The sequence below is a fragment of the Pinus tabuliformis genome, chromosome 2_2 (genome assembly GCF_031772625.1).
Source record: "Pinus tabuliformis cultivar Carrire ecotype Pingquan chromosome 2_2, CPIR1, whole genome shotgun sequence".
In the NCBI taxonomy this organism is placed as follows: Eukaryota; Viridiplantae; Streptophyta; class Pinopsida; order Pinales; family Pinaceae; genus Pinus; species Pinus tabuliformis.
Genome location: NC_142300.1, coordinates 1,179,016,114 through 1,179,088,202, shown reverse-complemented (window position 1 = coordinate 1,179,088,202; position 72,089 = coordinate 1,179,016,114). Strand labels below are relative to the sequence as shown.

Below are 72,089 nucleotides of genomic sequence, written 5' to 3'. Positions count from 1 at the left end.
GCAATTAACTATGCAAATTACATTGTAAATCGCACTCCTACTAAGGTTTTAAAGAACATCACTCTAGAAGAAGCATGGAGCTCAATTAAACCAGATGTAAGTCACTTTCATGTTTTTGGAAGTGAAGCATTGGCCCACATTCTAGATGAGAAACATAAAGCCTTAGAACCTGAGAGTGAAAAATATATTTTGTTGGATATTATGAAGATGTCAAAGGATATAGACTTCTTCCACCTAAATCCAAAAATGTTATCATTAGAGGAGATGTCAAGTTTGCTGAAAATATATCATTCTACGAGCCTAGTTTGGTGGATGTGCCACCTCTCTCTATCCATTCTACTTTTGAAAATATTTCTTCTTCAGATGATGAAAGCGAGGATACCGATCCTCCCCCACCTTCTAGGGGTCCTCCTTCAACTCCTCATCTTCAAAAATGGGTTTGCGCTACCTGGGATGCAGTAGGTGCTCTTGTAAGTGATCCTACAGATCAGTGTCATACACATTCTTAGTTTATAGAGCCTCTTCTTTACTGACTCGAGCTTCAGTTAATTATGATCCTGACACCTTTGTAGCAGATTCAGGCCATCCAAATTGGGATGCATCTATGAATGAATAATATCGTTCACTATTGGAAAATGATATATGGGACCTTGTTCCTCTTTCAAAGGGACGAAAATTTGTTAGCTACAAATGGGTTTACAGAACCAAATTTGGACCAGATGGAAAATTTAATAAACGTAAAGCTCGCCTTGTTACTGAGTGTTTTTCACAAGTTGAAGGCATTGACTATACTAAAACCTTCTCCCCTATTTCCAAAATTAACTCTATTTGCCTTATTCTTTATGTTGTTTCCTCTTTCAAATGGGAAGTCCATCAGATGGATGTTAGATCTACCTTCTTTCCTGGGGAATTGCATGAAGAAATCTATATGGAAAAACCTCCTGGATTTATACAAACAAACTCCAGGCTTGAATGTCAGCTTAAGAAATCCCTTTATGGTGTCAAGAAATCCCCTCGGGCTTGGTATGCTAAAATCGATAGAATTCTTTTAGATACTAGCTTTTCTAGGTGTCATTTTGACAATACTGTCTACACCAAGAAAGTGGGTAAGTCTCTTATCATTCTTGTTCTTTATGTTGATGATCTTATCCTTACTGGTAGCGATCCGAACCTTATAAACCATGTGAATTCCAACCTTAAAAATAATTTTGAAATGACAGACATAGGGCACTTGCATTATTTTATTGGTCTTCAAGTCTTGCAATCCAAAGAAGGTATTTCCCTTTCCCAGTCCAAGTATGCCTGTGATATTCTACACCACTTTCACATGGAAGACTATAAGCTAGCCCCTTCTCCCTTTCATTCTAGAGCCAAACTTTCAGTCACTTGTACTTCCCTTGAAGTTGATGCTACCTTATACCATCAGCTAGTAGGAAAACTTTTGTATCTGACCCATTCCTGTCTTGACCTTTACTTTGTTGTTAGCCCTCATTGCTCGGTTTATGAAAAACCCACATGAAAGTCATTGGAAATCATATAAAAGAATACTTCGTTATTTTCAAGGTATAGTTCAGTTTGGCATTCATTACAGTGCAGAAGCATCTCCTCTATTGGCTGGTTTCACTGATTCCAATTGGGCTGGTGACCTCGATGATGAGAAGTCTACTGCAGGTTATGTCTTCACTCTTGGTTCTAGACCTATTACATGGGCTTGAAAGAAACAAAGTGCCATTTCTCTCTCTTCAATAGAAGAAGAGTATCGTGGCACCGTAGAAGCTAGTAAGGAATCTTTTTGGCTTCATTAGATCCCGTCAGAACTTGGCTTTCAACAACAACATCCGACTACACTTTGGTGTGATAATAAAAGTGCCATTCAACTATGCAAATATCCAATCCAACATCAGCACAATAAACACATTGAACTACACATGCACTTCATTAGAAAGCCCATTCATGACCATGTTCTTAAAGTGCAATATTGTTCAACCGATGATCAAGTTGGAGACATCTTTACAAAGGCTCTCACAGAGGCAAAGTTTACTAAAGTTCAATTTATGGTTGGAGTTCAGGAAGTTGTCACTAAGGGGGAATAAGCTCTAATGCCTCCTTCCTTCTCCTATTGTGTCATATTTGTACATCCTTCAATCCTATCCCAAGTTGTTCTTAAGGGGGGATGTTAGGATATTCCGACACATAGGAAATAGTTAAGTATAACTTGGTCTAGTGTAGAGTTAGGTAAAGTTTGTTTCTTTACTATGTAGTTTTGTAACTTACAATACAACAGTCACGATATGTTCTAGACATGAAGTGATCTGACAGTTCATTCTCTCCTCGATATGACTGACACTTGATCCATGGCTTAACACTTGATTGGTCCATGATCTCTATTTAAAGAGCATGGAGGGTCATTTGTAAAGTGACCGTTCATGAGAGAATCTCATGTAGATTTTCTTTCCTTTACATTAATAAATTTCCTGAAGTGGATTGGTTGGCTCACGCCATGGACTGTTTCCCTCTTTCAGGGTTTTAACCACGTCAAGAATACTAGAGTACTAATCTGTGATTTGTTTGTGAGTGGTGTCCCTTAGTGTTCTATCTAAGGAAATTACCATGTAAATTTTACAATGTGTTAGAAATGAAATCTTTTCCTTTATGGATGGAGATTTGGTACAATCATATTAGTATCCTTCCTAGTGACCAACATAAGACCACCTTTATCTATCACTAGGGGAATTTTTCCTATAAAAAACTTCCTTTTGGCCTTAAAAATCCTGGTGAAACCTTCCAAAGGCCCATGTCTTATGCATTCGACAATATTAAGAACATCGTTCAACCATATATTGATGATTTACCCACACATTTTGCTAAACTTCAAGACCATCTGGCTCACCTTCGTGTGATTTTTCTTTGTTGTCGACACTATAATATCTGGTTAAATCCTCACAAATGTGTCTTCTCCGTTGAATCTGGTTATCTCATGGGATTCATAGTTTTCAATGAAGGTATTTGAATTTATCCTCTTAAGGTGGAGGCTATTGTTAATCTACCACCTCCATCTACCTTACAACAACTCCAAAGTTTGCAAGGGAAGGCAAAATTTCTTCGTCGTTTCATCTCGAAATTCACCGAGCTTGCCAAGGGTTTTACTCGCTTTTTAAAGAAAGGAGTCCCATTCATTTGGGATGACGTTTCCAAAAAATATTTGAATGCATTAAAGACTGCACTCATCAGTGTGCCATTTTTGCATCCCCATAACTATCATCGCAATTATTACCTGTACTTGTCTGCCGCTGACAATACCATTGCTATGGTGCTAGTTCAAGATGATGATGATGGTAATGAACATGTGGTATACTACTTGAGTCCACATTGTCCAACGTTTCTGCCATTACACCCTTCTACGCAACACCATGGTGATATTTGATTATAACCCCATGATTTATTTTTGGAGTCACCAGTTGCTTGGGGGAAATACTCCAAATGGATTTTTATCCTGCAAGAGTTTGACTTAGAGTTCACTAAAGCTAAGTAAAAAGGTCACTAGTTTTTGCAGAATTGATTTGTGATCTTCCCTTTGTCGACACAACTACCATAACTAATGAAATTATTCCTGATGAATCTTTCTTCCTCATTAGCACTCTCGATCCATGATATTGAGACATCATCATATGTCTCCAAACTCATACTTTTAGACCAAATTTATCTCGCTTTGAGAGGTGTCGAATCCGGCATCAATCCCAACCTTATCGTATTTTTGGGGATACATTATACTGTCATGGTGTGGATTTAGTCCTTTGACGGTGTTTGACACATGAGGAAGTTGAGAAATCTTTAAATGATTGCCACTCTGGAGCCTGTGGCAGTCATATGTCAGGATACGCAACAGCTCAAAAGATCCTTCGTGCCGGCTATTTTTGGCCTTCCATATTCAAAGATTGCATTCTTGCAGTACAAAAATGTCATGCTTTCCAAATATATAACCGGAAACAACAAACCCCACCCACTCCCTTACACCTAGTTATTACTGTTGGTCCATTTGCAAAATGGGGCATTGATTTCATGACTTGTAACCCTCACTTAGCCGGGGGGCATGGGTACATCATCGTTGCCATGGATTATTTCACAAAATGGGTTGATTGATGCCTACATACAGCTTGAGTGGGCCTAATGGTTAAGAGCATGCGTTTCCTCCTAAGAGGTCACAGGTTCAAAACCAGAGGGGGGTAGAGTATGTATGCCTTCGTAGACTTAGCAGTCAAATCGCTGCACGGAGGTGGGTCCCTTATCCCCAAAACAAGAGGGTCTCATACACCAATTTGGTGTTTGGCTTGGCTGTGACCTTAAAAATAGATATTATTATTATTATTACAATGTCGACACTAAAAATGCAACCATATTCCTATTTAATCATGTCATAGCTTGGTTTGGTGTTCCGCAAGCCATAGTCACCAACCACAGCTCCCATTTCCATAACTACATAATGACAAAACTTACTTCTTAGTTGGGCTTATGTCATGATAGCTCAAATCCATATTACCCATAGGCCAATGGCCAAGTTGAATATGTCAACAAAGTTTTGGTTACTATGCTTCAACGAAACTTTGGGATGAATAAAAAAAAACTTGCATCATATGCTTTTTTCAGCCTTCTGGGCATATTGAACAAAAGCTAAAACGAAAACCGAATTCACAAATTTCCAATTGGTTTATGGCCTAGAAGCCACTCTACCCATTGAATGTGAGATCTCATCTTTGAAGCTAGCTGTCGAACTACTTCCTAGTACTTCACTTGAGGAATAATGGTTGCTTTACTCAGAATGTCTTGACGAGACTTGCCGAATTGGTGCACTGGTAACTGAGACTCAAAAAAGACGAGTTAAAGTGCAATATGATAAAACTGTGACCCCTCATGCATATGCGGAAGGTGACTTGGTCTTGTTGTACAATCAAGCTAATGATAAATTAGGAGCCAGACAGTTCAAACCCATGTGGCATGGACCCTATATTGTCAAACACGTATTACAAAAGGGTGCATATAAGTCAGTTAATTATGATGGAAATCAGTTGTTTGAGCCTTGCAATGGGGTAAACCTAAAAATGTATTATGTTTAATATTGCGTAGATACTTTGTACAGTAATGTGTGTTTCATTAGTGTGTTGTCTTTTGGCATGATTATTTGCATTTTTGAAAATTTGTTTTCCCTTGCTTACCATGTGTTCCACTTGGTTTGTAGATGTCGACGAATCCTCTTCCTTTTGTTGGTTTCACTAATGGCACTTGTCGTAGTACATGGAATATGTCTTCTGCTGTGTGGGCACTCTTTTCTCCCAATGATGAGTTAGTGAGTATACAGGGTATATGTTTAGGACACACAACTAGAAACATAGCATAATATAGTGCGGTCATTGAACTATTGTCGGATATATTGCTCTTGGTATTAGAGCATTATTTGTTAAAATTGATTCACAACTCATTGTATTACAATTAAATAGGCATTATTTTGTTAGAAACCCTAATATTTTAAGAATGTATTTGTGTGTTCGTCTCTTGGAAATAAATTTTGATTACAAAACATATCAACACATTCCAAGACATCTAAATACATTGACAGATGAATTAGCTAACCATGTTTTAGATCGACATTTGCAACATTTGTAAAAATAAAAATCGTGATACAATACGAACGTTGGGTACATAAGGTAAAACACACACATATATATAGAGTTTGCAAAAATGTCTTTACATCAAAAATAAAAATTTGTGTTCTGAGACACATGGCTCCTTGAGCCTACATAAGTGCAAAATAAGACTAGAGACATGTCTATCTGCCAATATGATGCTCATGATAACATGAAACAACCCCAACAACTCAGCTCAACAACTGACACAGTCTAGCTGATACCCCGTGGTATGCCTCTGATGCCAAAGTCGCACCCAATAGTAGCATAATCTTGAATGCCTCTAGGTTGCACTCCACCTCCATCATAAGATCAACTCCATCGACATATGGTGCATCCTCAAGATGTTTTGCCACCCTCCTTGCTATCATAGAAACCACTGGAGATCTCTCTAGTCCCACATCTGTAAAATATCACAAGTCGCAATCTTGGTTCATATAATTAAAAAACATAAAAAAATTTGAAAAGCTTAAAAAAACAGTTCTTTACCTAAGTCATTCCACTGCACTCTAGGTGGCAGTGGGAGATTAGGATATCCTTAGAAATATATCCCAACATAGGCCCAATCATCAACCATGATGAGATGTCGATGTAGCCATACAAAGAATGCAGGTGGAAAGGAAATTTGTTGCCCACCTCCATGACGAGGCATCAACTCTCCTCACTGCAGTAAACGTGGATCCCTGGGTCTAGGAATTTTTACCTCCACCCAGTGATATCTGAAAAACGAAACACACTCTATAAAGAACATCACCAAAATTGATTTGTAGCCAAATTGTTTGAGTTTAGGTTTCTTGCACTTGGTGAGCTAGCCTTTGAGTTTGGACAGTAGTCCTTTGCACCAATTGAATATGGTCAGAAGTAGGAAATCCACTGCATAATGGAAATGGAAATTTCTTGCCTCATGTAGAGCTTGGACCCCGACCATTCAAGCTATAGTGTACAGAAATATTCTTAATGTAATATTTGTAATGGTTTTGATGTCTATCTTTCCATTTTTTGTCTTGCGGGAACCATGGCAATTTCTGCTTATTAGCATGTCAGCGCTTTCTCCTGGAGCACGAGAGCCAGAAAATTGAACTCGTTGTCCTCTCTTCGAAAAACCATGATAGAGTATATGTTTTAAACTTATATGTCAAGCTCTTGGTCTCCTATTATAAACATTTGACAGTCTATATTCCACCATCCTACCAAGTATTTCAATAACTCCACTTGGGCTTTGATCCCGGGTGTTGTTGGGAAAAGTATCCAATACGGAATGACCCTATCCCACTCTAAGGGTGATAGTACCTCAGCAACAATCAAAGCAAAGCTATTCGAGATTAATTCTTTATGAGATGTAAAAGAGGGGAGAAAGAGATCCACTAACCGATGTCTTTCGCTAATGATTGATCCAATCTTCTCTCTTTGCTGCTTGCTCCCAGCTCCTTGCTCTTTCACTGGCCCAGCTACAACAAGATCCTGCAAAATGGCAAGAGAGGGAAACTACAAGAAGCATACATTCACAATTGATTCAAGGATTAGGATAAATCAAATACACAAGTATAGCAACACATCATTGAGACACATGTATATAGAAGAACCTCAAATGCTTTATTAATGGAAGAAGTAAAGTTCAGGAAGTGATACAACCATAAGAGGCCCAATCCAGCATCACCTCCCAGCAGAAAGAAATCTCCTCTTCACCTCCTTCAAAGCAAATCACCCAATAGTTCTATACTCAAACCAACAGCACTTCCTTACATTCACAAGATTCCAGCCTCCTTAGACCTCATGAGAGAGCTCTATATATAGGAGTTTTGGAGAAAGGATGAGTCAGCTTGAGACTGGCATGAAGCTGACTAGTGTCCTCTCTCACTTCAGTTATTCTTCAGTTCTTGAGTCCACTTGGAGGTTCTTGCTTCCACTTGGAGATCTAGACCCTCTTACTCATCACCAGTCGAATTCCTTGATCCAAGTGTCATTTTGGAAGCTTCCTGGGCATTGACACCTTGAGGAATGACTGTGCCACATGTCCCAACTCGCCCAGCGCAGGTAGCCTTCTTTGCAGTTGACATTCAGCGCAGGTAGACAGTGGAGCACTTGACATTCAGCGCAGATTCTCAGTGGAGCAGTTGACATGATCCAGAATTGCCTTGTTTTTGAGTGTTTTCAGGTGGAGAACTGATATTCAGTGCTGTGGTTTGCTGACCTTGTTCCTCTAGGGGTAGGAACAACATGTTTAGGGACTTTGGATCCCTTAGATTATGGACATTTCATGCTTCATGCTGTAAGGCACAAAAATGTCTATAACAGTTGCCCCCTAAAGTATGAGGTCGTTTATCAGGTGAAATGCTTTATCAGGAGGATCCGAAGTTCATTCAATCGCTGAGAGGTGACCTGTAATAAGATACAATACAATACATTATTTTTCATTCTGCTTTCATGATCTAGCTGAGGCGGGCATTCCCATGCTCAGCTTTATAAATTCATTTTGGTACATAGAACAGATGATCGTCTGATGGTAGACTGATAATTCTCTGCTGAAATTATCATCCTTTGAGTAGGGTGATCATCTGCTGCAATGATGTACATGTCAAATGTCTTTATATTTCCTGAATATATATCGCAGCCCGGATGGATGAAACTAGATCCGGGGTCTTCAGACTCGTTCGATCTTCACTCTAAGTACAAGTCGATCCATGTGAGAAATGCACTGAAGTCGAACATGGAAAGACATCGCTTGATTACCGGTCAATGATGTAAACCGTTAACAAGCGTGAGAGGAATCACCGATAATGATAATGACCGTCAAGGTACCGCAGTACAATTTACGTGGTGTGAATAAAGGACTTGGCGTCGAACACCACGCAAAATCTTTCAGTCGAAGGTCATTGATGTATACCTGTCGCCGGAAGTGAGAACCTTGCCATTGAGGCATGCAAGCTTCAAAGTACTGAGGGGGGTGTTCCTAGATCAACTTCTTGGATAATGAGCTGAAGTCGCCAAGAAGTGATCCGTCAAAGGAGGGCCTTAATGAATCCCACATCAGTGACACGGAACGAAGCTAATGATTTTAATGGAGGTGAAAAGAATCTGTGACATATGATTCAGGGTGGCGATCATGGATGGATGAAGGATAATGTATGGCAGTGGATGGGACACGGTTGACTCTTTCTAAACAACATCTCTTGAACATATAACGACACTGATGCGATGGATCGGTAGCATTACCCCAAATGTGGATGGTTGGCGAGACCATGGTGATGAGACCGGTGAATGAAACAACCCAACCCGATGTGATACGGAGGAAAAGTGTCATGTTCAAGAGCGACTTGCTACCATTACAGCTTTGAGGTTCTCCCAATTTTTCCCCAGTCATTTCTGACCAGTACCTCTTTATTTTTGTGAAGCTTGAGGAGGATAACATATGCTTGTTCTATAACCTGCCCTTCGGGCAAGCCCATCGCTATGTTTTAACGAGCCTAGCGATAGGGAGACTCGTTCTCGTCTAAAGACAAGTTTGTCGCTATTTAATCATTTTAACGAGTCTAACGACAAGGAAAACTCAGTCCTTTTCATTTTTAGAGAGTCTAAAAAGATACATAAAGTCAACTCCACAGTTCCTTTTTCGTCATCTAATCCCTTAAGTCCGAAAAAGTATAAAACAATACGAAAGGGATGAGTTTTCGATAACTTTAACGAGCCGAATAAAACGAGCGCTCGACCTTTTTGTGCAATAATCCCTCAGGTCCAAAAAGATTAAAATCTAGAGGAGGGATAGCTCTTCCGGTCACTTTAACGAGCTGGAAGGCCAAAACTCGGCAAACTTTTCATATTTTACGAGTCAGTTGAAAAGAGCTCAAAGAAGACTCGTCTTTTGAGGAACGAGTGATAAACAGGGATAGCAGCAGATTCTAGGTACAGGTTGGAATTTTCCAATCACGGCAGTGTCACAAGAATGGCTAGGTGAAATCACTCTTCGCAGCTGTTCCTCAAAATGGGTAAACAATCATATGGAGGTGAACGATTGGCCAAATGAAAGTGAAGGTGGTAGGTGCACATACGACCAAGGCTTTTATGGCTAATAAATTTACGATCACAGTGGTTATTTATCGGTACTGGGTTCATTTTTTAAAGAGCTCGAATGCGCCAAAACATTGCTCAATCTTATGTTTATTTTTTAACGAGCATGAACTATGTGCTAAAACTGCTCGGATCTTCGCTTTTCTATTTTTTAACGAGCATAAATTCCGCGGTAAAACTGCTCGAATCTTATGTTTATTTTTTAACGAGCATGAACTATGTGCTAAAACTGCTCGATTATACCAGTCATAAGATAAGAATGTCTCCTGTGAGATAGCTATTTTTTATGGAGCTTTATCTCACGAAGCTATGCTCCGCTCCTTTCTTTATGCAAGTTTGGAAACGGCTAATCCTACGAGTTTAAAGGGTTAGACCTACAGGTTTAAAGGGAGGACCTAAAAATTTAAAAAAATAAATAGTCGTCCCTTGCTTGCACTCCAAAAGGTTGCATGCCCCCAGGTATAAAATACAATTTCAAGGCTGCCCCTATTTATCCGTCAAAACATTTGTTTCAAAGGGTGAGGTTTACCTCTTTCGGGTTACCCAAAGATTGTTCTGTTAGTAGTTTAAACAAAACATTTCCTCGGCAATGTCTACCGAAATAGACAAAGGTGGGTGAAAAATAGTTTATTCCACCCACATAACTTTGACAAAAGAACCTTATTCTAGAACAACCCCTCTTCCTCTACGGACGGGGTACGGACTAGTCATATTCTCTCGCGGAAATTCTATCTTATACCCAAAGTTTTCTCTGCCCTAAGCAGACCAGGATGCATGCCCCCTGGGTTCCAGTCCCATCTTTTCGAATCACTCGCACTCATCGGGAAGGAGGACTGGGGGTGGAGACATTTCTTGATTGAATAGACCATTTAGGGTTGGTATGTGACTATTTGCGATGTGTGATCCCGGAAATGAAAGTTGGTCTACGAGCTTGACCATTCTTCCTTCGTGTGGAAAACACATTACTCTAAAGAGTGAGGAGACTACAGCTCCCATGCAATGTATATAGTCTCGTCCAAGGAGTAGGTTATAATCCAAGGGTCCTTGAACGACCATCACATTCATTTGAATGGTCTTCCCTTTCAATGTAATAGGCACATTGGGGAGGATCCCTAATGGTCGACTGGTTCCTTTATCGAAACCCGAGAGATTTCTTATCTCAGGCAAAAGCGTCGGGGAACCCAGTGCTTTCCAAGCAACAGAAGAAAGGATACTCACAGATGCCCCTTCATCAATGATAGTTCCAGCCATTACCATTCTGTATATTTGGACCATGATTCTGAATGGTATACTGGCTGGCAACCGGGGTCTGCCTAGTTGGTTCCAATCAAAGGACACAACCAGGTTGCTTGGTGGTGGGACCGAATACACGGCTGGATATGACCCTGACAATGTTCCTTCCTACGATAAAGGAATGGGCGCATTGCCCTGATGCTCGTCAAAGTCTGTGTTGATGAAAAGAATCTGGATGGTGTCATCCTTATTCTCTTCAGTGAGGGTGTCATTTGAAGATGAATCTTCAGTGACGGTGTCATTTGAGGATGAAACCTCTAAAGGGAGAACCAGGTCAACTGCCGTTTCGACCTTTGGACTTTCGTCCGGTCTGGATTCAGTAGGTTCGTTTTCAATGACTGACGCTTCAGCTGACCACTTGAGCGGGCCAGCTGTATTCTCAACCAACGAAGGACTTGGCACGAGTTTTTTGTATCCAGGAGGAAGTCTCAACGGTGAAACCGGACGATCTTCCAAAACTCTCTTCGCTTCGTCTAAGAAGGGACAACGGTGAATGGCGTGATCGCCTTCACACAGTATGCAGGGGGATCTTGCTCCCCCTCTTTGTCTTGACCTTCACTTTCGTTGGTTGACGGTAAGCATTCAACATGGCTATCAGAGGTTGATGCTCCCGAATTGTGCAAACGAGGGGACCAGTCCCTTAGTATCCGGGGAATACAGGGACAATCTCTATGGAAGTGGTCTCCTCTACATATGACACATGGCGATTTAGGCCCGGTCTGTGCTGTGTGTGGATTTTTGTCAGATGTCTTTTGCTTGCCCCCAGTCGCCTTAGGCTCCTTCTTCTTCTTCTTCTCTCTCTTCTTCTTCTCCTTCTTCTCCATGGGAGGTTGGCTTTTGCCGGCTCTACCTTGCGAAGATGAAGGGTTGGAGGAAGAGTTATAGGAAGTAGAAGGCTGGTGGGCAGCTCTAGACTGATCTAACTGTTGACTCGACTGTTCAGGAACCATGGTGTTCTGAACTACATTGGTTGAGAATAGCCATATTGGCAGGCCAATCGTCAGTCCTGGAAGCGACAATGTGGCCATGTGGGGCGCACCAACTTCTCCCCAAGAGGAGAAAGGACTAGGATTTCCATCATGTGGAATTCCTTGGTTGGGGCGTTCCATGTTCTCAACCTACAGATCAACGCAGGAATAGGAGGTGATTATGTTCCGTTTAAAATAAATTTTATAACGACGCTTTAGACACAACTTTCTTTTTCACTTTTTAAGAGTCGAGAAAAGCTAAAAATGACTCTAGTCTCCTTCGATATTTTAACGAGCCCGAAGTGACAAATGCTCGGATGGACTTTTTCAGTTATAGAGTTTGAAAAAGGCCAAAAGAAACTACTCTGGAGTTCTAGGCAGACGGTGTGCCAAACTTTTCGCAAAACCACAGAATACGTTTTACGGTACGCGTGGTTGATCTTCGTGAATGCTGTGTTCACTGCATTGTGATCAGTAGGGCGGCCGACACGGTTTCCTATGGATAAAGGCTTTGTTCCTATAGGGGTCTCCCAATATATACGCGACGGTATGTGGGAGCACAAGTCTGTATTGATACTTATCGCTTCACCGTGGAGGAATCACCCAACCACTCAACGCTAAGATATCACGTTTAACGACGCCGGAACACGTCTCTAGCTTAGACCTCTATGTGTTTGCGTTATGTTTCAATGCGTTGTTATGTAAATTCAATTCATTTTAATGTTGATCTTGTTTAGCAGTTTGCCTTTATGGATCACCACGAGATGTATGGTACAACTCCTAAATGCAGTCTAAGATGATAAGCAAGCTTTTCAATCTTTCAACTTTGAAAATCTTAACTACTGAGGGAAAAGAAAGACATCATCTTTTCACACAGATCATAGAGCACACACTAATGCACTTTTTCCTAAATCAACATACAAGCTGTCAAAATGCACATGCACAATGCAGGTATTTCTTTTCTCTTTCTTAATGTTGATGTAATACAAAAAGAAAGCTGTTGTATAATCTTGAATTCAATTTCAAGTGAAAGCAAACAAGCTTTTGTCAAAAATCAAAAGACAACTTAAGATTTACTTGTTTCAACACTAAAAATACATAAATTCAAACCATATGACGAAAGCAAAAGCTCAATCAGCTATGAACAGCAAACAAACTAACTCTTAAGATCAAAACGACACTTATCACAGGTCTAGATCTAAGAGGTCACAGCAAGACTAGTTCACTTTCGTTATGGGAAACTGTAAATGATGTAAGAAATACAAAAAGAACAAACACAGTTTCTTTATACAACCGAGGTGGAATAGTGGCAAGGAAAGGTGGTTACAGATAGGCACATTGACTGATAACAGGCTGCAAAAATAGGGATGAAAACAGGGCAACAAACAGCAGGGAACCCCAGTTGCACAAGGCAAAACTGGTTCAGCGCAGGTAGTACACTGTCAGTTTGACATTCAGCGCAGGTAGCCCCTTCGGGACCTGCGATGAAATGCAGGCTGCCTTCACAGTGCCTGCAATGAACAGAGAAACTCTCGTTTCTCTTGGTTTCCGGGTCACAGATTGCTCAAAAATTCAGAGTTTTTGGCCAAATCAAAAGCTATCAATCAAGTACACACTAAAGGGTAATTAGGAGGATGAAAAGCTATCACTAAGAGCTGTTCAGAGTCCTTGTGGATCAGCTCTTCAAATCATAAACATGCCCAAAAACTGAGCTAGAGTAGCTGCCCTCTACTTTGCATTTGAAAGATCCAAATGCAGTTCGATTCGGTACTCCCTGTGTTTATGAAATGAATAGCAAAAACACAAACAACCAACAAGATACGATCCCCAGCGGAGTCGCCAATTTGTTGTTGGGAAAAGTATCCAATATGGAATGACCCTATCCCACTCTAAGGGTGATAGTACCTCAGCAACAATCAAAGCAAAGCTATTCGAGATTACTTCTTTATGAGATGTAAAAGAGGGGAGAAAGAGATCCACTAACCGATGTCTTTCGCTAATGATTGATCCAATCTTCTCTCTTTGCTGCTTGCTCCCAGCTCCTTGCTCTTTCACTGGCCCAGCTACAACAAGATCCTGCAAAATGGCAAGAGAGGGAAACTACAAGAAGCATACATTCACAATTGATTCAAGGATTAGGATAAATCAAATACACAAGTATAGCAACACATCATTGAGACACATGTATATAGAAGAACCTCAAATGCTTTATTAATGGAAGAAGTAAAGTTCAGGAAGTGATACAACCATAAGAGGCCCAATCCAGCATCACCTCCCAGCAGAAAGAAATCTCCTCTTCACCTCCTTCAAAGCAAATCACCCAATAGTTCTATACTCAAACCAACAGCACTTCCTTACATTCACAAGATTCCAGCCTCCTTAGACCTCATGAGAGAGCTCTATATATAGGAGTTTTGGAGAAAGGATGAGTCAGCTTGAGGCTGGCATGAAGCTGACTAGTGTCCTCTCTCACTTCAGTTATTCTTCAGTTCTTGAGTCCACTTGGAGGTTCTTGCTTCCACTTGGAGATCTAGACCCTCTTACTCATCACCAGTCGAATTCCTTGATCCAAGTGTCATTTTGGAAGCTTCCTGGGAATTGACACCTTGAGGAATGACTGTGCCACATGTCCCAACTCGCCCAACGCAGGTAGCCTTCTTTGCAGTTGACATTCAGCGCAGGTAGACAGTGGAGCACTTGACATTCAGCGCAGATGCTCAGTGGAGCAGTTGACATGATCCAGAATTGCCTTGTTTTTGAGTGTTTTCAGGTGGAGAACTGATATTCAGTGCTGTGGTTTGCTGACCTTGTTTTTCTAGGGGTAGGAACAACATGTTTAGGGACTTTGGATCCCTTAGATTATGGACATTTCATGCTTCATGCTGTAAGGCACAAAAATGTCTATAACGCTGGGGGTACAGAAAAACTTAAGAAATCCATATTCATGGAAATCCCTTATGGAATTAGAATCCTGTGATGCTTGGTGATATTCCACTTCATGACCTCTTTCTTTCCACTCAATAGCCATTTTCTCCAAGAAATAACCTGTAAAACATCATTGAACAAGGTTTTAATTAGATTCCATGCAAGAAAATTTGCAAAACAACTAGTAATTTTCGAGATCTGTTGAAAAATTATACTTTGTGGCGCCAATACATATGTATCTAATTGTTTCACGCTTCCAACGAGATGGCATTGTTAAGCTTAGGGAGGGTAGCGCGATCCCGGTGGATAAAAGATGCACTAACTGCCCTCAACTCAGTTTTTATTCAAACCCTCCTAGCTACCTATTGTATGGGTTAAATTACTTGAAATTACTATTAAATTGCAAAGGAATGACATATCTCTTAACTGTGATAGACAGTTCATTGAATTGTCCCTTGGATCGATCACACTCATCGCTTGAAGATCGAGGAAATTTAGGGAAAATTGTGTTGTTCAAATCACAAAATGACAAATGGTATTTTTATTTTTACTTTTGGAGTTTATGTAAAATTTTAGAAGTATTTTTACCATTTAGGGCATTTTTTTTACCTATATTAGTAAATTTTTCTCGAACCAGGTAATGTTTGTTCACATATGTACTGACAAGTTATTACTAATTGGTAACGGTAATTGATTTTGGATGAACTATTGAGTTTTATTTTATCACTTTTTGGAATTTTAAAAAATAAACGAAAAAGGAACCCCCTTGGAGTCATCTTTCAGCTCTTTTCTACCTCTAGAAATATGAAAAGATTGATGAGCACTTGCGTTTTCAAACTCATAAAAGTAAATGAAAAGACTTCTACTCAGTATAAGTTTAAACCTTTTCCAGACTGAGATAGACTAGTTAGAAAAAGGAATACATTAGTCACACGTGGCTAAGAGGTTCTATTGAATATTACTGTCTACCTTTTTCAGATTCTAGAGACTATCTACGAAAAGGGATAGTTGGAGTTTTATTTTTTCCTTTTTTTTAAAAATCTCTAAACATGAAAAAGACATCGAGTTACCCCTCTATTGGCCTCGTAAAACTAAAATGACGAAGGACTTGTCACTATGATGAGACCAAGTTACTCCTTCCTAGGACTCATTAGAATACTAGGATGGATTCATCCAAAGGATGAACTTATATGACAATCATATGGTACCTCTTCAATCTTGAGTTAAAAATAAAGAGGTACTCACTAGAAATAGTTGTGTTAGAATTTCATGTAATTGTGTGCTGAGACTTCCTATAGTGATCATACAATCACAATAGAAATTCTTGTAATAACTATTGGATTTTCCTGTAGTGATCCTGTCATCATACAAGGATTCTTGTAGTAATTACATGATTTCCTATAGTGATCCTGTATCACACAGGACACTACATAATTGCTGTAATTACATATTCTGTGATTTTGAAGTAGTTTTATTAGATTGACTTTGTTTTAAGTATTGATGCTTCAAATCTTTAAAATAATTATATTTCTATAATTTAGTTTGTGTTTTAGAAAAAAAGAGAGTGATTTTTATTAGGATTTTCTTACATATCTTAGTGTTATACAATATTTTGTCACACTTCGAGTCTCATATATTGAAGTGTCGCACTATGTGCTGTTGATGCCACAAGTGTTGAAAAATGATGAAAGATGTCACAAATGATGTATTCACTATGAAACATGTTTGTGGTTATCAGAAGAATGTCACTAAATAAAAGGAAGAAAATTTGCCCTAGAATATTTCTAAAGAATTTGTCAAAAACATTGTTTTTCAGGATCAACGCGTTTTGCATAAGTAGTGACCCGTGCTAATAACTTGTTGCATTATAGAGTCCTAGTGCTGCCAACATGAATTTTATTAGGAAAATCTGCATTGGTCCTCTTCAGGTAATTTTTCCCAAAATGGAGGAGAAGCTTCTCTTACTAGAAAGCTCGATAATGACGACGTGGTTTTAGGTAGATGAAGATTGGAGCGAGACCTCCGATTTCTATCCCTAGATCCTCTTTCCATGGATATCTCCTTTGAGATGTGGAACTCCTCCCTCTTTTCCTAGATCCTTAAATCCCTATCCTTCCCTATAAATTAATTTCCCACCTTCCACTAATGGTTGGGTTGCCATCCTACTGTTGAATTATGCCTAATTGCTGCCATTTTTAAAGGAGAGAAAATGTTTGAAGGCTAAGGCCTGAACTTGGAATCTCACTTGAAGGAGGCTTCCAACATCAAGGCTTCATTGGTTGTAATGCTCCCTTTTCCATCTATTATTAATACAATATATGTTTTATTTCCATAAATCTGTCAATTATTGCCCATTTATTGTAATTCTCCTTGATTTGTTACATAATTCATATTAGAAAATGTTATGCTTTGTATAGTTTTCTCATCTCCACTTGATCTTTCTTGCAGACACTCATCTACACCAGCAAATAGGAGATCATGAGCTTGGAAGCCAAAGAGTCAAGGTCTACATCAAGATTATTAGCATAAGAGAGAGGTATGAGATCTATCATCCTTTGTATTTTCTGGTATGAATTAGGAAATATTGCATGTAGCTGTCTTCTGTAATTGTTAGATCCTCCCATAGGACTAGAGGGATCATTTCTGTCCACTGAAAGGATTGCCTCCACAACACTTAGAACATTGGTTCCATCTAAATTCATTTTTAGAACAATATTAGTTGATTTTGATTAGAAATTAATTCAGATGGAGTATCTAGTGAGGAAGTATGACATACTTACTGAATTTGTAAACTTTGTATAAACAAGTCAAAATTAAATTTAAGAATCTAAAAATAGTTTTAAGGTGAATCAACTTTGGGGTCTACTTGTAGCTAGTTTTCACATATTGTCTTTCACCTCATAGTTTACCTGCCCTAGATTGACAAATAAATGTTGATAAAATATAGCTCACTATATTATTTGGCAAGGGCCTCAAAACGGATTCAGAAGTTTAGGACCCGAATGTTAGGTCCCTATACAACCAGTGTAGCCCCTCTTTATTATTAATGCAACCCCCTTCCTACGTAGTCCCCATATTTTTATTATTGTGCCCCACAGAAGCCCATTATTGTTATTGTTGTGCCCTTACAATATTATTATTATGTAGGCTCTGATTATATTGTGACCCTTTAGACTCCTACATATAGAAAGGAGGTATTTTCATTTGTATCATCGAAGAATTGTTCATTTGGGTAATGTAAATGAGGTTTCCCCCTTGAAGAGGCTAATTTTGAAGTTGTTGATCTATCTCTTCTTTTCTTTTGTGAGATGGTTGCATAACATTTGGTTTCAAAGCTTTGGATTCTAGGGTTTCGCTGCTTCAAACATGCCATCGTGGAATTTTCCCTATAAATTTTTCTACGAAGCTTCAGAAATTGAAATTAAAACTCATTACATCTGAAATCTAGATGAACTTCATGTCATAATTTTAGATCATGTCTCGCTATATTTTTGGAGATATGAGCTGGGGAAGTTAGGGTTTTTGGAGGTTCCCAAATTCCATCCCAAATAGGTGACCTTCGAAAAATCATCATAACTTTCTCTCTAAGCATCATATTCAAATTACATAAAAGTGACAAAAAGAGGACGGATTGTATTTTTTTGGGTATCGTTTTCAGGGCTAAAGGTTGAAAAAGTGACACATGGAACTTCATACAAGTTCACTCTACTGAACCCATCTATAATTAGGTCATCGCGGAAGATTGGGCATAAGGCTTTCTTGGAGAATCCAATCCTAATCATCCTTGGGTTGGAAAGAGGACTCAAGGGGCTACCACAGGATGAAATTTCATATCTTGGAGGTCCAAAATTACGGAAATACAATAGAATCAATATCACGCTCCTACAAAGAGAAAAAAAAAGGTGTGTAGTTTTAAAATTTGTATAAGTTTTGTTTAAAAAATTAGTTTCAAGTAATTCAAAGGGCATAGTGAAGGATAATTATGATTAATTGATTACCCGAAGAAATAAAATGGAAACACCTAGTAAGAAACCCAAATTCTCTATTATGACACGTGAAGAAGACAAAGAAATGCAACATGATATATCAAATTTACGAGACCAAGTGCAACAAATTTCCCACTTGCAAAAGGTAAAAAAAATGAATTGGAAGTTTTGATGAATGTTAACAGACGGTATAAAAAGGGACATGGGAGTTTTGATGATTGTTTAAAAGAATACATGGAAGCAATGATGAATGCCAATATAGAAGGGTAGAAGTAAGGTTTGGCAAAGTTGCTAGAAGAAAGGTGTCCCAGTGGTTACAAGGAAATCCATGAAAATCATGATGAAGACAAAAGGAATATCAATTACGATTTTAGAGACTAAAATGTGGGGTTTAAGAACCACCACATTGCAAAGATAGATATGAGGAAGTTTGATGGAAATGATCCTGTAACTTGGATACTACAGATGGAGCAATATTTTGAACTACATGATGTGCAACCCTCACAAAAGATATGTATTGCATCTTTATATTTAGAACCCAATCAGCTTGTATGGTATAGATAGATTTGTTCTCATAAACCACTTTTAACCTGGTTAATTTTTATTGAGGAAATGATAGCACATTATGAAGATACAAAGAGAAACATGTTCTTTATCCAATTGATAAATCTCAAACAAAATGGTTTAATGGTGAAACATATCGAAGACTTCCAAAAATAAAATATTAGGGTAATCGATATTCCATAGGGAATCTGATTGATGTTCTCAGAGGGACTTTAAAATATAACATTCGACATGAGGTTCACCTTTGGGAACCTAATTCCCTAGCAAAGGAATCTAGGGTGGCAAGAAAATTTGAAAGAAAAATTATGGCAACAAGGAATTCTACCACTCATAACTATAAAGATGGAAGTGTTGTTGTTCCTATTGTTCAAAAACCTACAAGGTTGACACCACAACAATTGGAGGAAAAAAGAGAAAAAGGGATTTGTTACAGTTGTGATAGCAAATACACTAAAGGTCATAAGTGTGCTAAGAAGAAATTAATATACATAGACTGGGAAGAGGAGGAACAAAAGGAACAAGAAACATCAAAATAAGATTATATAAACCAGGAACCAACCCTAGAGAAAGAAGAAATGAATCCGACCACATCTTGTAATCCATCGAAAAGAATTACCACTCCTCAAACTCTCAATATAGAAGGACATATCAAAAAGAAAAAGGTAATAGTGTTGATTGATTCGGGTAGTACCCATAATTTTATTCATTGTAAGATAGCCAAGGAATTGAATTGCTTCCTATATCCAATGCCAGAGTGTCAAGTGATGGTTTCAAAATGGAGGAACCACAAATTTCTCTGGAAAGTGCCATAATATCAAGCTATCCATGGGAAGTATTGAATAGTACAATTCTTTCCATTCCAGTGGGTGGTGCTAATGTTGTACTAGGATTACAATGGTTACAATCTTTGGGTATGATATCTTTTAATTTTCACGAACTTTTCTTGAATTTTTTTTGGGAAGGAAAGGAATTTGAATTAAATGGTATTGCAGGGAAACCAAGAAATATAATCAACTCTAATGGAATGACAAAGCTTCTAAAGAAAGAAAAACGAGGCCAATTGCACAATAATGTTCACTAGAGGTTCAAACATCACAGTCATCTGTTTCTTAGGATCTCCAAAAAGTCTTGGATAACCATTCTTAGGTTCATGTGGTGGAAGATCACATCGAGCATCAAGAACAAGTTCTCCAATTCTTAAAGGATAACCTCACTTTTGCGCAAAATCGAATGAAACAACAGGAAGATCAACATCGTAGTGAAAGAAGTTTTAATGTAGGTGACTAGGTATTTTTGCGGCTACAAGCATACAAAAAAATGTCCCTCAAGTAAGCTAAGAAGGATAAAAAATTATCACCAAAGTACTATGGTAATTATAAGGTGTTGAAAAATATTGGTACTATGGCATACAAATTGGAGCTTCCCGCATCTTCTCGAGTGCACCTAGTTCTCCATGTTTCATGCTTAAAGAAGGTTATAGGTGACAATCTCCCAGTTCAAACAATATTGTTGAAACTTAACGAGGAAAGAAAAATTATATTGGAAGTTGAAGCCGTCACATATGCGAGAACCCAATAGCTATGAAATCAATCAATTTTAAGGTATCTCATTAAGTGGAAGAACTTACTTGCTGAATATTCCACATGATAGGATGAGAATTTTATACAAAAGCATCCATAACTACTAAAGCGTTCATGCCAACACTTTTTGAAGGAGAGGGGCATTTTGGGTCCCTTTTCTACTAGTGTAGCCCCTTATTGTTATTAGTGCAGCCCCACTATTGTATTATTGTGCCCATGTAGTCCCCATATTCTTATTATTCTGCCCCATAGAAGCTCACTATCGTTATTGTTGTGCCCTTAAAATATTATTTTTTGATCTACAAATGGAGGATAGGGGGTCTGATCACGAGCTAGCCTACCATGTTAATAGGGATGTGGTGAAGTGGCATTCCCACTATGGCCACCAAACCAAGGATATGATCCAACAGATGTATCAAGAAACAAAATCCTTGGAGCAGGAGGTCTCTTCATGAGCCAACCTGACCACTTTTGCTACTTCCTAGTGAATGGAAATGTGTTCATCTGGTTACGATGCCGGCACATTGATCTCTACTGTGGACATCATAATGAACTTCCCCAACTATACATAGAGGATCCTGACTCCTAAGGGTTAGAAAGCAACTCTGTCGAGGCTATGGACGCCTGCAGGCAATAGAAGCTCTGCTTATGGTATTGAAGTTTTACTTCCTACATCAATAATTATTACAATGCCCTCTTCTTATTTTTCTATTTTTCTACGGAGAGATTATTTCCCTAACTCACCTTGAACCTTTATGCATGAGTTAGTTCTTTCTAAAATCAATTACATCATTTTCAAGTCTAATAATAGCGGTAAGGTATCATCTCCTACGTATACTATCCTTTTTATTTATCGCATCACCTCACGACATCTTATCACTTATTAATAATTCTAGTTACACACCTTGATTTCATTACTCCAATATCATTTTATGATCCTTTCATTAATATACGTACTCTGTTGCCTTTACTACCCAATCCATCACCCCTGTACTTCGCCACCAGAACGTCATCTTTTCATCCATTCGGTCATAGGCAACCTTTAATTTCGAGAGGGGGCAGGGACCTCCAGTACACTCATGCATGCATTGTCATCGTTTTATTCGATTTTGCAGAATAATACGACATCCCATAATCATAGAGCGTGTGGCATTATAATAGTCCTCGATTTAACGGTATTTATTTTTATAAAAACATCACCTGATAGAGTTGTTACAACTACTTGTTGTTCCATCTCTCGGCCCTGCTCGTTGCTATGTTTTCTCCACTGCACTAATTGTTTGCATAAGTAGGAAGAACTCAAGCATCATGGGAGGAAAAATAGTGCACCGAGAACCTTTAATACTGGCTGTCTCTAATGGAGCCAGGGAAATTCTAGCTCACGCAGGATGGACAACATATTTTACAAGATTTCAACCCCCCAATGAGGAAATCGCCATTGAATTTCTACAACACCTACAAAATGGACAATCTCCACTAATAGTGTGAAAGATAGGGAACCATTTAATTATCAGAATTTCAATGCTGCTGTGGCCTAGATGATCACCTACAGCAATCTTATTTTGAGAGAAGGACATTATTGGTTGGGATTTCGATTTCAGAGTCCCATTATTTGGTATCCTCCTGAAGGGTATCGGGCTGACTACGAGCTGCCCGAAGGGAAAGAAAGGCCTACCTTTTCACTCCTGGCTCAGCATCATGGATTTAGACCAATTTTTGAAGCTTTCTCTCCAGCCTACTCTTTAACTGCATTGCATAAGAACTATTTACTTTTCATGAGGACATGAAACAGGGTAAGCAGGGGAGTATGTTGAGTTATGCAATGGGTATGTATTTACTCTCAATTACATTGCCTTTTTCCTCTTTTCTTATCTCTTTTGTACCTTGATATGCTAATATATTGATGGATTATGATAAGAAATGAATGAACTACTCTCGATTAAGATTTAGCCACCGTAACTAACTCTTATTCCTTTTTATGCAGAAAAACGACGAAAGGAACAGTTGTTGTTCCCTAGAGACGGAACAACGTAAACCAACAAAGGATGAATGAGGCGCGTCGGTTGCAGTCAGGCCAGAGGATGAATCAAGAGGATCAACGCTAAATAAGAAGAATGTCAGAAGATAGAATTCAGTTGTGAATCCCTCAGGATCTCCCGATCCTAAGGGATCACATTTATATTTTACCCTTTTTTGACTATAAAAGTGAAAACTGTAGGAGAAAATGGGATCGATCTCTGTTTTATTTCAAATTGTAATTTTAAGTTATAGACTCATGCTTTTGAGTAACACGACCATATTGTAATGAGGATTGAGTTCAATGGTTAATACATAATTTACGTTGTTGTTCATTCGTATTCTCTGAAGTAGCTCAACAATATTCGCTGGTGGCTAAGGGCCTGGCCTCTGGTGGATTAAACTGCTACCCTTTGTGTTATATCTTTCTAATTCACGCAAGTTCGATTGGTTTGATGTTTTTCCATTCTCTGTGAGTTTATTTTGTTTGCTATTTGCTGATTTCTTGTATTGAAGTTAGGTTACTTTCCTTATGTGATTTGCAACTTTGTCAATTGATTCCATTTATGCTTCTTGTAGATTAAATTGATTATCAGTTAAGGCATTGAATCTTGTTGATTATGATAAGGGTGTGGTTATTATAGAATCAGCTAAAAGAGATTGGTTATTGCTACTGAACTCTCGGTTGACATAATTTACATCTGAATTGCTTAATTGAGATTGAGTGTGATTTTAGAATCATCTGAAAGAGATTGGTTATTGCTACTGAACTCTAGGTTAACATCATTTCCATTTGAATTAACTGTTTGAGATTTGATTACGATTTTAGTTGAGGGTTAAGTCTTGATGCTTAGATGTAATATTTTTGTTAACAATTGTAGTTTGATTTTTATAATGCATACGTTCATTCTTGTATCAAAGTTTTATATTTCATTTTAAAATCATTACTCTCTGGATTCATAGCATGCACATATTGTGTACACTCTTGGAATAAAAGGACTTGCCTGGGTTGATAATTAATGTGAGGCAATTAGGAGTTTTAAAAGAAACCAGTTAACATCCAACAAGGATAATGTTGTAATCTTCTCTAATATCACTTGTAACAAACCCAACACCTCGAGTGCTATCCAAGCGATAGGGACGCTTTAAAAGTCAACTTCGTTGCGATAATGGCTATAGGTGTCAATTTGGATGAACACAACACCTCGAGTGTTATCCAAGTGATAGGCTCAACTTCTCTCGAAACACACAAAGACAGAGAGATATTATCACTTTAAAAGTTAACTTCCCTGCAATAATGGCTACAGGTATGAATTCAAGTGTCATTTATCCAGTGATGTAGGGTATAGTGTCACATAGACCAAGTGATCTAAGGTATTTTTGTCACATGGAATAAATGTTTTCTAATGATAAGGGGGTTGGAGATATTTTTTCATTACATCAAAATTTCCTTCTCTAGTGACATATGCTAGATATTGACATATTCCCCTCTCAAAGAAGATCACTAAGAGTTATACACTAGACCCATCAAAGTTGAGCTCAAGTCCAAACTATTGATCAATACACCATAGGAGAAATCCTTGGTGATATTGGTCAATTAAGAGACTATTGATCAATACACCATAGGAGAAATCCTTGGTGATCTTGGTCAATTAAGAGGTTGCCTTTTTCTAGACTCATACCTAGGCTTTTCATGTGAGCTCTAGGTTCTTTTTTAGGAGAGTAGAATGGGTTTTGCAAGCTATGTGTCATAGTTGACTTTTCTAACCAATAAATATGTCATTTTTGGCCCAAGGAAATCATGTTATTTATGAGAAATCACTCCCTTTAAATCACGAGTGTCATTGAAAAAATAGAAACTTTCACAGGAGTAAATAACTTCCAAAATACCTTCATTTAAAAATTTCAAAAAATGGCTTCGAATCATTCTAATTAGTATTATCCCACTAGTCTATCTTTTCATACTGTAGATGAGGGTGTAAGGTGTAACCATATATGCTATAGCCCTCAACCATTGTTTCTCATGGCAAATTTATAATGGTGGAATATATCCATATTTTCTTGGTGTCTATACAAAATGTCAGACCGAGTAATTATATTACTTTTGGTACTTGTAGTATATATGTTGTTGTTTTTGGTACTTGTAGTATCATTTTAATGAAATGAAACACTAACCTTCAAATAATCAAAATAACCATTTGCGATGTCATGAGAAACAATATTGAAATAGGTTTCAAATGGGAGATTTTCCATGTGTTGATGGAAGTGGGGTCATGCTTTTGAATCTTTGATGGGTTTTACAACTTCTTATAGGGATTTCTTCTAGCATTGCTAGAATTTGTTCCTTGCTACAATTTATTCTATATTTTAAATAGACTATGTAGTAAAACAATATTCAATTATAATTTCCTTTAATGGTCCTAAATTATCCTTTTGGTGGCATCCATGCTTATTTGGTTTATTTTGGTTATGAGTCCCACATTCATGCCTGGAATATGGCATGGGGGTGATTGGCTGAAGAGATATTTTGTTCAGGCAATCTATGGTCAGGTGGAACGTGCAAGTCCCAAACCTAGTTGACCTATTCATTCATTAATAAGAGTTTTTTCTCCATGGTATTTTATGTGTAAATGTACTGGTTCAGATGTAGCATTTATGGCTCTTGTATCCTTCTTATTTTTGTTATCTATATGTTGGTTATGATTATGTTTTATAACAATTAGGATGTATGACTCTCATCATGTTTTTGATTGATAAATGAACACACAATGAATATATGACCTAATAGATGATAGTCCAGCTAATGTGATAAGGCATCAGTGCTTCTTAGAGATTCTCAGATAAGTATGAGACCCCTATGCTCAAATATGTTATTATGACCTGTAGAATGCATATTTGTGACCTGTTTGACGAAATGACTGTCATGATTGGGATTGGTTAGTTCAAGTCCTTAATCAATTTTTGTGTTAGAGGATTTTTCTTGGTGTCATTCATTGTCTTAGAAAGTCTCATCAAGTTCCATGCAGAGGTTTGGAGACTATCCCTAAGAAAGTGGCTTAAATTTCGCAGTCTCTGGCACAAAATTGGCTGAAAAAGATTGCAGTCTCTCCCTGCATGCATTGTGGGAGTGACTGTAGGGTTCAAGTCACATGCATGCTTGTTATTGGAGCGACTAGGGGTTTAATTCATTAAAAGGCTAGGTTAACTTAGAGGTTGGGCACCAGTAGTGGTGGATTAGCTCTTGGGGGTCCTGTAGCACCTAAGGGAGGTCTGTAAAGTGTTGGCTAATTGGTTCCACTTCCTTAACTGCACTTAGGGAGTTGAATCATATCATAGTAACTCTTGATCACATGTTTACCCCAGTGGACAGGTTATCTCGGGTAAATGTGGGAGGAGGGAATTACATAATAGAAATTATTTATTCAAGCAGAAGCTTTTGTATTTATTTCTGTTTGCATGTATATGTTTTCCTCTAACTAACAAGAACTTATCTCCCTACACTTTGTCATGTAAGAAAATTGTGTCATGACTTCTGAATGACCCACCCAATCACGCTAGACATTTGGTCATGACTTGTCTTATGGATGCTTGTTTACAAAGAGAGACCCCTCTCAACTCCTTTAATGCAATTTCTACTCACAAGTCTGTAAAATCTATTGGATGACTATATGGACGATTCTCAAATTATTTCAATAGATTAGCTTGATTGCGTGGATATTTTTCTTCCACACTATGTTATTTGTCTTTACTAGACATATTATTTATATGAAAGATGGATCCTTTCTTTCCCCATGGCATCTTGGTTTCTCTTATATGTACTTTCAATGGTATTTTTGGAGCCATTGATAGAAAGTGTGGTCCTTGGTGCTCCTCCAATTGACCAACGTACTTCACTAGTTCCTTCATTCATACTTCAACCAAAAGACCCAATTACCAGTTCGTGGAATGATGTTAGTATTGGTACTATATTTTTCACTAAAATAACCTTTATTAGTATTATATTGTTCCAATTTTTTTACTCTTGGCTAATTCAATTTCTTTATTTCCTTTTGCCCCAAGTTAGATACATAAGTGTCAAGTTTTATTGTGAGAATTCAATTATGAGATGAAGTAATACGCATAAATATTTGTGAACACTATGCAAGCTACTGCATTTTGAAACTTTTTTAGGTTGCAATTGTGATCTAACAATGTTGTGTCCCAAATTTATTTAATTTTCCCAAGATATCATATGCATTATTTAAAACTAAAAACATATAGAGAAACTAACTATGATATTCTAAAAAGCACTATATTCATATATGGTACATGCCCAAAATTGTCAGTGGCTTTTCTCTCATTCTTTAATGTTTGGATGTGGCATGAGTTAGTAATGTAGTGAGGGGTATGTCCTCATTACACTAAGGTAATACAAACCTAAGGGAATAATTCTAAACCCTACAAATATGAACCCTTATATTAATAAACCCAATGGATTCATATTATAAACCCAAGTGAATAATAAAACCAAGGGATACAAATGATAAAGTCTAAGATACATATTATAAACCCTAAAATAAACATGCTTTATTGTGGTTGATTGTGGTTGACCATGGTTGATTACCATATTGAGAAAATGCTTGTCACAATGTGATGTTTGACCATGGTTGACCATGAATGAATTTCATATTGAGAGAAACTTTGTCACAATGGGACCATGGACCATGGTTGATTTCCGTAGTGAGACAATCTTTGTCACAATGCGACATTCGACCACGATTGACCATGGTTGACCATGATTGATATTATAAACCCAAGGGAATAATATTAAACCGAAGGGGCTAATAATATAAACCCAAGGTATATACAATCTAAGATAAATATTATAAACACTAAAATAAATATGGTTGACCATGGTTGATTTTTATATTGAGACAATCATTGTCACAATGCGACGTTGGACCATAGTTGACCATGTTTGAGCATGACTCACCATGATTTTCCATGGTTCACTATCATTGTTGAACATGATGAAAGAGAGTTTAATCAAGGTTGAAGAAATTAATGAATGGTTAATCAAGGTTGACCATTGTTGACCATGGCTGCTCATGGTTTACCATGATTGACTATGGTTCAACATAAAGACATTGACCATGGTCGACCATATTCAAGCATGATTAAACATCGTTGATCCCGGTTCACTCTTAAGATATTGATTAACCATTATGACCGTGGTTGATGATCGTGGAGCATGCTTGACCATGGAAGATCATCATTGAACATGGTTGATCATGATAGATAATGGTTGACATTAATTGGCCATGGTTAAACATATTTGACCATATTCAATTTCAATAATTTATTAATAGATTTTATTAAATTATTAATTAGTATTAATTAATTATTAATTAGTTTTAATCAATTAATAATTGATTGAAAGTCATTTATTTATAATAATTAATATTAATACTAATAACAATGTTAATATATAAATTAACATTAATATAATAATCTAAACATAACTATATTAATGTTCAATATTATCTAATATTTTCAATTATAAATTATTTATAGTTAAATTATAAAAAAATTATTGTTATTAATATTCTTAAAAATTATTAATATTATAATTAGTAAAATATTATTATGAAAAAAGTGTTTTATGATTTACATTTACAATTAAAACCATGATTTGATTTGATTTTTTTAATATACTTTAAGTCAAATAAATTGTGTATATTTTAAATGGTAAACCTATAAATAAAAATTAAAAAAACAAAATTTTAACAATATTATTAATTATTATTTTTCTGATTATAATAAAAAAATTACTTTACACCTTTTATTTTCTCTTTATTATTTTTTTGGTCAAAGTGTAAATCCTAAAGTATTAAGATATTATGTAGGAATGCCGGGTTATATGCATGCTGGATAACCCAATAACACAAGTGTGTCTATTTATGCAGGTTTATGGATTAGATAAATAAGAATGGACTAGATAAATAAGAAATACACGCACGTGTTATTGAGTTATCCAGCGTGCATATAACCAGGCATTTAATACCCTATGACAAGCTGACTGCCCATTATGTAAAATATACAATTAGAAAAAGACCGCCACAACAAAAAATGCGACCAAAATATCAAAACATTTTATCTAAAATGTCTTTTTAGAACCATCATAGTCCGCCAAAAGACACATTGTTTAATAGGCGCGGAGACGGATCAATAGATTTTAAAAATGTGAATATGGTATTAGCTGAATCTAAAAGAGTGGTATTTAAATCGTAAAAAGCACGAAAGTAAAAACGGTGCCAGGTATTATATTGTTCAGCAAAAAAACCAATATAATCAGACTTGAAGATATCACTTTCTCTGTAAATATGTAGGGCATATAGCATTTCCTTCTGCGATTATAATAGTATCTGCTTTTGCTAAAGCAAGAGATGGATTTGAAAAAAATTCAGATATAGCTTTGTGTAATGCAGCCCACCGAATTCTGACAAACTTCTGACAAAGAAAACCAGTAAAAAGGAATCCTAGTTTCCAAAGGATAGTCGTTCGTCCCCGCCTTTGCATGTACGAATTTTGACTTGTGAACCCTACAACAGAGATGTCGTATTCAAAAGATCCATCTCTCCTTAACATCAATTCAAACTGACAACGTACTCCACCATCCCGCCCGCCAAAAGCATGACATTAGCTCGATCAGTGTTATGATTCCATGGTTTTACATGGTCCTCATGTGCCATTATAATCCACTATTAAAACGAATCTTTGGACGATTTTAGCAGATTTCGAATGCCCATATTTCTGCCGGGTGAAAGGTAAAACGGTAGGATACTATCCAAAAATATATAGACGAAGAATATTCTAGTTATATTCGCCCAGGTTAAATCTGATCCGTCCATTAAAATAAAAAAGAAATTGAAAAACAAGTTCAACAACGCCGGGTCAAAATAGGAACGCCTACGGCGAAAAATATCTGACTGTAGCGTCATATATTACATTCTTAAATAAATAGTTGTGTTTATGCGATGCAATTGTTATTCTCAAAATGGTATATGGTATTGTTGATGGTGGAGTGGGATTTCACATCATCATTCGATTATTTATGTTTAAAAAGATAAGCAAGTTTACCAACTTCTTAATAAAAGACACATCATAACCCTAAATATTTCAGAAATATCATTCTCAGCTTCTTAATTTCGACATAATCATCGAATTCACTCACGATGACCATGGAAATATCTTTCTGAGAAATACAAATAATTTTTAGCGCATTTTGCGAAGCTGTAACAGTTTGTGAAGTTCTTTGAGATTTGACACTGCTTATACTTCTGATCCAACTCCTTCGGTTGTCCCAATATAATCGGCCAAACGTTGCAGGTTAATCCAAGAGGATCCTCCTTCACTGACTGCTTGCCTTATGTTTCTCTAATTTCTTTACTTTTCCTCCTCATCTCTTCCCCTTCTGTGCTTCCCACCAGAAATTTGACTGCTCTTGCAATCTCTCCCGGCTCTATCACTCCGTCGTCTCTATATGTCTCTAACCCTAATCCAATCTTCCACTGGTTAACCACAAGCATTCTATTGGTGTATTGATCATGCCCCTGTGGGAAAACCAACATGGGGACCCCAAACTCAGGCTCTCCGTTGTTGAATTCCAACCCCCGTGGGTGAAAAAACCCCCAACGGAAGGATGAGATAACACTGATAATTGAGTACACCACGGACCCACCAGGCCTTGAGTTTTCGTTTTCTCCAAAAATCCTCTGGTAGAACGTCGCCATCATCATCAGAACCTAACATGCCTGGACGGACTACCCACAGGAAATTACGCCCACATTCCAAAATAAACCCATCGCTATCTCTTCCACTTGAGTTCTGGATGTTGAAATATTAATTTCAACGGCACATTTATGGCAAAACCACCCAGACTTCCCCGCACCACCTATTGGCAAAAGTGGTATCCGCTTGAGTTCTGGATGTTGAAATATTAATTTCAACGGCACATTTATGGCAAAACCACCCAGACTTCCCCGCACCACCTATTGGCAAAAGTGGTATCCGTAAGAAGGGCTCCAAACACCCCGACCAAGTGACACCGTCCTCAGTACGATTTGAAAACCACCAATCCCCGGCCATTAAACATCGTTTCGCTTGTGTGAGTTTGGTTTGCGAAATGAGTCCGATCAGGTCAAAGGACATAGATCTTATTCAACTTGCCAGAACATTAGTTTTTGTTTTTACCGCGGTTTTCATTTAATGAATTGTCATGGTTAACACATACGGCATATATTAACACACAAAAATCGTATGCAATATAGTTTTGTTGTGTGTGTTGACTTTGTATAACATAGCACACGGGATGAAGAAAAGTGCTAGCGGCAACGAATGAAGAACAAGAGAAATTTTGAAAAGAAAATGTAATGTGCAGCAGCACAAAACTAATGTAAGTCATTTTTGTTGTTCACGGCATATGAAATTTACACAGAGCAGTGTGAATTTTTGAGGGAAAGTAAATTGAAAATGCACAGCAGTGAAAAATAAGAATTGGGTATGTAATTTTTGTTTTGTTGGACCCTTTTGTAATAAGCATGAGTGTATGATGAAATTGTTTTTATAGTAGTAAACTTATGTAAGAATTTCTTATTTTACAACAGTGATTATAAATTTTTTTAACATAGCAGTGAATGAAGATTTTACACAGCAGTGTAAAATTATTTGTAAAAGAGTTAGAGTAATTTTGGTTTCTGTGAAAGTTTTTGGTGAATCCTTCTCAGAGATAGGAAGAAAATTGTATCATAGTTTATGAATTAATACAAGTTTATTTTGGTGGAGAAACTCTGCTTTGCTCAGAAATTTTTATTTGATTTCCCTGTACAAAAGATCCTGTGGCAAAAACAGAGTATTTTTCTATGTTCTTTTGTGTTTGAAATTACCAGAAATTTCCAACACTGGACATGCGAGCTAGGCTTCCAAAGGAAACGTAGAGAACAGAGGATCTCGCCTTCGATGTTGGAATTTAATTCCAACTGCAACAATGAACAGCTGTACATGAATCTGATTTGCAGTAAATGTTAAAGGGTGTTCGGTGCAGCAAAGTCGCCTTTGATATTTCTGGATATTAATATGCATTAAAGTTTGAGTTGATTTCCCCTGCAGACAGCCGACTTGTTTTTGATAAAGGCATCACCGCCTTGCTGCAATAAATTCTGAGATAAACATTAGAAGATATTTTGTAATATTTTATTGTTTTAATCAGATATCTTTCAGCATATAAATACCGCACAGCAGTTCTGTTTTAAAGTTAGCGTTAGAAGCAGCAGCAGCACCTGCTGAATCACACAGAGCAGAAGAAAGCACGCAGCAGCGTGAAGAGGAAGAAGAATAATTTCAGAACAGTGAAATGCACAGCAGTGCAGAAATTTGAATGTAATTTGTTTTTATGTTCATCTGTGTGGAACAGAATCGTTCCTTAGTGAATTTCTGAAGTAGATGTTCAGCAATAGAAGTTTCGAAATTCCCTCTGTATGAGGAAGACAAATCTGTAACAGTTAGTTTATTTTGATAAATACATGTTAAATTTTTCCTGTCGCTGTTACACCGTCACCGTTGCTGAAACACCTCATAACTCAAAAATTACTTGACGTCAAAAGTTTACGTCGCTGAAACACGACGATCAGCGTTGCTGAAACACCTGTTTCAGCAACTGAAAAAAAAAACTGTGTTGCTGAAACACCGTTTCCAGCAAGCGAATTTTTCTGTTTTTTCTGTGTAAAAACAGAGTGCGATTTTTGTCTGTCTGTTATGGAATTTATCAGAAAATTCCAACATGGTATCAGAGCTAGTCTAGGCACTCAGTGAGTCAAAAACAGAGATTGTTTTTCACTGTAGGAGCTGTAAGAAGTTTGTTAAGCAGATTTTTCCAGCAGAGAAAGTTTTTGCTTGTTTTCAAAATACAGTCAGTATCTTTTCTTTACGAATACAGGTTAAGATGGCAGATGCTGGAACAGGTTTAACAAATCCCCAACTACCTCAGTTTAATGGGAAAAATCACAGTTATTGGTCCATAACAATGAAAGCATTGTTTGCTTCTCAAGGACTATGGGAGCTGGTTGAAACAGGGTATGCTGAACCTGCAGATGCAACAGCGTTGGCTGCTTTGACAGCAACAGAAAGAGACCAGTTGAAGAGTGACAAGAAGAAGGATGCCAAAGCCCTCTTTTTCCTCTTCCAATGAGTACATGAAAGTGTTTTTCTGTGGATTGCAGCAGCAACAAAATCTAAGGAGGCATGGGATATTCTCCAAACTGCCTACCAAGGCATGGAGAAGGTGAAGACTGCAAAGTTGCAGATGTTGAGGAGAGACTTTGAAAATCTCAGCATGAAGGAATCTGATACAATAGATTCATTCTTCACCCAGGTTATTGGCTTGATAACCCAGATAAGATCTCATGGTGAGATTCTTGAAGATAGAAGGGTTGTAGAGAAAATCTTTTGATGTTTACCCTCAAGGTTTGAATCTATTGTGGTGGCAATAGAAGAAACAAAAGATCTCTCACAGTTCACGGTAGATGAGCTGAGTGCTTCTCTGTTGTCTCATGAACACAGACTGAGTAGAGGAACATATTTCTCTTTTGAGCAAGCATTCAAGACTCAGATGTCTTTTGGCCAAAGAAGAGGTGGAAGCAGAGAAAATTACAGAGGTCATGGAAGAAGCCAAAACAGAGGCAGAAATTATCGAGCTAGCACAAGCGGAAGGAGCTGCAATCAGAACCAAGCTGAAGGTTCAAGCAAACAGCAAGCTCATGGACAAAGGTATGACAAATCCCAAGTCCAATGTCATTATTGTAAAAAATTTGGGCACTATGCCAATGAATGCAAGAAAAAACAAAATGACATGAACAACAGGCAGAATGTTAATTTTGCAAATGAAGAAGATAAGAACCCAAAGAATGTGATGTTAACATGTAACATAGCACAAGACAAACAAGATGATTTTTGGTTCTTAGACTCAGGTTGTAGTAATCACATGACTGGAAATATTGCAATGTTTGCCAATCTGGATGAAAATGTGAAATCTGAAGTAACAACAGGGACTGATGATAAGATAACTGTCAAGGGTAAGGGCAGTGTCAATATCCGAGCAAAAAATGGAGAACAGATGACTGTGCAAGCTGTATACTATGTACCTGGTCTGAAATGTAATCTTTTGAGCATTGGACAGCTCATGAACAAAGGTTACAACGTGTTCTTCAAAGATGATTTGTGTACTATCAGAGACATACCTCCAAGTAAGAAGATCATTGCACAGGTGCAGATGACCAGCAATAGCATGTTTCCTCTCAAACTCAGGGCAGATTTGAAGGAAGGCAGAACTATTGCGGCTGTAACACAAGAAGTCTTTCAAGAACAGGTGAAAGATGTGAATTGGTTGTGGCATTTGAGATTTGGACATCTCAATTTCGGAGGCCTGAATCTGTTGCACAGAAAGGGCATGGTAAAGGGATTGCCGTTGATTGAGAAACCGGACAGCCTTTGTGAAGGCTGCATCTTGGGCAAGCAACATAAAGAAAGCTTTCCAGCAGGAAAGAGTATAAGGGCAAAAGCACCATTGGAAATTGTTCATTCTGATGTGTGTGGACCGATGCAAATACCATCATTTGCTGGAAATAGATATGTTTTAACTTTTATTGATGATTACACCAGAAAGACATGGGTGTATATGCTGAAACAGAAGAGTGAAGTGTTTGAGAAATTCCGCCACTTCAAAACTCTTGTTGAAAAGCAGAGTGGGCATTATATCAAAGTGCTCAGAACAGATAGAGGAGGAGAGTACATCTCCCAAGAATTTCTGCGTTTTTGCAGAGAGAATGGCATACAAAAGCAGTTCACAGCAAGGTATACACCTCAGCAAAACGGTGTTGCTGAAAGAAAGAATAGGACCATTCTTGACATGGTCAGAAGTATGCTGAAGGCAAAACACTTGCCGTATGAGTATTGGGCAGAAGCTGTTACTTGCGCAGTTTACATCTTGAATAGATGCCCAACTAAAGTTGTCATGAACAGAATACCAGAAGAGGCATGGAGTGGTCAAAAGCAAATTGTCACTCACATGAGAGTATTCGGTTGTGTGGCATATGCACATGTACCAGATCAGCTAAGAAAAAAGCTTGATAGTAAGGGGGAGAAGTGTGTCTTTATTGGCTATTGTGATGAGTCAAAAGCATACAAACTCTATAATCCATCCACCAAGAAGTTAATAGTAAGCAGAGATGTGTAGTTCATTGAAGATGAAGCTTGGAAAAAACAGTGAATGTGAAGACAATAATGTCTCATGAAGAAGAAGAGGAAGGGACAGCAACAAATAATCCTTCCTTGGTGGCTCCTCCTACACCACAGCAAGTACAACAAACCACACCACAAGCTGGAATCCGAACAGCCTTGAGAAGTCAAGGAAGAACAGTTGCTGTTACACCACAAACAGCAACTGCTGAAACACCACAGGGATCAAATACACCCTCAAGTTCGGATGGAACTCCAAGCACACCAAGAAGACCAAGATTCAGAAATCTGAATGAGATTTATGAGAAAGGAGAGGTAAGTAACAATACCGGTCTGAATTCATTATTTGCTTTGTATTGTCATATTGATGATCCAATCCATTTTGAAGATGCTGTAAATGAAGATAAATGGATTGAAGCAATGAATGAAGAAATTGGTGCAATTGAGAAGAGTAAAACATGGGAGTTAGTGGATCTCCCTAAAGGCAAAGATGCCATTGGAGTTAAGTGGGTTTATAAGACCAAAAGTAATGCTGAAGGTAAGATTGACAGGCACAAAGAAAGGCTTGTTGTGAAAGGTTAAAAGCAGCAACAAGGCAGAGACTATGATGAAACCTTTGCACCAGTAGCAAGGATGGAAACAGTCAGAACAGTGTTGTCTATTGCAGCACAACACAAATGGAAGATTTATCAGATGGATGTTAAATCTGCATTCCTAAATGGAGTGTTAAAAGAAGAGGTTTATGTTGATCAACCTGCGGGTTATGAAGTTGAAGGACAAGAGCATAAAGTTTGTAAACTGAAAAAGGCTCTTTATGGGCTGAAGCAAGCTCCAAGAGCATGGTACAACAGAATTGATGCTTATCTGATTGAGAATGGGTTTGCTAAGTGTGATGGTGAACCCACACTCTACATAAAGCAGAATGACGGTAAGATTATTATTGTTGTTTTATATGTAGATGATCTGATTTTTACTAGCAATGATGCTTCTCTCATTGCTGATTTTAAAGCAGTCATGAAAAGTGAATTTGAAATGACTGACTTGGGCTTCTTAAGATATTTTCTTGGAATTGAAGTAGACCAAAGTGAAAATGGTGTTTTCATTTCTCAAGATAAATATGTAGAAGTTGTTTTGAAGAGATTTAACATGCGAAACAGCAAGGCTGCTGTAACTCCAACAGTAGTGGGGCTGAAATTAACCAAAGAAGACAGCAGCAAATATTTTGATCCAAAATTGTACAAGAGCATAGTTGGCAGCCTTATGTACTTGACTGCAACTAGGCCAGACATTATGCACGCTGTGAGTTTAATCTCCAGATTTATGGAAAGACCGAAAGAGACTCATTGGCAGGCAGCCAAGAGAATTCTAAGGTATGTGAATGGAACGAAGGGGTTTGGTATTTTATACTCCTCTTCTGAAAGTTTCATGTTGACAGGTTACACTGATAGTGATTGGGCTGGAAGTGTTGATGATAGGAAAAGCACATCGGGATATGTGTTTCATATGGGAACGGGAGCCATCTCATGGGCTTCCAAGAAGCAACCAGTTGCGGCTTTGTCAACAGCAGAGGCAGAGTATGTGGCAGCAACAGCAGCAGCATGCCAAGCAGTATGGCTGAGAAGAGTTCTCAAAGATTTGTGTCATGAACAAGAAAATGGCACAACCATTTACTGTGACAATAGCTCAGCAATAACATTGTCTAAAAACTCTGTTTTTCATAAAAGAACAAAGCACATAGACACCAAATATCACTTCATACGTGAATTGGTTAACAATGGTGAGATTGTTTTGCAGCACTGCAGAACAGAGGATCAGCTTGCAGACATCTTGACAAAACCATTAGCAAAGAAAGGTTTTGATCATTTCAGAAAATGTCTGGGTATGCAGCAGTTGAAATTAAGGGAGAGTGTTGGAATTTAATTGCAACTGCAACAATGAACAGCTGTACATGAATCTGATTTGCAGTAAATGTTAAAGGGTGTTCGGTGCAGCAAAGTCGCCTTTGATATTTCTGGACATTAATATGCATTAAAGTTTGAGTTGATTTCCCCTGCAGACAGCCGACTTGTTTTTGATAAATGCATCATCGCCTTGCTGCAATAAATTCTGAGATAAACATTAGAAGATATTTTGTAATATTTTATTGTTTTAATCAGATATCTTTCAGCATATAAATACCGCATAGCAGTTCTGTTTTAAAGTTAGCGTTAGAAGCAGCAGCAGCAGCTGAAGAATCACACAGAGCAGAAGAAAGCACGCAGCAGCGTGAAGAGGAAGAAGAATAATTTCAGAACAGTGAAATGCACAGCAGTGCAGAAATTTGAATGTAATTTGTTTTTATGTTCATCTGTGTGGAACAGAATCGTTCCTTAGTGAATTTCTGAAGTAGATGTTCAGCAATAGAAGTTTTGAAATTCCCTCTGTATGAGGAAGACAAATCTGTAACAGTTAGTTTATTTTGATAAATACAAGTTAAATTTTTCCTGTTGCTGTTACACCGTCACCGTTGCTGAAACACCTCGTAACTCAAAAATTACTTGACGTCAAAAGTTTACGTTGCTGAAACACGACGATCAGCGTTGCTGAAACAGGTCTGAAACACCTGTTTCAGCAACTGAAAAAAAAAAACTGTGTTGCTGAAACACCGTTTCCAGCAAACGAATTTTTCTGTTTTTTCTGTGTAAAAACAGAGTGCGATTTTTGTCTGTCTGTTATGGAATTTATCAGAAAATTCCAACATTCGAATCCAGCCATTGCGAACAATCTGTTTCTGCCCACAGACTTAGTGAGGTAGGATTCACAGAAATCTCGTTATGCTTGCACTCGGCGTCGAGATAAACTGATGGAAGAAACGGACCGAGTGAGTAGATTGGTGCTGCTGTTTCTCGAACTGCATCGCTTGCCTCACTTTCGAGTTCATACACTGTATTTCCGATAATCCATTCTATCTTGTCTCGCAAAGCGAATTGTTGCACAACATTTTTATAAGATTCACTAGAATCTCCCGCCTGGATAATTGATGGCAGATCCTCACGCTTCAATGGAGGAAGACCCGGAATCTGTAAGAATAAATACGTGTTCGTTACATATCAAAACACCTCAATTTTATTATTTATTTTTTTCGGTTCAAAATGGAGGAGAGCAGTGCACCTTCTTTCTTTGGCGCCATGTGACCGTTGGAAATAATTGGGGAGAGATGTTTATAGATCGCATAAACACTCAGGGACTGTGACCAGAAAGAGACAAGAGGAACCTTAAATTTCATGGCGACAAGAGACGTCCAAGAAAGAAAGAAGCTGCTGATTATAAGCGAGAACAGGGGCTTGCCAGCTTCTGTATGCAGGTGATTTTGTATCAAATCTTCCGCAGAATCTCTCATTTTGTTCATTACAAATGGCCTATATTCCGAAAAATTGGCCGCCTCTCAGGCAAAACCCAGCGGTAGACCGTCTGAAACCTGTGCGAAAAGAATGTTTGAATTCAGACCAACTGAAATCCCGTTGTGAGAACTGCGGGCTTTCATCATTTTGGAATGATTGGATTCTGTGTTGATGAAGGTGACCAGAATGCCTTTGGAAGAAAGCATCTCAGAGAGTCGTATGAGTGGAGTTATGTGTCCCCGAGCTGGGTATGGTATAACCAATACATGGGGAGCCATAGTTAGTAGAAGATCACAAAAAATATAATAAGAAAGATCTCTAACAAAATAAAATAATAGGATGCTTGAAGTTTGAAGTGCTTGAAGTTATAAGAAGGAAGAGACAAAATCTGAAATGAAACACTATTTAGCGTTAATGGTTAAACCAACAGGAAGTAGAGGAATTCGTCCTGCATATTTCGTGCATGGTACTTATCGTTACGATGCCATTGCGTACACAACTGGAGCTATGATTTGGCATGTCTTTGCTACACTGCATATACTTGCTCGTCTGAGATAGGAATAAAAACACGGCAACCAATATATAATTATAGTACTTATACAAATTCCATCATATTGACTACTAATACAAACTAATATATTTTATATTTTAATAAATTAGTATTTAGCATTATTGGATGAGTGGAATTATTCCGAGCGTGAGTAACTTGATGATTTTCTGGAAATTGCCATTGGTCGAGAGATAAGTTTTGTCTTCTTAATTTTTTAAGCTTTCCATTTTCCAATAGAATTAGAAGTTTAAGTATTCTCTGATTAACATTTTAAAAATATATATTTAGATATTTTAAATTTTTATTAATTTATAAATATATTAATTAAGAGTTGGTAGGTTTTCATAGTTCCTAATTATTTTATGTTTAAATTTTCAATAGAATTGAATTCCAGTATTTTTTAATTAACATTTTAAAAATATATATTTAGATATTTTAATTTTTCATTGGTAGGTTTTCACAATTCATAATTATTTTAATGTTATTTTTGGATATTTTGTTATGCATGTGGAATGAGGATTGTGTTTAAGACTGGCCATTTTATCTATTTTTAAAGACCAAACTAAATAAAATAATTAGAAAATAGTATAAATAAGATTATTTAAATAGAGAAAAAGAAAGAAGAATGTTAACTTTCATAAGTAAAAAAGAATTATAAAATTCAACAATCAAAGTTTATATATATATATATAAAGGATTAAGAATGAATAAACAATGAATTTTAAATTAACAATTGAAAACAATTTAAAAATATAAGAAAAATTAAATAATTTTAAAATTAGAAAATAAGAAATCATGAAGGAAAGAGGGAAAAATAAAGAATAAAAAATCTAAGAATGTATGGAAAAATCGATTTATGAATAAAATGGTAAAGAGAGGGAATTAATAAAAGAAAGAAAACATTGAAACAGAAGAAATTAATCTAAGAATAAAGAGGATAAAAAGAAAGATCAAACATTAAGGTTTTGAATTGGGGGTTTCTAAGAATGGTTTAGCTTGTAGTCATCTTCACGATTAAAGTTATTCAAACACTTTTGGATTCCAAAAAATTCATCCATGATCATAGAAGGGAACAAGAATAAGAATTTTGCTTATCCCTCAAAATCGAAAAAAAAATTGTGAATAACTTTATGTAAAAATAACTACAACTTAAGCATTCTTAAAAAAACTAGAATTCTAAACCTTAACTATTTAATCTTTCCTTTTTGCCTTTTTCCTAAATTGATTTATGTTTTTACTATATTGTATTTCCATTTTTATTAATGGTCCCCGCTTCCTATCATTTTATTCATAAATCATTTTCCCCTCAAAATGTCTTTAATTCTATATTAATCCGTAACTTTTTAATTTTTTAATAATTTTAATTTTAAATTTTAAATTATTTAATTTTCCGCGATTTTAAACTTTAAATTATTTAACTTTCCGCGATTTTAAATTTTAAATTTATTACAATTCTTTCTTTTTAATTTTCAAATTTTCTTAAAATGTTAAATGAAAATTTATTAGATCTTAATGTCTAATTTAAAAAAAAATATATATATATATATATATATATAATAATCACCTGGTCTCATAGTGGATGTTGTGGTCTTGGCATATCATATTTCTACCTTATATCATACTTCTATGGCTCGACATATCATACTCTACAGTGATATCATCCATATACATACATTGAATATTTCCCAATGGCTCAAATATCCCAGGTGTTTATATTTTCTTTCCCTTACTTTTACTTTTACTTTTTTTTGGGTTAAGTTTTATTCATTAAAATTATGAGTAATTTTCCTCATATTTTTACTCTAGAGAATCTGTAGGATTACATTGAATCTATAAGAAAACAAAGAGAAAAGAGAGAAGGGAAACTTGAACGAGAATTATACACAATGCATGATTACATTGAAAATTAGAAAATCTAAAAGAAGAGAGAGAAGGGAAACTTAAATAAGAATTATACACAATGCTTATGCAGCGTAAGCTTGAATTATCTACAATGTTTGATAACAACTACAAATATTTAGGAAATAAAATTATAGCAATCAAGACTGAAATCCAAGGAATGAAAGATAGGATGCAAGAAATTAAACACAAAAAAAAAACAATAGTGGAAGAAAATTGCATTGTGAAAGATGAGATTAAAGAATTAAAAGAAAAGCTAAATAATAATTCATTCCTAAGTAGAAAGAGAATAAATTTGATATGAACCCCATAAAATAAGAAATGAATAGACTAATTGAACTAGACCATGAATGCCAAAAGAGAGTCCTCGATCTTATAATTGCTAGCATAAAAGAGAAAAATGATGAGGACACATTAGAAATATTAAAAGAACAGCTAAAAACTAAGTCACAAATTCAAACAACTTATCTAAAAGAAGTAAAAATGGCAAGGAAAAATACTTGGACACAATGGGATAGAATTATCCATGTTAAGGTAATTTGTAATTATCATAAATTAGATATACTTAGTAAATCTCCAAGCCTAAAAGGGTCATAAATATTCATAAATGAAAACCTTATCCCAAAAAAGCAAGTTGAACTAAAGAAAGAGGTCCAAAAGGTAAAGAGGTAAGAAATGAAGGGAAATGGCTAATCATTCAAAATAGAAATGTTATTATTATAGAAAAAGTCTAAAATAAATGTAATAAATAGGAATTAGGAACACTCCAGATCATCTTCTGGAATTGTCGTGGTTTTCCATGGCATAAAGGCACTATGTTAAGTTGGATCCTGAAAGATATTGATCTAATTTTCTTAGTTAAAACTTGAGAGCCTGATGAATCTAGAGTCCCCCACATGGATGAATTTATTCTATGGTTGAATTGGAATAGGAAATCCTCTCATAGAGGTTTTGGAGGTATAAACTGTTATATAAAAGATAATATCTCTTCTCACATTTGGATTCACAAGATCAACCCCATCAATCAGCACATGTGGATCAAAATTTTTGATTTGAACACCAATAGGATTTTTTTCACAATTTTTTATCTCACTCCTATCAACTCTGCCTACTATAAGAAGAACAACCTAGATAAGAATTTTCCCTTCAACACCTTAGAACAAGATATTCGCAATCTAAGGAGTGAAGGTAATATCTTGTTGCTTGGGGCCTTCAATGCTAGAACCACCACTAACCAAGCTACACTCCTATGGAATATATCTAACCCTATCCCCCTATGGCTAGATGAGGATTGTGACTTAGCTAATAGATTCAAAAGGAATTTTGAAGACGCAACCGAGAACCTATTTGGCATTGAGCTTATCAATCTTTGTAGCTCCCAAGACCTGATTATTTGTAATGGGATTAATAAGTGGCCTACCTCTGGCTAGATGACTAATATTCATGTTCTAAGCAGTAGTTTTGAGTATTATGTGATATATGACACCCAATTTCTCAATTATATGATAAATTTTAGCATCCTAAATAACTGTGAACTCGATTCTCAGCACACAAACCACACACAAAAGAATTGTGAAAGGCAAAGGTATAGTCGTTTTGAAAAAAGTAAAATGGATCTCTTCTTATATGTTTTAAAGAGGGATATAGGTTTCTTAACATATAACGATAAGGTTGATCTCATCTACCACAATTTTACTACAACCCTTTCCACTACCATTAATAAATTCTCTACCAAGGCATTGTATAAAAACAATAATAGAAATTCCAACCCTTGTTATGAAAATGATTGTAAAATTTCCCAAAAAATATTTAGAGATGCTCCTAAAGAAACTAGAAAGTGGGAGAAAATAAGTATGTACAAATATCTTATCAAAAAGAAGAAAAGGACATATATTAATAAGAGGCAAAATTGCCTTCTCGACCTTTGTAAAGTTGAGCCTAGGAAGTTTTGGAGGAATATACTTGTTCATAAATAAAGGAAAATAACTTGATCCCCTTGAAAAACTGGGATACTTATCTTAAGAACCTTTATGACTGTCTGGACACTATGGGGAGCATCCTAAAAAATCATATAAAGGAGGATACTTGATATTTGGAAGATGTGGAGTCCGAGATCAAGAAATTCACTAATGGAAAAGTCGGGGATATTGAAAGCTACCAAGATGTAATTTTCAAAATTGGAAGGTCTATCCTCATCCCTCATATTCACAAACGTCTAAATTTGGAAGTTAAACATAGCTTCCCTAAACCTTGGACACAATGCATAATTGTATCTATCTTTAAAAGTGGGGAGAAAAATTTTCCCTCTAATTATAAGACCATTATGACTACTCACATCTTAGCCAAACTATATGGACTCATTTTGGAAAAGAATATTAGTGTATGGCTTGAAAGCCATGGTAAAAGATCTAAAAGGTGAGCTAGTTTCACAAGACATCACTCAATTATTGACAACCTTTTCACTCTTAGGATCATTGTCGAGGAATCTCACAATATTAAAACTCATCTCTTATGTTGTTATGTTGACTTTAGAAAATGTTTCGACACGGTTCCTTAGGATATGTTATGGAAACAACTCGAAGAGATAATGTTTCCTACTAAGTTGGGGGTTGTTGTGATTCAACTATATGAGAACGTCGTTTCCAATCTTAAGACCACCATGGGTTGGTATAAATAAATTGAATGAAATATTGAATTTAAGTAGGGGTATCCCCTATCCCCTATGATTTTTGGCATTTTCATTGATAAGCTAGAAGCCTATTTAGAAGTTGCAATATTTTTTGGCCCCAAGCTCAATGGTATGGTCATTACTCTTTTCCTTTATGATGGTGATATTGTTCTTCTAGCTAGAATCCATGAGGATCTCGAAAAGCGAGATGCTAATGCGCCTAATCCACCTAAAGTTGTAGGTTCGGATACCGTTGATCATGAGCCCCTTGAGAAAAAAGGTATTGAAATTGGTATCGTCCTAAGTATTCAACCCAGGACTCTCCTCCAACTAGTCCTCAACCTACTTCAGAGTTATTTCTTTTTCCTCCCAATCCTCTCTTTGATCCAAATCCTATGTATTTATCATCTCCACTTCCATATACTCCGTTCGATACTCCTAACATGCCTTTGGATCCTTCTCCTAGAGCACCTCGGGTTCTGATTCAAGAAATGTTCCCAAACATGTCGACATATAGTGATAAACCATTTGTAGAGTCAACGCCCCATGGTGTTCCTTTGGAAACCTATGAAACCCATGTTCCAGGTGTTTACGTTGATCCTATATCACTCATTCCTCCTAAAAACTTCCCTTATGTTTCTTCTCCCTATAATCTCACGAGTGGGCCAAGTGCACCTCCTCCTTATAGTGCACCCTTGGTCCCACTGGGTTATAACTCTCTCGGCGATGCTTTTTTTGACACTTCTGGTGCAACTTCACTTTTTCATAACCCCATTTGGTCATTTGGTGTCACTCCTACTATTGGCTCGTTTGTTCCAAACGTATCAGTGCCTACGCAGACTTTTGCCCAACCTATAGTAACGGTAGGTCAAACACAGGTTCCTCTTGAGCTTCTACTCCTTCTACTCTAGCCACAGTAACCACGGTCCCAACTCTGAGTGGATAGCTTACGAGTTCATCTATTCCATCGTCTTGGGGGAAACTGCCTCCACCCTACATACCTCCTTTCACTAGTGGAAACGATGCAAACTATGGACCCCGTCCTCCTGCATTGGGGGTAAATTAGCCCCCTAGTTCTATTTCTAACCTGGGTGGAATGCGAGTTCCATCAATATCAAGTACTGGCATGAGGGCCCCTTTGCAAGGTCACCAAGTGCCCTTGACTCAACCTTCTTACCAACATCCATATATTCCTACTAGCTCTCAACAACTACAAATTCCACTATTGGGAGTTCCTCCCAATCACCAAGTAGGTCCCCAAATGCAGTATGGCTCCAACCCTTCGTATCCTCCTCTGGCTGGTAATCCTCCTCTGCAGCCACAACTTCCTATCGAACCGTAAGAGGGACTTTACCAGCAGGTGCATCCATAAGTTCCTTTCCCAACCCAGGAAGGACCTTATCAGCAACCACGATCGCAAGTTTCTTTCCAATCCTAGCCGGGACCTTACCAACAGTCACAACCGTAGGTTCCTTTTCAATCCCAATAGGGAGCTTACCAATAGCCGCAATTGCAGGCTCCCTTTCAATCACAATAGGGGCCTTATCAAAAACCGCAACCGTAGGTTTTCTTCCAGTCCCAACAGGGCCCTTACCACCAGCCGCAATCACAGGTACCTTTTCAATCACAATAGGGACCTTAACAACAACCATAACCACAAGTTCCATTCCTATGGTCACAACATATACCTTTACAACAACAATATGGTTAGTTTACTTTAGAGACTCCATACATCCCATATGGTCTTTACCAACCTGTGTGAGGTTCGTTTCAACCTCCTTATGTCAAAACCCACCACAATGGGTGTAGACCCAACCTCAGCAAGTTTGGAATATTCAATTTGGCTCATACCAGACACCTTATACTCCATATAATCCACAACTTTTGTTCTTGGAAACGTTAGAATTATCGAATGTCTCACGACCTACAAATGACCCGATATTGCATTCACCGTATTGGCCTCTGGTACCGACTAAAATACCATGTGACTATCCTAGGTTTAAAGGTAAATCTGGAGAAGAACCTCAGGCACATGTCATGACTTACCACCTTTGGTTTTCTTCTAATTCTTCAGTTGATGATTCAATCCGGTTATGTATTTTCCAATGCACTTTTATGGGCCCTGCAGCCATTGGTACATTGAGTTCCCTTGAGCTATTTTTCAAGATTTCAATTCTCTAGCCTTGGCTTTCCTCACCCACTTCCAAGAAGATGACTGCCACCCATATCTCCAACCATATACATGAATGGAGATGTAGACGATGTGTCATCAAATTTTAAATTTCAGACCCTCTTTTGATGAAATGGTTCACTAAGTCATTCATTACCCCTATCACTCGTTACATAGCCATGGGTGGCTATGGAATTGAGGAATAATCCATCACCCGTTCCCAATATTTGGATCCTGTTTACTCACAATCTGGCACATTGTACGAATTATTACCTAATGCCCCGTGACCTTCGACTGATCCTGCATTCTCCAAACCCACAGATTCAACACTCGTAGATGGTGTCAATAGCTTTGTGGTTCAATGGTCTCGTAGTACCCAAGCTACCTCTAGATGAAACCTAGACCTACTCTAGCCCCTACAACCCCCAATGTTGCAAACAAATCAAAGAATCCTCGTAAAACCTCAAAGGTAAATGTTGTCCAGTCTATCGCAACAGATAAATCTTCAAAAGGAAAGAAAAAGGCTAAAGTGAAAGCTAAGCAGGATACCCCGAAACATGATTCTCCAAAATTGTGTGTTGGTGATTCATCGAAGCAAAACCCAAATATCCTTGCCTTAGTTGTCATGAATATCATTACATGAAGGATTCTCCCCGACATGCTGAGGTAACTCATCTTTTGAAAGGCAACACAGGAACATCAGCTGTGTTGAACAGACCTTTCCCATCCCAATAGATGCAAATGGTAGACCAACGGCAAAAGAAAGCCTCTGGAAGCTCTCAAGTGTTCATGAGTTGCTGGAAACCCATTTTTGTAGCTACCAATTCTCAAGACTATCAAACTCCTGAAAAACCGACAATGAAGAAAGATTCCACTGAAATTCCCTCTTCCTCCACTCCACCTAATTTTGGTCCTCTCCATATCGAGAAACCTAGCACTGAGTCCATGATCTGACCAACCCCCAAAGGCACTCTTCGAAAATTGTCTTATAACTCAAATGCACAAGCTGCCCAACACTACAATATTATGGAAAATTTGGCTCAAGCAACCTCGACGATGTCAGATTTGGAAGTCCTTCAAACCTGTCCATCACAATGGAAGGCTTTGCTATCCACCATTGGAGGAATCAATCCCACGGATTCCATCTTGATAACCTTTGATCTTAAGAATCATGTCCTTCACCTACTGCATCAGCTTGCATTTCTCATACAAGTTTTTGTTATGGGAAAAATATTGACATAAATGTTGTTAACGAAGGAGCCTCCACATGCGTTACGTCCATATCATGTTGGAAATCCCTTCGCTCCCCTCCTCTCAACTAGTTCCCAAACACTTTGAAAGCCTTTAATGGCAGAGGATTTCAACCTTATGGTATTCTCAACGCTTTATCGATCCTGTTAGAAGGAAAGTTGTGAATATGGAAGTAGAGGTTGTCGACATAAACGTCAATTATAACCTTCTACTTGGTCGTAGTTGGACTCACACGATGTTCATTGTGGTTTCTACTCTATTTTGTTTACGTGCTTCTCCTGTCAAGGGAAAATTGTTATGGTAGACCAATTGGATTTCTATTCCTCTAACTCTTCGATTGGTAATGTACCTTATATTGGGAAAACCATCATTCCTTATGAAAAGATCAGAGTGGGTCTTTTCAAAGACTCTTCTTTGATGGGAACTTTTTCCCTTCCTCCGCCCAACAATGTTGCCTCGGTTAATATGATTTCGTCTAGTAATGACCCTTGTATCATCCCTAGCCCTAATCATATTGCTAATCTTGGCGACACCATGTCGCTCAGCCCCATCGAACAAGCTTACCAAGTTTTCCTTTCGAGCTATACTTCCGCATCTAAAACTCATGACCAAATGAGCACGGTCCTAGACTCGTATTCATAGACTCCTTGGCTTGTTTCTTTGGATTCTGAAGATCCTTTGAATGAGACTTTCCCTATTGATGAAAGCATTGTTGAAGTCATGTCTCTTGAAGAAACCCCTTGGAATGATATCCATCATCATTCCTCTTTTCTTCATATCCTTGGAGCAATCCCTACCTGTCTAGATACCTTGGTTTCCCCCACAATGATTGCTACCTTTCAAACTCCCATTTTAATCCATGACATGTTATTTGAAGGGAATATGGTTAACATTTCGGCAACCATGCCTATTGATATCTTTGTGAAACCAGGTATAATTGAAAACATTCACATAGGGGCCTCTTGTTCTCCCGATGAGATTACAACTTATATGACCATATTTAAAGAATTTTACAATGTCTTCGCCTGAACATATGAAGAAATTCCAGGTATTGATCCAAGAATTGTAGTGGATGAGATCACAAATTACCTAGATGCAAATCATGTTCGGCAACACCTTCGTCTGTTACACCCAAGGAAGGTAGTTGCTATTAAAGCTGAAGTCGGAAAACTTCTTAAGATTGGCTTCATCTACCCCATACCATTGATAGATTGGGTTTCTAACATCATCTAGGTGACTAAAAAGGAAGGAACCATACATGTCTATGTTAATTATAGGGATATTAATCGAGCTTGTCCTAAGGAAAATTTTCCTACTCCCTTTATCGACCAGATTATCGACGAATGTGTGTTAGGATATTCTGACACATAGGAAATAGTTAAGTATAACTTGGTCTAGTGTAGATTTAGGTAAAGTTGTTTATTTACTATCTACTTTTGTAACTTACAATCTGATGGTCATGATATGTTCTACACATGAAGTGATCTGATGGTTCATTCTCTCCTCAGTATTACTGACACTTGATCTGTGGCTTAACACCTGATTTGTCCATGATCTATATTTAAAGAGCATGGAGGGTCATTTATAAGGTGACCATTCATGAGAGGATCTTATGTAATTTTTTTTCTTTTACATTAAAAAATTTCCTGAAGTGGTTGTGTTGGCTGAGGTTGTGGACTGTTTCCCTCTTTTAGGGTTTTAACCACATCAAGAATACTACTGTACTCATATGTGATCTATTTGTGAGTGGTGTCCCTTGGTGTTCTATCTATGGAACTTACCCTGTAAATTCCTACATGGTATCAAAGCTATTTTAGGGTCACATCTGTTGCTGATCCAAATCAGAAGCCGGTACAACTGCATCCAACTGTCATTTCCTATATCTACTATTTTTTACCGCTTTCAGGCATAGATGACTTCTCTATTGTGTTAGGAGCATTTGTTCCAGTGAGGAACCCCTTTCATTTCACGCAAAAAGGTATTCGGTAGCCCTAGCTAGGTCATTTTTAATATCTAGATGTATACAGTCTTTATTTGCAGTTTTAGTTATTTATCTCTCTATTTATTTCGGTATATGTATCTCTCTATTTTTTTACTGGATCTATACCTTTCATTTTTGCGTATGCTGTTTTCCCCACGACTCTGTGCGATCTAGGAAAATAATAAACAAAAAGGAAGGATTTTCCTCATGCGTATTCTCTTTTTTGCCACGCCCTACTGTGATCTCGGTAAATCAGAAACATTGAGGAAAATATTTGGTTTTTGACGAAAGCTAACTTTAAGCCATAAGGTTTGGTTTTTTTTGCATGTCTATGTTGGGTTGTGTGGTTTTTTTATTTTGTAGGCAAAAAGGGCTTTCTCAAGTAAGCATGCACTCCAAAGCTTCAATGTCTCAAAAAAAAAAAAACACACCCTCCCTCTTTTCCAAAAATTACTAACATTGTAAATTAGCTCACTTGGTCCAAAGTTACCTTATGAGAATAGAGGTATTAGGTTCAAGTATTTCTTTTTGTTGAGCTATTATTTTAAAAAGCACATGTAACTTATGTTTGAAAGTTACTTTATGTAAAAGTGTTCTCACCCATTATAAAAAGTGAGTCACTTATAATTCTAAAGTCACTTTATCTTTTATTTAAGTTACAATTTAGTGGGTAGCTCATAAAGTACCATTGTAAAAGTGACTTTCACTTATTTATAAAAGTGAGTCACATAAAGTATTTTTTTTTTTAAAGTGAGAGAATTAGATTAAATTTGTAAAAGGGGGGATGGGTTTCTTTTAAATATAACATTACCATTCACTTCCACACATTCAAGTACTTTGTTGGCATCTTCAACAACTTTTCTTCAAAAATTCATAACTTCTTCCTCCGAAAGCCCCTTTTAGAGCCATTTCTTTTAATCATCCTATTTTGTCGAGATATTTCCATTGGAACACTTAGTTTCAACATTTATAGCTTTACTTTCTGTTAGAGTGGAAAGTCCATGCCAAGTTATTGTTGACAACACCAACTACTTCCAATGGTTGTCCTACATTGTGGATTTACTTCCAAGTAAAGGTCTTTATAGAAGAGCATCAGGCCAAGAATCTAAACTTAAATATGAAGATCAGGCAACCAAATGGGAAAATAAGCAAGATCAAACACATGGGTTGATAGGGATGTCTATTTCTCCATACCTTAGATTCCATATCAAAAAACTTGATACCCCTGATGAAGCAATGAAATAACGCAATAAAGTTTTTGGAATTAAAAATGAGATTAGAGCCCATCAACTTGAAAATGAGTTGCTTACATTGGACCCCAATAATTTTTCTTCCATTAAAGTTTTTTGTCCAAGTTCAAGACCCTTAGATTTCTCTTGGAAGGTGTTAATGTTAAGAAAGAAGATGGTAGCCTTATCTATTCCATTCTTACAAAGTTAGGACCAACCTACTCTATGTTTATTTCCACCTTCCATTCTATTAGAGAAGGCTTCATTTCTCAAGGAAAATCCTACAAGTTCCCCTCTTTTGGTGCCCTTTGTGATTCTTTAATAAGAGAACAAGAAAAACACTTACATCTTGGTATTCTTAATATTGGAAACTCTTCTAAGAAAGCCTTAACAGTCCAACAACAACCAAATTCAAAGAATCCTAAGAAGCAGTATCCTAAAAAGAATGGTCCTAAACCAAACAAGGGTCCTAAGCAATTTTAGTTTCAAAATAAAAAACCAATTCAAAAAAATGATAAGGCAAATAAAAACAAAGGGAGGAAGACTAATAGACATTGCAACTTTTGCAATCGAGATGGTCACTTAGAATCCAAATTCTTTAAGAATATGGAAGCCTTGGAAGCAACAATGAAGAAGCATACCATCCATTTGGAGCACTCTTCAACTTCAACTTCGTCTTCAGGAATAACACTTTCTGCATGTGTTTGTCAAGCATCTCGATTTGGTTATGCACTAAATATATCTACTTCCTCTCATTCTCATGAGTGGGTCATTGATTCTAGAGCTTCTTATCACATGGCCAAAAACAAAGACATGTTTTCTTCTTTAAATGATTGTAACACCAAAAGTATATCTGTTGGTGATGATAGATCTCTTAGTGTTGTAGGGACTAGAACTATTCATCTAGATAATGGTTAATTTAATGATGTATTATGTGTTCCAACCTTATCCTCCAACCTTCTATCTATATATCAAATAACTCATTCAGGTGAAGCTAAAACCATTGAATTTTCACCTTACGATGTTGTGATTAAGGACCTAAGAGATCCTAGATAGATTTTAGATACTGGAATTGCTGATAATTCTACAAGGTTGTATAAGTTTAACAACTTTGGGTCATCAAATCTTCCCTCGGTATTTGTTGCTCATAATGATGAAGTGAGAAAACTTTGGCATGGGCGATTTGGTCACTTAAACTATCACTCCCTTCAAAATCTATGTAAAGAAAATATGGTGACAGGTCTTCCTATGGTATCTTGTAGAGATGGTGTTTGTTCCGAATGTGTACTTGGGAAACATCATCGGGATTGTTTTCAAAAACATGCCTCTTCGCACGCCTCAGACCCTTTATAGCTTGTGCATAGTGATTTATGTGGTCTACTTCTAGTTGTTTCATTCTCTGAATACAAGTATTTATTAGCTTTCATTGATGATATGTCCAGACGCACTTGGGTATACTTCTTAAAACTCAAGAGTGATGTATTTAACATATTCTTGCCATTTAAGGCCTTTGTTGAGAAACAATATGGACATCAAATTATTAAGATAAGATATGATAATGGCAGAGAATATGTTAACAACCAATTCATCAACTTTTGCAATGAGCATGGAATTCAAATGCAACATACTATTCCATATACTCCACAACAAAATGGTGTAGCTAAAAGGAATAATCGCACCTTAAAGGAACTAGCTAATTGTATGCTTCAATCTAAAGGACTTAATCTTAATTTTTGGGTAGAAGCAATTAACTGTGCACATTACATTGTAAATTGCACTCCTACTAAGGTTTTAAAGAACATCACTCCAGAGGAAGCATGGACCTCAATTAAAGCAGATGCAAGTCACTTTCGTGTTTTTGGAAGTGAAGCATGGGCCCACATTCCAGATGAGAAACATAAAGCCTTAGAACCTAAGAGTGAAAAATGTATTTTTGTTGTATATTCTGAAGATGTCAAAGGATATAGACTTCTTCCACCTAAATCGAAAAATGTTATCATTAGAAGAGATGTCAATTTTGATGAAATTATATCATCCTACGAGCCTAGTTTGGCAGATGTGCCACCTCTCTCTATCCCTTCTAATTCTGAAAATATTTCTTCCTCAGATGATGAAAGTGAGGATAACAATCCTCCACCACCTTCTAGGGGTCCTCCTTCAGCTCCTCATCTTGAACAATGGGTCCGCGCTACTTGGGATACAACAGGTGATCTTGCAAGTGATCCTATAGATCAGTGTTGCACACATTCTCAGTTTGATAGAATCTCTTCTTTACTGGCTCAAGCTTCAGTGAATTAGGATCCTGACACCTTTGTACAAGATTCAGACTGTCATGCGGAAAGAGTCGTTAGTGCGGACACAACCGACCTCCCTAGAAGCAAAAGCTTTCTGGTGACAAACAAGACAAATAAAGCTACCTTTCTCTAAACATGCATTACAAATACAAGTAATCAGGGGATCTTTAACATACCTTTAGTCCAATGCTTTGTAGCAGTCCAACCTCGCTGATCTGGATGAGCTCCTCCTTCTCTTCAAAACCTGCATTCACTAACAAGCCAAAAGATTAAATAGCACCTGATAAACTCATAAAACAATACATATCCATCATACAGACCAAGGAGTATATGAAACAAACCATGAATAACAATCTGTTGAGAAAAATAAGTTCATTTGCATTAAAAGGTAACAAAAGGAACCATTACAACCTGAGCCTTGGTGTTGTGCAAGTCCCTCCTAGGGTCCAGCAAGAGTTTTCCTTTACTTTGATCAGCTCACCCACTCTCAAATAAGGCTAGGAAAGGATGGGAACCTCTCCTCTCAAGCTTTACAAGGGAGTCCTAATTCCAGCAGCATCTACCCTTAGGAATGTTCAGCTTTCAACCTCCCCTCCCTCTGGCCCAATGCTTGTATTTATAGTGCTCTAGAGGAAGTTATTCAGGTCCACCATCAATGGGATAAGCCCCTCTTTGGATGGGATAGCTCCCCTCTTGATGGGATAAGTTCCTCTTTGGTAGGGATACATGAACCATCTGGAGGCGCTTCATACACGTCAAACAAACTTCTAGAAGGCTCTAGAAATGACCACAAGTAACTTTTTTGGAGTGAAACTTGCACCTTTTGACCTTTACAGGAGTACGCACCCATTGCTTTACATACAGAGCGTACAAGTACGCAGGTATTGTGAACTTGGAGTGCGTACACGCAGGTAAGGCTAAGAGAAACTGCGTACCCAGAGATATATAGATTTTTAATGACTTTCTCTCTTTCTTGAAGTTTGACATGGAGAGCAGAGGTATGAGGCTTGCCAAGGAGGATAGTATGACAGTTGATGGAGCCATACTAACTGCAAATAGTCATGGTGACAAATTTTAGTGTAACAGATTGCCCCCTAAAGTGCGAAGCCTGTAGTAGATAAGGGTTTCATATCATCTAGGAAGGGTGAAGTACTTTATCATTTCAAGGATTGTCTTGTGGAGAGCCCAGTCGGAACCTGCAAGTATTCAACACAAAATACATATATATGATCATATCATCGCTGAGGTAGGCATTCCCATACTCAGATTGAAAACTTTAACTAATTGACTATCTACTGCTCTGATACAGGAATGATTCTGCAGTACATCATAATCATAGACTTTTGTAGACACAGTATGGACGCAGCCATCTGTTTATGATTAGTCTACTGTATAATGAATACAAAACTCCTCGCAGCCTGGATGGTGGAAACTAGATCCAGGGTCTTCATTTCTACTTCCCGAACAGGTACGATTCTATCCATGCGAATAAATGAGTTGACGTCGAACATGGTAGAAACCGCTTGATTACCAGTCAATGATGTAAACTATTAACAAGCGTGAGAGAGACCACCAGTAATGTCAATGGTTCTCAAAGTACCCAGTACAATCCATGAGATGTGAATGAATGAGTTGAAGTCGAACATTTCACGGAATCCTTCGATCAAAAGTCAATGATGTAAACTGTCATCAAAGGTGAGAAACCTGCCATTGATGCATGCAGACTTCAAGGTACTGATGATTGCTAGGTCATCTTTCTATATAATGTGCTTATGTCGATAGAAAGCGACCCGTTGCAGGGCAAGTCCACAACACGAAATCATAGATCAAGTTGAAGAAATGTAGCTGTAAGGACTGACTCAGGGATGGTCAAAATGGATGATGAGTATTTTGCAGATGAATGTTTATTGCAGAGACCTCTTGAACACATAACAACACGACAGATGGCTTGGTGACATTTGACCCAAAGTTAATACCCGGTTAAAGACTTTCAATGTGGCTTGATCAACTGTGAGGCAAAGGATTTCCCAACCCAGGTGAATGAAAGTGTCGTGTTCAAGAGTGGTAATAAGGCTTCTTCTGAGACAAAGGATAACAAATGGGCTCATTTTTCTCTCTTTTCCCCCACCATTTCTAGCAAGTACCTCTTTATTTTTTACAAGCTTGAGGAGGATAACATATGCTTGATTATAAGCTCATCCTTCGGATGAGTCCAACTTAGTTTTGATTCGAACCCTAAGAAGAAGTGGTCTGTTCCTGTTTGTAATCGAATAGGTCCTTTACTGTGAAATTTTAACGAGTCCAGTATAGGAGAAACTCAGCGTTTTTCATTTTTAGAGAGTTTGAAAAAAACTAAAGAAGACTCCAGGTTGAACTTTTTCGTAAAGTTGTGTCTCCCAAGCCCGAAAAAGTATAAAATAATACTTGAGAGAACTGCTTAGTCTTGCGACCAAGGAGTACTTTCATGATTAGTGCCTCTGACCTGAAAAGTAAAAAGCGATCAAGGACACGTTGTTTTATTTCCATATCGAGTTTGAAACGACAAAAACCCGGCAATCTTTTCCTGTTTTTACGGTCAGAAAAGAGCTATAAGGGGACCGTCTTTTAATTCCATTTTAACGAGTGTAAAAGAAACGCTCGACGATCTTTTCATGTTTTAGGAGCCAGAAAAGGGCTTAAAAGATGACTCTGATGTTTTGATTCGTGAAAAATGATACTTTTCCTTGAAAGTCCTATTGTCCTGCACAAAAACAACACATTACTCATACCTGTTTAAGATAAGCAAAAATGCATTGAGAAACATCCTTCCGTGGTGAAAAATAAACAAACTTAGCATTCATTTATCCAAAAAACCTATAAAAAGACCTTTTACCATGTCATTTTTACCATTTTACTGTTGAAGGAGAGAAAAGGGCTTTTGGCAAGAAACTTCCCGTGGACTTTGCGGAGAATCTGATCGTCGGAATCGAGTGCCGTCTCTTTCAGGTATTTCACAACATCCTCCTCTTTGTTTTCATCCGTTTAGAATTTCATTTTAAGCCCTAGATTGATTTTTTGAGGGCTTTGGGGTTTTAGGATCCGCCTTTCGGGGTACGCAGGTGCCCAACGGGCGACCTGCGTACCCCGACATTTTCGTTAATGGGAAAATAGCCGGAGTACGCAGCCTACCTTCAGAATAGCTGCGTCCATACGCTTTGTTTCTGAACGCGGGGTGCGTACTCCGCGCAAAGCAATTTCAAAACCCTAAAACACTAAACCAAACCATCAAATTTTGATTTAATGAATTCTAATGAATGTTTTCTGGTGTGTAGATTGCCCACCATGCTTGATTGGCGCGAAAGAGAACACGAAGATGTCAATTTGGCCGCAATAGATCATCAACCCTCCATTGATGCTTTGAAGGCATGCAGTCTCTACAAATACTGGGCCATACCTGGCATGAGGGCCCAGGTGCGATTCTTAGAATGGCTGGTTGAAAGGTGGAACGTTCAGGATCAATGCTTCTACATCGGAGGGCACCAGCTCGAGATAGAGCCCTCAGACATATATTTTCTCACTGGTTTGCCTAATAGGGGCGAGCAACTGACTCTGTCGGGGACTAGGCTAGGTGGCCAATCCCTTGCTAGCCTCCGGCTAGAGTGGTGCAACAATCAAAACCAGGAGAAAGGGATAGAAATCAAATACATATCCCTACCTGACCTTATGGTAATTGCCTTTACAGTTACCAGACTCTGCGGCGTAGCCGCCTTGCACATTGCCAGCGGGTCCCAAATGCGGATGGCGATAGATTTTTACTGAGGCACCATTTTCAATTGGTGTGACGCTGTGTTGGCCAATATGAAGGGCCAACTGACTAGGGCAAAGAACGGGCAATTAAAGACCTTTGGGTATGGGCCTCTAGTTGTGAGCTTTGCTCTAGAGAGGGTTTCGATGCTGATCCCACAACATCTCACTGTTCCAGCTGGGCCTCCTCGGGAGCCAAAGTTGATGCGATGGGTTGCGGTGATGGCCCGGCATCCTGACGAGGGAGCGGGAGTTGTTCGATTTCCTGCGGGTTACTTTCACTGGTTGGAGGACCAGGTCTTTGCGATCCAGGATTTTCCTTATGCCGGAGTAGATTTTCGCGGTGATCCAGACATGGTTCTTCCACAGGGAGAACAATGGGACGACATAGGTACTTCATTTTTCACAAGTTTTTAAATTATTTACTTTTTTGTTTTTTATATCGTCTCAAAACTGACAGTGACAAATTTCAAAATGCAGATGTAGGTCCACAGCGTCTGGCCAATCTCCGGCCATTCGAGAGAAGAGTATCAGTTGCACCAGCACCGGCCCCATAGGATGCGGCCGCAGAGACCTTAGCCGAGCTGGAACAGGACCTAGAGCGTCTCACGGCGGACATACCAGAGACGACTATAGACGATATTCCTATCCGACTTCAGCGCTATGTGGTCACAGTCCCAGGACCTCTCAGGAGGTTCCTGTGTAGGGTAGCGCGGGCAGTGGTCTCGTATAGAGAGAACCACCAGTGATTGGCTAGTCACTTTTGTAGACACATGTGACATTTTTGGTTTTTTGTACTTATCATTTTTTCCGATCATAAGGTGTTTTTCAACCTATGATCGAAGACGATGTATATTTTTGACACACTCCTACCTATATATATATATCATTATTACCGGCTTATTTTGTTAAACATGTATTATGAAATGTTTTTAAATTTACATTTATGATTATCGCAAATGTCTGTCTAACATTCGAGAATCAATTGCATCTGCTAATGTATTTAATGACCTTGGAATATGCTGATATTCAATGTAATCAAATTCACGTTCCAAGAGGCGCACTCTCAAAAATAACCTTAATAACACTGGATTTCTAATGGCATATACTCTATTAAGCTATAATACAACGAGTTCAGAATCTAACCTCACTATCAAACTCCGAATCCCAAATGAAATAGATTCAGATAATAACTCAATCACTGCACTGTATTCTGCAATGTTGTTTGTTGTTTGACCGAGGCTCACCCCATGCATAGAAACTAACTCGTAAGAGGGCGAATAGATAACCCAAGCTGCGGAAGAGATATCCAATGTACGTTTGGAGAGGCGTCGACATCTGCAATATCAAGAGTAGAACCAAGATAAGCCAGAATAACAACGAAAACACACTTTCTAAGCTAAGCACACTGTCTAAACTAACAAACACACCAGCTAGAAAGAAAAATTAACCTAACTAAATCTCCATACCCACCATTTAAGCATAATACCTCTTTAGGTAAAGTCCATTTCTGGGCTTACCCAAAGAGTCCCCATCAAAATCTACCAGCTCATAGGCCCCTTTTGCTAGCTTTTGCTTGAAAATGTAGGGCCCATGCCACATAGGAACGAATTTTCCAGCACCTAATTTATCGTTGGCTTGATCATATAATAGCACTAGGTCTCCTTCCGAAAAATTACGAGGGGTCACGTTGCGATCATACTGAGCTTTCATCCTTTTTGTGTGAGTCTCGATTGCCAATGCAGCATCACGTCGAGTCTCATCTAATTTAGCTAAGTATAATAGACGCTTCTCCTCTTCGGAAGTAGTTGGAAGTAATTCGACAACCATTTGAAGTGATGGGATTTCGCATTCAATGGGCAACACTGCTTCCAAACCATAAACTAGTTGGAAAGGAGTGAACCCTGTTGATGTTTTCACTGAGGTTCGGTATGCCCAAAGCGCTGAAAATAACATGTTGTGCCAATTCGACCGATGAATACCAATGATTCGTCGGATCATGATAACTAGAACTTTGTTGATGGATTCAACCAAACCGTTTGCTTGAGGATAATAAGGAGTAGAAATATCATGGCGTAAACCAAGCTGGCTTGTAAGTTCTGTCATCATAATGTTTCGAAAATGGCGCCCATGGTCAGTGATTATCGCTTGTGGGACACCAAACCTAGCAATAATATGATTGAATATGAAAATCGCAGCTGTCTTACCGTCTGCCTCAAATGTAGGCATCGCCTCGGCCCACTTAGTAAAATAATCAACCGCAAGGATGATATACGCATGCCCCCCGGCTGAGTGAGGGTTACATGTAATAAAATCGATACCCCATTTAGCAAAAGGACCAACGACAATTATAGGGTGGAGAGGAGCAGGTGGTGCGCGCAACTTGCGATCAAACACTTGACAGTTGTGGCATTTTCGGACCGCAATGATACAATCTTTAAACATGGACGGCCAGAAGTAGCCAGCACGCAACACCTTCTGAGCTGTGGCATACCCAGACATATGACCGTCACACGCTCCAGAATGACAGTCATTCATAACCCTTTCTGCCTCTTCATGAGTTAAGCAACGACGAAAAACCAAATCTGGCCCACGACGATAAAGAGTATCTCCAATAATTTTGTACTGTTGGGACTGGAATCGAATTTTTCGGCGTTCCGACTTTGAAGCTTCGGGCCGAAAGGATTGGGTTTGGAGATAGACGATTATATCCCCATACCACGGATCTAAAGTGCTGATGAGAAACAGAGATTCGTCTGCAATGGGTTCCTCTGCCACAGTTTCTGTGTCAGCACGCGGGAAGTCACACATCAATTCCACAAAAACTAAAGATTTCTTAGACTTAGATTTTTCAAACTCCAAGTCGAACTCTTGCAAGATAACAATCCATTTAGAGTACTTGCCCCCTAGCAATTGTTTAGTCAAAATATAAATCATAGGGTTTCAATCTGAAATGACTGTAGTTTTACGGAGAATAATGTAATGACGAAAACGTTGGACAACCTGAATAGCTGCCAGGGCCAATTTCTCCACATGCGAATATTTTAGCTCAGTGGGATTTAACTTCCTACTAAGATAATATATCACATGTTCCGTTTCGAATTCATTTTCCTGTACTAAGACCATTCCGATGGTGGAATGAGCGGCGGCGAGGTACAAAAATTAATCCTGGTTGTAGTTGGGAGGATGCAGCAACGGCGCATGGGTCAATGCGTGCTTTAGCGCATCAAAAGATTTCTGAGCTATCTCATCCCAAGAAAATTGAGCATTTTGTTTCAACAACCGGGTAAAACCCTTGGTAATCTCGGCATAGTTAGGAATGAATCGGCATAAAAAGTTTTCTTTCCCTTGCAAACTTTGGAGTTGGCGCAAACTCGAAGGAGGAGGCAATTTGATGATAGCTTCGACCTTCGAGGGATCGACGCAAATGCCGGCTTTTGAAACTACAAATCCCAGCAATCATCCCACTTCGATGCAGAAGACACATTTGTGTGGGTTCAACCGTATACGATAATGCCTACACCTCATAAAAATTGCTCGTAAATGGACAAGGTGATCAGCTCGATGTAAGGAGTGAGCGGGCAAATCATCGAGATACGGTTGCACAATGTGTTTGATGTCATGAAATGCAAAAGACATTGCCCTTTGGAAAGTGGCTCCGGCATTCTTAAGCCCAAAAGGTAATTTGCAATAAGCAAATTTCCCCCATGGACAAATGAAAGCCGTTTTTGGTTGATCGGCAGGTGGAATATTGATTTGGTTGTAGCCGGAAAAACCGTCCATAAAGGAAAATATTTCACTACCGGCACAATCATCAATTATTTGATCGATATAGGGCGTCGGATAGTTGTCCTTGGGACAAGCACGATTAATATCCCTATAATCGATACATATTCTTATTGTTCCCTGCTTTTTGTTAACCGGAACAATATTCGATACCCAATCCGTTAACGGGATCGGATAAATGAAACCTGCTTTCAACAGCTTCTCAACTTCTGCTTTAATTGCAGCCGCTTTCCGAGGGTGGATCTGACGCAGACGTTGCCGAACGGGTTTAGCGTCCGGGTAAGTCTTGATCTCATGAACAACAATGGAGGGATCAATTCCTGGCATTTCCTCATAGGACCAGGCAAACACGTCGCAGAATTCTTGAAATAGGGCCTTGTATGTTTGAATTTCGTCATCTGAACACGAGGCACCTATATGAATGTGTTCAACAATTCCAGGCTTCACTGAAACGTCAATGGGAATAGTGCGAAAAACGTTTCCCAAATTCAGCTATGAATCGGGATGTTTCATTGGACTCTGAGCATCTTTGACATATTCAGTTGTAAAGATTGATGAGAAATCGTTTTCAAAACGATCATCCTCAGGTAAAAACGAAGATCTATGATGGAGATCTTCCCATGGTAAATCGTCTACGCACAGGGCTTCACAAAGTTGTTCGTCAGATGACACAACTTCGGGAAACGTTATTAACTCCGAGGTTGACGCGAAAAGGGATTCCTCATGGACCACATTCATTTGGTCGATATGGGTTGAACCTGGGTCGGAAAAAGATTGCACGGCCTCATAAGCAATTTCATATGGACTCAAAGGCATTGCATCACCGAATGAGTCTATCTCAGATTCAGATGGGACAATCCAAGAATCATTGTAAATAATAGTGTCTGAAGTAATCATATGAATGAATGCTAATGAAGGGTTTGCGTTGATTGGAGGAAAAGGAAAAGTTCCCAGTAAACCGGAATCTTTAACTAATCCTACGCCAACATCCTTATAAGGGATAGTCGTTTTACCGACATGCTGGATACTCTCTGAAGAGGCTGGGTCGGATGAAAAATAAGCCAGCTGGTCTATGGTCACGATCTTGCCATTATGTGGAAACTTTATTACTCTGAAGACCGATGAAACGACCGCTATCATAGCGTAAGACCAACTTCGACCCAAAAGAAGGTTGTAGTCTAGAGGGGCATCAACCACCTCCACATCCAGACTAACGGTTTTTCCTTCAACCGCTATAGGCAAATCCTGTAAAATTCCAAACGGATAGAACCCACGGCCATCGAAGGCCTTAAGAATTGTCGGGGATTGGTTCAGCGAAGGAGAACCAAGTGATCTCCAACACTGAATCGACATAATACACGTGGAAGCTCCTTCATCAATTACAGTGCGATGAATAGGCCTGTTTTTTACTATCACTGGAATCTGGAAAGCCATCTGATGAGGGAGACGCGGTGTACTATTTTCTAGATCAAAGATTATCAGGTTCGGGTCCTGAACATCAACAGCTCCTATAGCCGACAAAAGTAATTTTCGCTGTGCTGGGCATGACTGCAGCACTTCTAAAGCCGACATTGCTGAGGGTGAAACAGCTAAATCCTCAACAATGTTGTAATTCTGAGCTGCTCTCGCATGTGGATTGAAAGTAGACCTTCGAAGTACACCCTTGGCGGGCGGTTTTATTACTAAGTCAGGGTTAGGTTTCTTGATCTGTAGTGGATCGGAACCGGGAGCTGAGGTTGATGGATTTGAATGAGAAGATTCTGCTTCTTTTGATCCATCAACAAGACTTTTACTACCATAATCGTGAGATCGAGTCGCAATCCTTACATGAGACATCATCAATATGGGTTCTTCAGTGGCACTCAAGGAAGAACCTATCATCTTACTCTCCTGCTTTGGAAATGGATCTTTCAAAATAGCAGGAGTTGAGGAACCTTTGACAATTTTCACAACCTCGGCCCGATGGGGGCAATCTCTCGTAAAATGATCCTCTTCACAAATTAGACAAGGATATCGAGGTTTGCACTTTTCGTCATTGGTTTCCGGCTTTTCTGTTTTCTCCTTTGGAGTTTTGTCTGCTTTACCCTTCTTCTTACCCTTCTTCTTCCCACCATTTTTTGATTTAGCCGTAGATGACTCTACAGCGTGAATATCAGCGGAAATTTCAGGAGAAGACTCTCCTGTCGGGGAATCTGGTAAGGTTATAATGGGCGAAGAATTCTCTGAAGATTTCTTCTTACTTTTAGTATTTACCGTACCAATCATGCCATCAGCAACATGAGATCCCGAAGGAGCAGCAGCGATTTGATTTGACTTTGGAAGATCTGGGATCTTTTCATGTAACATACCTGACTGAGTGTAAACTAAGTCAAGCTACTGCGCTTGAGCAATTACTTGCTCTTCAGTAACTACTTCGGCCTTAGCTACATCTTCTGTAATCTTCGGTAATAATGATTTAACAAACCATTCAGCTAAGATTTGGTCCGGAATAAAAACTTTCACTAATTGTCGTCGACGTCTCCATTCATGGATATGATCGGAAATATAAGTGGACGTCGACTGTTTTAGTGAAGTTAGTAGTTCCGTGCCATTATCATATCTGACTGGCAACTGAAAATGAGTTAGAAACGAGGTCGCTAACTGACTAAAATTGTAAAAAGAGGCCCGTGGTAACTCAATGTACCACTTGGCCGCGAGACCAATGAGCGTACGCTGGAAAAGACGTAAGCAGATCGAATCATCCGAGATGGAATTTGAAGCACACCAGAGGTGGTAAGTCATCACATGATTGGACGGATCCTCTCCAGACTTACCTTCGAACTTGGGTATATCACTGGGAAACTTATTCGGCATTGGCGGCCAGAACGGAAGATATTGTATTGGATCGTTCGTTAGGCGTGACAAGTCTGGTAAATCCAAAGTTGCGATAAATGGTAACTGCCGATTAGGATCCCTAAAACTCTGGGTCACAAGGCCAGTCCCAGGAGGAGGATATCCAGGATAACTTGGAATTGGAATTGCATTGGGGATATTATATCCTCCTGGAAAACCAGGATTAACCAGACCGTACTGGGGTTGCTAAGGTTGTTGATAAGTGTACGCAGGATACGGTTGATACTGGTAAACCGGCTGTTGGACAGCAGGCCCGTATTGGTACTGTCCCTGGTACGGTTGATAAGTGAATTGTGGTTGACTAGTGACAACCGTACTTAAACCAGGCTATCCTGCAGGCATCTGAACCGTAGTTTGAATCGTAGATCCAGACAATGGTAAAGATGTCTGAGGAGTAGTTGCAGAGACAGTAGAAACCGGAGCTGTCAATACTCTAGAAGCAAGTGTGGTGGAAGGAGCAGATGTTGCGGTAGTTGCAGCAGTTGTTTGAGATGGAGTACTAGGTGCAATTGGCAGCTGAGTAACTACCGAAGTTACAGAAGTTTGAACATTAGACTGGACTGGTTGCTGGGATGGACCAACAACTAAGGGTTGTCCAGCTTGAGATGACAACTGTATACTTGGCTGCAATACCTGTTGAACTTGCGATGGATCCCACACTATGTTCATTCCAGGGTATTGACCCATGACAGGTTGAGGATACTGAGATCCATAACCGGATTGAGGATAGGATTGATAACTGAAAGGCACAGTTCCCGTACCTTGAACATATGATTGACCTTGAGGTGGTTGATAACCTTGACTCGAGTATTGACCTTGAGGTTGATAACCTTGGGGTAAATACTGATACTGGGGTTGACCTTGACCTTGGGGTTGATACCCTTGAGGTAAATACTGATACTGAGGTTGACCCTGGGGTACATATTGAGGCTGGGGTTGACCTTGAGGAATGTATTGTACTATGGGTACATACTTTCTTTGAGGTTGCCCCCCAGACGCAATTTGTGTACCTTGAGGTTGAGAAATGGGAACTGAACCTGACATCATGTAAATGTCTCCTACATCCAATGGTTTATTACCATTGTTTCCAGCTAATAACCCATGTTCAATGGGTTGAGGAGATGCTCCCGCAAAAGTACCAGAAGGTGACTGATACCCGGAAGGAACAAAAGGACCGCCGTACAAGAAAGATTCAGGAGATTGAGTGAACACGAACGACTGACCAGACATATTTACAGGAGTATAAATACCTCCAAGTGGAAAAGGAGTACGAGGTGGAGAAAAACTTATCCCTGAGTTGTCTAAATAATTGGTTAACGAAAGGTACCAAGTAGTACTTCTAGGAGGACTGTAAAAGATAGATTCACGCTCCCTTAGATCAATAGTAGGTTGATCTTCAAGGATAGATACGCCTAATTCTTCCTCTGGAGCAAGTTCTTCAATAGCTATCAAACCAGCAGGAAGATTTTCGGTGATGACTCTTTCTACCCTAGGTGAATCAGGTGCACTAGAAGTTGGAGTAACAGGTTCAGATACTTCAGGTTCTTCGCCTATATCACTAGTAGATGAAAAACTACCAGCAAGCTCGGAAAATGCAACTGCTTCGGGATTATAACCTGTTTCTAGACATTGGTAATCTGGATGGACTACCAAGGATGATTCTCCTTCTTCAGGTGAACCTACTTTACTGCCACTAGGAGTTACAAGGACCTTTAAACCTTCGTAATGACTCGGGACCTCTTCAGGAGGTTCGCCCCGCAATCAACGGGACTTCCTCAACAAATCGGCCATGGTAACAATCTCAGGAGACTTGCCACGAAGTCTACGGGACTGTCTTGGTAATTCAGCCACAGTTAAAAACTTTTAACTACTACACACGCAAACAAAGTAAAATCTCAAAGCAAACCACCTAAAGTCTCTAAAGAACCAAACAAATTTGAATCACACACCTAAAGAATCTAGGGCGTCAAACCATACACAAACAGTAGCCTTCCGGACCGAAAACACTAGTTGGAGATGAAACCCAACATCGCCGAATTTAGTACAGAAGTGGTGGGCAGAACAGTTACCCCGGCAACCTGCTTAATGAATAGACCGGCACAAGTTCCTCCACTTTAACCGTCTCGAGTGAAGTGAACCCCCCGGAAAATCCAAGTGAGTCTAGCCGACGTCCGCTCCAGGTACAGTGGGATCTTCCCTCCACCGTCACCTTGGTAGAATCCTAAAGATAATGGTCACTAAGGTTACCAACAGCAACAAATGCAGCTGGGGGAACAGTCTACACTCCGACAGCACGCAAGGGCAGAGTATCAAGCTCAATCCCCTTGTCGGCTCCTTGACAATAATCCAAGGTTTACCGACAAGTGACCCCTGGCTCCTCGACAATGGTTAATCCGAGGTTTACTGTTTGTAATACGTGCGTGTCTAGCGTCGTTCCCAACGAGGGAGGATTGATCCCCTCACTTGTTCGGACACGAGCTCGTGCTTCTCCTTTAAGAGGAGCTTTCCCAGAGTACAAATGAAACAGTTGGATTTATCCTACCACAAGATGAGCTACTTGTTTGGTTTTGCTGTCTTGGAGAGCTAATTACTCTCCTACTCCAAGACACTAGCCTGATCTATATTGGTGTTTCAGAGCCCTAGTAAATAAAAGTTACTAAGTTGATTTTACTTTAAGCGTTAATTTTTTATGGCTTTTCTTTAAGACAAAATGTAATGGAGGTGAAACTGATGGTGTGTAGACTCGACCGAAATCCACTAAAAAGATGCACTTAGGATGATTTTACTAATTTTTTATTTTTCAATGAATTCCCTAGCTAAGAGAGTTGGAGAATGCAAACTTGATATAAAAACAACTTTCTTGGCAATGAAAAACAAAGAAACAAACTCTTTATCTTTTCAAAACATACAACACATGACCACTAATCACTTCACGAAAATTCCTTTTTTCTTTCAAAGACACAAATGCTACCAAAGCAAACTTTCCTTCAAAAGATATTTTTGTATTTTTTTCCTAATTAATAAAGCATGTAAAACTTACTTTAACAAAAATCAAAGTTAAAAAAGCTATGGCAATCAAATCAACTCAATTTCACTCAAAAGCAAATCTAAGAGAAAAGCACTTAAAAGTAAATCTAACGAGTCAAAAGCTTACTAAAGATGATTCCTGGATGTTTTACTCAGTCAAAATGTAACTAAGGACTAGTTAATGCAGAACCAAAAACTAGTCAAAAACAAAATCAAACTCTTTTTGTTCTTTTTCTCAAGAATAAAATTCAAAGTTCCAACAACAAACTTTTCCGAGATTCGCAAAGAGAAGACACAAAGGTAGGTCTCTCACAAGGGTGAATTTTATGACAGGCCCGACTCCTAAGAGGACTGAACAAAACCAGGGAGATCCAAAGTTTGACAACCTCTAACGCCAAAGTCACTACAGGACCAGTTAAAAATCAAACCCTAAGGCAAAATCCCTATGAATTTCACTAAAACCCTCAACACTGACGAAACAAGCTTAGGTGAAGATTTATGGCAGAAAACTAGAGGATCTAGGCAGAAAAACAAATTAAAAACAAAATGTAAAAGGCAAAAAAGAAGAAAAATTAAATTTTCTTAGTTTTGACAGGGGTACGCAGGCGACCTATTTGCACAGGTGTGGGTACGCTCTGTGCACAAAGCGACAGTGCGTACAGGTACGCACTGTGCTCAACTCAGAGGCTGCGTACTTCTAGCAAAACAAAGAAAAACTAAAATCTAATTTAACCCTAAGCTAGCCCACCCAAACACACAGTCAGACAGCCAAAAACCAGAAAACAAATAACTTTTCTCAGATCAAAAGTTCATACAAAGGAAAAAACATTCACATCAATGGATTCCCCAGTGGAGTCGCCATTTTGTCATGCGGAAAGAGTCGTTAGTGCGGACACAACCGACCTCCCTAGAAGAAAAAGGTTTCTAGTGACAAACAAGACAAATAAAGCTACCTTTCTCTAAACATGCATTACAAATACAAGTAATCAGGGGATCTTTAACATACCTTTAGTCCAACGCTTTGTAGTAGTCCAGCCTCGCCGATCCGGATGAGCTCCTCCTTCTCTTCGAAACCTGCATTCACTAACAAGTCAAAAGATTAAATAGCACCTGATAAACTCATAAAACAATAGATATCCATCATACAGACCAAGGAGTATATGAAACAAACCATGAATAACAATCTGTTGAGAAAAATAAGTTCATTTGCATTAAAAGGTAACAAAAGGAACCATTACAACCTGAGCCTTGGTGTTGTGCAAGTCCCTCCTAGGGTCCAACAAGAGTTTTCCTTTACTTTGATCAGCTCATCCACTCTCAAATAAGGCTAGGAAAGGATGGGAATCTCTCCTCTCAAGCTTTACAAGGGAGTCCTAATTCCAGCAGCATCTACCCTTAGGAATGTTCAGCTTTCAACCTCCCCTCCCTCTGGCCCAATGCCTGTATTTATAGTGCTCTAGAGGAAGTTATTCAGGTCCACCATCAATGGGATAAGCCCCTCTTTGGATGGGATAGCTCCCCTCTTGATGGGATAAGTTCCTCTTTGGTAGGGATACATGAACCATCTGGAGGCGCTTCATACACGTCAAACAAGCTTCTAGAAGGCTCTAGAAATGACCACAAGTAACTTTTTTGGAGTGAAACTTGCGCCTTTTGACCTTTACAGGAGTACGCACCCATTGCTTTACATACAGAGCGTACAAGTACGCAGGTATTGTGAACTTGGAGTGCGTACACGGAGGTAAGGCTAAGAGAAACTGCGTACCCAGAGATATATAGATTTTTAATGACTTTCTCTCTTTCTTGAAGTTTGACATGGAGAGCAGAGGTATGAGGCTTGCCAAGGAGGATAGTATGACAGTTGATGGAGCCATACTAACCGCAAATAGTCATGGTGACAAATTTTAGTGTAACACAGACCATCCAAATTAGGACGCATCTATGAACGAATAATATCATTCACTATTGGAAAATGATATATGGGACCTTGTTCCTCTTCCAAAGGGATGAAAATTTGTTAGCTGCAAATGGGTTTACAGAACCAAGTTTGGACCAGATGGAAAAATTGATAAACGTAAAGCTCGCCTTGTTGCTAAGTGTTTTTCACAAGTTGAAGGCATTGACTATACTAAAACCTTCTCCCCTATTTCCAAAATGAACTCTATCTGCCTTATTCTTTTTGTTGTTGCCTCTTTCAAATGGGAAGTCCATCAGATGGATGTTAAATCTGTCTTCTTGCATGGGGACTTGCATGAAGAAATATATACAGAACAACCTCCTGGATTTATACAAACAAAATCTAGCCTTGTATATCAGCTTAAGAAATCCCTTTATGGTGTCGAGAAAGCCCCTCAGGCTTGGTATGCCAAAATGGATAGAATTCTTTTAGATACTGGCTTTTCTAGGTGTCATTCTGACAATACTGTCTACACCAAGAAAGTTGGTAAGTCTCTTATCATTCTTTTTCTTTATGTTGATGATCTTATCCTTACCGGTAGTGATCCGAACCTTATAAACCATGTGAAGTCCAACCTTAAAAATAATTTTGAAATGACAGACTTAGGGAACTTGCATTATTTTATTGGTCTTCAAGTCTTGTAATTCGAAGAAGGTATTTCCCTTTCCCAGTCCAAGTATGCCTGTGATATTCTACGCCAGTTTCACATGGAAGACTGTAAGCCAACCCCTTCTCCCTTTCAGTCTAGAGCCAAACTTCCAGTCACTTGTACTTCCCCTGAAGTTGATGCTACCTTATACCATCAACTTGTAGGAAAACTTTTGTATCTAACCCATACCTATCCTGACCTTTACTTTATTGTTGGGCCTTATTGCTCGGTTTATGAAAAACCCACATGAAACTCATTGGAAATCATCTAAAAGATTACTTCATTATTTTCGAGGTATAGTTCAGTTTGGCATTCATTACAGTGCAGAAGCATCTCCTCTATTGGTTGGTTTCACTAATTCCGATTGGGCTGGTGACGTCGATGATCAAAAGTCTACTGCAGGTTATGTCTTCACTCTTGGTTCTGGACCAATTACATGGGCTTGCAAGAAACAAACTGCCATTTCTCTTTATTCATTAGAAGAAGAGTATCGTGGCACCATAGAAGCTAGTAAGGAATCTTTGTGGCTTCGTCAGATCCCGTCAGAACTTCGCTTTCAGCAGCAACATCCGACTACACATTGGTGTGATAATCAAAGTGCCATTCAACTATGCAAAGATCCAATCCAACATCAGCACAACAAACACGTTGAACTGCACATGCACTTCATTAGAAAGCCCATTCATGACCATGTTCTTAAAGTGCAATATTTTTCAACCTATGATCAAGTTGGAGACATCTTTACAAAGGCTCTCACAGGGGCGAAGTTTACTAAACTTCAATTTATGGTTGGAGTTCAGGAAGTTTTCACTAAGGGGGCATAGGCTCTAATGCTTCCTTCCTTTTCCTATTGTGTCATATTTGTACATCTTTCAATCCTATCCCAAGTTGTTCTTAAGGGGGGATGTTAGGATATTCCAACACATAGGAAATAGTTAAGTATAACTTGGTCTAATGTAGAGTTAGGTAAAGTTTGTTTCTTTACTATGTACTTTTATAATTTACAATCTGACAGTCACGATATGTTCTATACATGAAGTGATCCAACGGTTCATTCTCTCCTTAATATCACTGTCAGTTGATCCATGGCTTAACACTTGATTCGTCCATGATCTCTATTTAAAGAGCATGGAGGGCCATTTGTAAAGTGACCGTTATGAGAGAATCTTATGAAAATTTTCTTTCCTTTACATTAATAAATTTCCTGAAGTGGAAGGGTTGGCTCACACCGTGGACTGTTTCCCTCTTTGAGGGTTATAACCATGCCAAGGATACTGGTGTACTGATCTGTGATTTGTTTGTGAGTGGTGTCCCTTGGTGTTCTATCTAAGAAACTTACCATGTAAATTCTTACAATGTGTTAGAAATGAAATATTTTCCTTTATGGATGGAGATCTGGTACAATCAGATTAATATCCTTCCTGGTGACCAACATAAGACCACCTTTATCTGTCGTTGGGGGAATTTTTCCTATAAAAAACTTCCTTTTGGACTTAAAAATCCTAGTGCAACCTTCCAAAGGCCATGTCTTATGCATTCCACGATATTAAGAACATCGTTCAGCCGTATCTTGATGATTTACCCACACATTCTGCTAAAGTTTAAGACCATCCGACTCACCTTCATGTGATTTTTCTTTTTTGTCGACATTGTTGGTCACTTTAATTGCTTATAGAAAAAAACAAAGTGCGACAGTAATTGTCAACCTAGGGAAGTCTTGTTATTTCAAAGGCAACTGCGTACTATATGCACTCGATTTTAAAAGCAACAAAAGTTGTAGTACAAACAAATCACACATTACTTTAACAAACTAAAGCTCCACTTTTCATTACAGCAATTACACTCTATTGCAGGTAACTATCAAAGAATGCTTAATTTCATTCAAAGAGTCATATAATTGAAAAGAATCAATCTGCAAAGGAAAACAATGGCTGTGCTGTAAGAGAGAGTCAGGACCTATCCCCAGAGCGGAAATCTCCAACACCTGCCTCTGATTAACTAACTTGCCAATTCACTCTGTAACTTAATCACCGGTTAAACACTCATGAAGTAACTTTGAATAATACAATAATCAATTGAGAAAGAAACAGAGTTTCAGCAAAGGTATTATAAACAATATTCAGCAAACAATACTTGTTAACAAGGCATGAATAAAAGACACACTTGACACACTGCAGAAATATAATGGGTGAATCTTGTGATGAAGGTGGGCCTTGTCCTTCTCACAAGATTCCCCAAGAGACAAGAACTAGAAAAAGATGTTCAGAACAAAATTTTATTCATCCATCAATGTGTCATATTACAAAAAGAATTCCAGTCTTGTTCCCTTAGCTGAGCCTGTTTTCCACAATCTATCCCCCTCTAATGTAGATGTCTCCTCTTTATAAAGAAGAGACATATATTACAAAAGATTTACATTATTTTAACCCATTATACAAAAATAGGGAAATCAATTTCTCTTCAACAAAATTATGTTATAGTAATACTGTCTTTAGATTATAGGTGTTTCATCTAGTGTAACAGCTTCCTCAGTGATCAGTCTAGTTCCTTTGTTGATGTCAAATTTAGAATGAAAATCTCAACTGTTTCAGCTTCGAGATTCGCGTGCCGTTTCTAGTGTTTCAGCAACTGCAAAAATAGTCTCGCAAACTTCCAGGTTGTTTCAGCAACGCGGACTGCACATCATTCTTTAACTGTTCGGCACTTAACAATTTAAAGATTAACTATGAAGATATCATGATTATATGCTAAATAACTAAACATATAGTGATGAGAAGAATCATTACATACCTTTGGGATAATTAGGTTAAAACACTAACAAGGACTTTTAAATGTAAGTTGAAAAGGATGATATCATGGAAAAATGTATGGTAAAAAAGGGACAATATGAGGTTCTAACATTCCCCCAACTGAAGTAGTTGCATGTCCCCATGCAACATTTACTTTGAGTCTGAATCGGAGTACTGGGATGTACAGTGCAAATTACTTATACAGTAAGTATAGAAGGTGCTATCAGTCGAATCTCTGAAGCCCTGGACACTCTGTAATCTCTGCCATGCTACAAGCTCCTCCTTTTTGGACACCTTGAAGTAGGCCTTGTATTGTTGTACTGGCAACCAGAGAAGTGGGAAATGAAAATGATAACCCAACCATTTTTCACCACACTGCTGAACACATTTAACATAATTGGGAATTCGTGAAATTGCTGCATGAAGATTAAGAGGGTTA

General features: G+C 38.3%; 1 protein-coding gene across 1 annotated transcript; it reads right to left on the bottom strand.

Moving 5' to 3' along the window:
• Positions 1-38,068: 38,068 nt before the first annotated feature.
• On the bottom strand, positions 38,069-39,003 carry LOC149197680 (UDP-glycosyltransferase 85A3-like). Its single transcript, XM_089408769.1, has 2 exons — positions 38,803-39,003; positions 38,069-38,404 (listed from the first exon to the last, which is right to left on the bottom strand). Exons 1-2 carry the CDS (start codon positions 39,001-39,003, stop codon positions 38,069-38,071), a joined length of 537 nt encoding a protein of 178 aa, XP_089264895.1.
• Between the last annotated feature and the right edge of the window lie 33,086 nt (positions 39,004-72,089).

What these genes read in the sequence shown, in the direction of transcription:
- LOC149197680 (XM_089408769.1), bottom strand. Translation starts at nt 39,003, where the DNA reads ATGGCTCCCCATGTATTGGTTATACCATACCCAGCTCGGGGACACATA. An exon ending in CAAACATTCTTTTCGCACAG is followed by an intron (nt 38,405 to 38,802) that starts GTTTCAGACGGT and finishes TTATTCTTACAG; the next exon opens with ATTCCGGGTCTTCCTCCATT.